We start from the raw sequence: 72,089 nt of genomic DNA, 5'->3' as shown, positions 1-72,089 counted from the left end.
CATTTTGCTTCCAGGGAGCCAGACTTTCTTGTAAATTTTAAAGTGGTCTTGAGCAACAGTTTTCCAGGCTTTCTGAAGGTCTTTCAAATTTTTTCTTTGGACATTGGCTGATTTTTCACTCAGTTTCAGTCTGGTCCTTGTACTTGACCATTTTCAGAGCAATTATTATTTTCTTGTTTGTTTGTTAAGCAACTTAACACTGATCTAGGAATAATTCAAGCATAAAAAAGGCACCTAACTCAAGGGATGAAAATGTGCTGTGTGTACACAGAACAACCAACTTGGCAAAGAACTCATTTTAAATGGTATCTTTATGCACTTTGTTACTAGTGACCTGCCACAAAAACACATAATTTGTTCCCACTTTAAAGCTTTATAAAATTTTACAGACTCAGTTTTTTGCCTTGTACACAGCATTTCTATTTATGTTTGCTCATATTTCAATAAATTGTTGGACCTATTTCCCATTTTCCAAGCAAAATATAAAGAAATGAGGGTTGGTTCAAGACTTTTGCACAGTACTGAATGTCTTTCTCTTTTTTTGTTTTATTTTGAGGACTCTGTTTCCAAGAAGTCCTTTAATGTGACATCTATAAACTTCTCCCAGTAAGGTCATGTTTACATACTAGGCAGATTTGTGGTCATTTCATTGAAAAACACCAAACAAAAAAGGGGAATTTCTGCCTTTTTCCATGAAGGTAACATGATATTTGCTTGTAAAACAGCACATTTTCCAGTTTTGATTTGTCACTTCCTATCAACATGTGGGCAAATCTGGCTGGTCTTAACGGGCTTACGCTTCTCTTTACACTTCTTCTCGCTACTCTTTGCTGAGCGGCGTAAAACAGTTTCAAAGAGAAACATTTTGCTTATAGGAAGAAGTGATGAGAGAAGCTCAAGCAAACATTAGAAGGTGCCCAGAGACAGTGATTTTATACTGGGGAGAAGGAGAAAGGGGGAAGAGGGGATTTTCAGCAGGGAATTGGTGGGATAAAGAGAGAAACAGTGTGTCCAGGGGGCGTGGAAGAAGCACTGCAATGGGGGAGCAGGTAGGGTGGAAGTGGGCGAGAGAGCTAGAGGCAGGCTGGGAGAGAGAAAAAAGGGAGGGGGCGTTGGTATTGCATTCCTGTTGCATCAGTTCAGAGTAACAAGATTTGAAGATGCAGGCTCAGACACACTAATAGGTTTTGCACTGACGTCCCCCCTCCCCACACACACACACACACCTGAACACACATTTTCCTCTTACACACACACACATACACACACACCCATAATAGACAGTTCTGCTCAGCAACATGGCTTGCTCGCCACTCACATTTAGCCCCTGTTGCTACCTTTCTGAGTTAGTGTGCTCAAGAGAAACAGGAGTGACCAGCTTACACAAACGCATAACAAGAAGAAATACCAAATGATCCCGCGGCCAAAGAACCAGATAAAGAGGATGACCTTGAGCCGCAGTGAATAGAGACATCAGCCGAGGAAATAAACACGAGCAAGGCCACTGAAATAACACACAATGTCGCTGCCCGAGCAAATCTAATTTAGACGTTTTCTTCTTCAACAGCCGGGACAGTGTGGCCTTTAGTGGCACTGTCAGAGCCTCATAAGACCTTTGGCTCGCCTATTTTCTCCCAAATAGAAGATATTTTGTAGTTTTCACATCCAGGATGAAAAAAGAAAATCTCTCACAAAGGACAGTGAATTTTAATCTGAGCATTTCTTGTTTTCAAGTGGTTACTGAATCCATTGGATGCTGTCAAGCACTCTAATCTCCACCCCAGCTGCTTTCATGATAACAAAAAAACAGAAGGGGAAGCACGCAGCACACTGATATGTGGTCAGTTTTAAATTTCTGCTTCTCTAGAGGTTTGGGATGTTTATTTTGAAGGGGGGGGGGGGATCCCAGGCCCGAGAGCAGCTTAAACTAACAATCAAAAACGGCGTGTGTTGCCATTATGTTGCAACATCCTGGGTATTTTTAGTCAAGGCCGTAAAAATGAAAAACATCTTCTCATCTCATCTCCTAGCATAACATATTATGTAAATGCACAAACACAGCATCAGAAAACCAGAGACCATTAGAGCCTCTTCAAAGACATAATGAATTAAAGAGAGGCTCTCATAGAAAACTGCCCTGCAACACAGATATGTTTTTAACAACAGAATGAGTAAGTTGGCAAATGTGAATGAATTAATGAATTTTTTCCCCCCTCCTTCTTCTCCTTACAGCTATAAAGCATCATGAGCTTAAAGTTGAGCTGTTGTCTTTTCTTCTCTTTTCCATCCCCATACTCCAGCAAACCATTACATTTCAATTCAGTCTGGGTTTAAATCCCCCGATGAGCATTTCCCTCGAAGGACTCAACCCCCTTTTCTTCTATTCTCTCTTGTTTTTTAAGCTTGCAAGTTCTTTCAGGTCGAACTAGTACCTTATGTGTAAAGAAGAGAGACAGTGAATCAATAATCAAAGCTCACCGTCTTCATGCCCAAAGGCAAATGGTTTCTCGCTTCTGAGCCTGTGCAGAGGATCATTCATAGTGTATAAAAGGCATAGCTAATGCCTTGCTGGATGAGCGCGAAGAGAAGCCCGTACACGCTCTTTTGGTTGATCCTTGTTGTTACACTGTCTTGTGATCCGGCACCACAAGAAAGGAGATCTCTTAGCTGGATGATAGAGCGCTGTGGTTTTGTTAATTTGCTTTATAGATGAAGGCGAGGGACTTCCCCAGGTGAAACAGGTAGCGCTTCAGATCTCTTTAAAGCGTAACCTGATAGAGTGTGTTATACAGCTTTGCTGTGACAAGTGTTTGGAAGCATTCACTGTGGGTGGATGTCACGCACACTCTGACTGAACTCAGAGCAGAAGAAATGCACACGAGGCAAACAACAGGCCTTACCTATATCACTAATTAAAGAGCGATTAGCACTAATGGTGCATATTGATTGTTGGAGGCTGACGTAATTGCAGAAGGTAATCTGTTTAGTCTCAAGGCACTCAGGGCCTGTAAACTGAACTCTAAAGTGGTTAAAGGCTCCCCTGGCTGGTTGTTTGACACGTCATGCTTTTATGGTATTTAAGCAGAAATCAATTACCATACATTTAACCCCTCCCTCAAACAGCACCATCTAGTTATAGCAACAGCTAGTTGAGACCCGTAAAGCCTTGGATTTTCCTGTGTTTGCTGGTTTCTTTTTTTTTCTTCTACCTTATCCAAAACCACACAATATATGAACAAGAACATATGGAAGGGTTTGCTTGTTCTGCCATTTTTGTCTGCTTTCTACCTTAAGAAATACTTAATCACTGCCATGGACTGAATAGAAAATATGGATATAACCATGGTTTGAACTCTGTATTTTGAACCCTGCAGTTCAGCTTTATGGCTGTTGCTGTTGTTGAAGTGAGCATTTTTACAGGAAGCTTCATCTATAAACCATATGGATGCAACACACAGGCCAGATACTGAAGCTCAGACTTTTGAATGGGCTGTAGCACACAGCAAGCAATGTTGTTGTGTTGTGGTATTTGGAGATTGTGTTATCTTTAAGTACTCTTTGTTTCATGGCTAAACTCTAGTTTTCTGATTATTATTAGGCTTTCATTTCAATTTCTAAATGAATATTTATGGAATTTGCTATTTAAGTTTATGTTTTCTTATTTTTCAGGTTTTAGCATTTTTGTTTCGTGCTAAATTTTGATTTTAATTTATTCTGTAGTATTTGGAGTCTTTGGAGTTCTTGTTCTATTTTAGTTTATGTTAATATCTATTTATAGGATTTAATTCATTCCCTTGGTGTTTGCTTGAAGTATTCCTCAGTTATACTTCATTTATGTATAGTGTTGATTTTGTTTCTCCACTTCCCAATAGTTGTTCACTTCCCATTTTATATTCTTAAATAGTTCCCTTTTGTGTCTTGCTTTGAATTTTACTTCCCTCTCTGCCTCGTTATCCAGATTACAAACAGCAACGTGGCTCATGATGTTAAAAAAAGGAGATAAAGTCGCAGAGCTTTGCACAGAGACACTATCTCCTGAGCACAGAAATTGATATGGAAGCTACATATGAGAAACCTCCAGCAAGTACTGTATGGCTGTACAAAAAAGTGGACTCTAATGGTTTCCGTGAGGAACTGTCAAGCACCAATTGGACTGAACACAATTCTCTTAGCAACCCAGAACTATCATGTACCAAGGTAACTGACCTTCAAGCAGTGAAAAAATATACCTCAGAGATAGCTGAAAAGCCAAATTAGAAAACCAGACTGCTACAGTGATGCCTGTGAAAAAGCTGAGGCCAAGAAGCTAAGGGCCCACTGCTCTTCAACTTCTATACAGATGGATAGACCTGACAAACCACAAAACCCTACTCTCCTTTATGCAGATGACTCAGCAGTCTTTAGCATCATCAAAGACAAACGTCTAAAAGCAATTACTGCAATATCATTGAATGAAAACCTAGGAAATATTGAATTATGGGCCTCCAAGAGGAAATCTTGTTTGAAACAGACAAATGTACGAGTGTTGTATTCATCTCAACCCATCTCAGAGAACCACCACTTACAAAAGCATGGTGAGGTGTTGTATAGAATATGTTTCTTAAGTATGGATGGGAGCATCAGCTACATGCCTTAACTGCTTAGATGCCATACAGCGACAGGTGATAAAAATTATAAGATCTATAATAAGTATCCTAGATGCCATGTCTATCCAGCCTTTGGACCAATGGCAAAAGGTGGAACCCCTTACTCTCTCCATAGAATGTATTACAATGAAGACCCTACTCTTCTCAATGACCTTGTACCTTCAACTGAAATCATCAGAAGATGTACCAGGCAGTCAACAGCCAGATATTCCTGTTCTGTGATTAATCCACCATAAGTTACTGCTGGTCGCAGGTCATTTTTACCAAGTACCATCAGCCTTTGGAAGAGTTTAACACGAGAGACTGTCACAATCAGGGATAAACAAAGGTTTAAGAAGGAAGTTAACTCCTATCTCAGCATCTCTTGTCAGTGCTCCTCAAGGAACAGCTGCTAATACTGATATGCCGACTGCTGTAGAATAAAAAAGGAATGTACCTTTGACATTGCAAAACCTCTATTTTCTTTGTGCACATGTAACTGCAGATAGGGAAGGAGCTTTTCAAAAGTTCCAATTTCAGCTATCTAAAATGCAGTTTACAGTATGTGTGGATGAAAGGCCAAAACACAGAAAAAGCTACATGTTTACCAAAATACCCATGTACGTGTGGACAGTGCCTGGTCTTGTCTACAAAACAAGAAGGGGATATAGCAATCAAATTTAATTTGGTTATTTTTTGCTAGGATCTTGTATGTGGTCATGAAGTGCATTTTTTAAGACATCTTTACAGTTTTTTTTTCTTCTTTATAATTAATTGGCATGAAATAGTAAAATGTCATCTGTGGGGTGGGGGCATTTTTGAATTAAGCTAACTTAATTACAGCCACAGTTACAAAATCTGTCTGCAGCTGTCTTAAATAAAGTACCCACTGGTTTATGAAACTTTCTAAGAATTTCCCATGGCTAATCTGCCCCATTGTAGTATAATTGAAAATGGTTTATGGAAACTTGTAACTTTAGCAACTGTACTTTAAGTGGTTAAGGCTCAGTAAACACCGGCTGTCCATGAAAACAACCTCACTTTGAAGAGAAACCTTCAGTGAAATGACATCTGTAAACATTTCTCTGTATTGGACTTGGTTACCTTTCATTTCGTGATATGAAAGCACATCAGCCCACAGACGGTTGAGTGAGCTCTGACCTTTCAGTGCTTCCAGGTCAGAGTTCAGCCATAATCTGCCTGGCACCATTCTTGTCATAACCCATCTGACATTTCACTGACTCTGACTCCAAAATGTCAAGCCGTAATCTGTAAGGGTGAGCGCTGTCTCTGCCTCTAACGATGCATTTTCCTGTTTACTTTCCATTTCAACATTTTTCTGAGGATTAGGTTACATCAACAAGCTAGATGTGTTTATGATATCAAATTCAGTTTGAAATTAAACTGGAAGCTGTCCACCGGGTTCAAAATAGTTTTTTGTTCTCACAGCTGAATGAGTTGTGAGTTTGTGCGGGAGGTCAGCGACAGCCTGCCGCTTCGTTTGTGTGAGATAGATGGAAGGTAAATGAGTATTTTTTCTGGTGTCTACTTCCATTCTGCGCCAGTGGAAAGATGGAGGGTGATTATTTGGTGCCGGTGTCCCCCATCGTAATTTGGAAAAGGATTGTGAGGGAAAGGAGTGTCGAGCCTCATTTAAGCCTTGATTCCTGAATCTCTTTATTTATGTTTCTGCCACATGCTCAGGGCAGCCTGCCAAAAACTATGCAACCATGTGTTCACAAGTGTGCTTGTATGCAAACTCATAATGCCCGCTCATTAAACTTTCATATATACAGTATAGTAGGTGCAGTATCGGTCATTAGATTTCCACTGAGATTCAGATTTAGAAGAGCTAATTTGACAGTTTGAAAGGGGGTACTGACTGAGAATTTGGGTGAGAGCTGTTGTTTATGAAATTTTTGTCTTTTAAATAGGTGTATTTTGACCTTTTGTATCAGCCATTTTCATTTACTCAGTAGAGAACATTTTCCAATTCAGTTCATCCATTAACGCTCCAGTTAATTGGGACTTACTTCTAACAAAAAAATGGCCCAAATAAATCTGTTGACAGCAAGGTCCATGAATTATCCTGAATCACCAGAACATGGCTTCTGAAAAGAGAATTTTTAAAAAATGTCACTCGGCAATGTTTTGAGAGCCAAGTAATACTGTGTACCAAGTAATAAATCTTATGGCACTTCTACTGCCCACCTGCGACTCTGAAAAGGATAATGCCAAAAGTATTCACTCACCCTTACAGATCACTGAATTAAGGTGTTCCAATCACTTTAATGGTCATAGGTGTATAAATCAAGCACCTAGGCATGCAGACTGCTTCTGCAAACATTTGTGAAAGAATGGGTCGCTCTGGGAGCTCAGTGAATTCCAGTGTGGTGGATGCCACCTGTGCAACAAGTCCAGTCATGAAATTTCCTCACTACTAAATATTCCACAGTCAGCTGTTAGTAGGATTATAACAAAGTGTAAGTGCTTGGGAATGACAGCAACTCAGCCAGCAGATGCAGTGCATACACTGTAAACCCAGATTTTGATTCCACTTAAAAATATTGAGTTCATATTACTTAAAATTACCTAGAATGTGAACATTACTTGTTAATGGTGAGTAGACTGTACTTTTTGATGGTCTGTCTTATTGTAATTATGTGTTTGAGTTCAAACAACTTAATATCATCGTTTTGCACCTGCTAAAAATCTAGTTTATACCAGCTTTAACAGACTGGATTACTGCGCAGCTGCATGGTGGCACGATGGTTAGCAGTGCTACCTCACAGGTACAATGCCATCTAGAAGGTCTGGGTTCAATTCTGGCTTGGCCCAGGCCTCTCGATGTTTGGAATAGTAGACATTTGGTGTTTTTGTTCACAACGCTCTCTCTCGTGTAGTTTTTTATTGTTCCATGGACAAATGTTATTTGTAAATGTTAATGTACCAGCATTCAGCAGGGCTGAGTTTTATCATGTTTATTTACCAAATTTAAACAGACACAGTTCAACACTGTAAAAAATAGTTTTGTTACTGGGCAGCAAAGTGGCATGGTTGTTAGCACTGCTGCCTCACAACTAGAATAGTTATCTGATAGTCTGGGTTCAATTCCACCTTAGCCCAGGACTCTTGCTGTGTGGAGTTTGTATGTTCTCCCTGTGTCTGTATGGGTTTCCTCCCACAATCTGAAGACATGCAGTTACTGGGGTTAGGTTAATTGGTCTTTCTAAATTGCCCACAGGTGTGAATGGTTGTCTGTGTCAGCCCTGCAACAGGCTGGTGACCTGTACGGGGTGTACCCTGCATCTTATTGCCTTGTCAGCTGGGATAGGCTCCAGCCCCCACCACCCCCACACAACCATGAAAGGGATAGGGGGAATTGACTGATCAAAAGTCATTTTATTTTTTCATGAACTATAAAAGATAAGTTTGGTCAATTAGAACATACAATTTAGTTCAACTGGAAATGGAGTAGTGCTTACTTAACAGGCTGAGTTAAATGAACTGTTTCATTACTTAAAAAATTTAAGGCAACGAGTTACCTTGGTTTTTTTTAAGTAGATTCAACTTATCCGGGTTTACAGTGTAGTGCACAGAGGTCTCCAACTTTCTGCAGAATCAAAATCAACAGACCTCCAGACTTCTTGTGGCCTTCAGAGTAACTCAAGAACAGTGCATAGAGAACTTCATGGAATGAGTTTCCATGGCCGAGCAGCTGCATCCAAACCTTACATCGCCAAGCTCAATGCAAAGTCATTATGCCATGGAGTTGTTTTTCAGGAGTTAGGCTTGGCCCCTTAGTTCCAGTGAAAGGAACTGTTAATGCTTCAACATACCAACATATTGTGGACAATTTCATGCTCCCAACTTTGTGGGAACAGTTTGGGGATGGCCCCTTCCTGTTCCAACATGACTGTGCACCACTGCACAAGGCAAGGTCCATAAAGACATGGATGAGCAAGTTTGGTGTGGAAGAACTTGACTGACCTGCACAGAGTCCTGACCTCAACCCGACAGAAAACCTTTGGGATGAATTAGAGCAGAGACTGTAAGTCAGGCCTTCTCATCCAACATCAGGTCTTCTAGTCAGCCCCAGCCATCTCCATCTCATTCTCCAGATGACATGGAGGAGGTGGCTGGGGAGAGGGGAAGCCTGGGCTTCTCTGCTTAGGCTCCTGCCCCCGCGACCCGGCCCTGGATAAGTGGAAAAGAATGGATGGATGGATAGTCAGTGGATATCTGGGCCAAGACTTCCTATTTTATCCAGCTGACATTGTTGAGAAGTGGACTGTTTTTACTGTTTATCTAGTCAAAAACCTCATTACTCAATAGGACTCTTGCTATGAACGGTTACCACACCTTGCCCCTTTCCTGCAGATTCTGCATATGAATATGCAGAAATCTAATTATAGAGATTTGAAAAGTTAATCTCATATTCACATAACATAAATCAGATCCCAATACCAGCTTTCATTACCATTAATGTCTCCTACTTTGATGTATTGCATGAATTTAGGTCATGAGGTTTTATGGCAGCACTTTAAAGGTTGATATCCATTCCAATAACTAAAAAAGCTTAGAAAACCTAGTTTTTTTCTGGGTTTATCCTCCCCTGGATCCCCTGTTCCCATTCTTTCATCAGTCAGCCAACACCTACTTCTTGTCATGTACATGTCATGGGTCTCAGTGTGAATTCTGATGTATTTGGATACCTGAAGCGGTGTAAGAAATGTCAGATCTCTTCCACAACCATGTAGCTGCGTACGTTGAGGAACTTTTCCATTAGGCCCGAGTGCCACCCCATCTTTCAGCCCTAAGGCTAAAACATCATCTCCAGTTCCCCAACAAGAGTCCCAGGCATTTTGGCTGGAGCTGCCATGAATATACATGCCAATCCACAGCATCCCTGCCATTTAGCCACGCTGCATATAGATGCCAAGCTCATCGCAGCCACTGTGACTCCCATCTCACTTTATTTCTTCTGTATATGTTGAAGGTGTGGAGTGAGCACTCAATCGTGCTGACATATATAGGTCCTGTGTATTTAACAATGTGTATGTGTGTGCGTGAGTGAGAAACGCTATTGGGTTGGAGTAAATGCATTTGTGTCAATCATGGAGACGCTTCCCCTCAATTACGCTTTATAAAGAGAGGTGAAGAAGGGAAGAAAAAGAATGGCAAAATGGTGGAAAAAGGGGAAGAAAGGCTCACAATTATAAAATATAAAACTTGCCCCCGAGCTTTAAAACCAAATCACATTTCTGTCTTTTCATTTTAAGATTGTTCAAGATTACTGCCACACATATATCATGTGTGATTCCACTCATGCAGCTGCTCATGCTCTCTCTGTGTGTGTTATTCACAGTAGAAACAGAGCTATCAGCCTCTGTGGCCTACATTTATTGCTCTGATCCATAATATGACATTATTGCATCATCTGTCCACCCAACATTTCTCAAGCCCTAAGGCACTCGTAACTGAAGTGACAGAAGGTGACTGTGTGCATGTATGTGCTTTTTTTTTTTTTTAATGCGTGTGTAGATATGCATGAGTGTGTGCGCTCTCGTGTACAAACTCGAAGTGTGGCACAGGTTGTGTTTGAATTGATGGCCAGTCGTTGTGCTTTTGCATGTCCATATGTTTCAACCCACAGCTACATCCACCATCTGTCTCAGAATGATGCTAATTTAGCTCTCCTGTCATAATTGACTGCCTCTGTATTCCCCACTGTATACTCTCACCTGCTTTGCTGCTTGGGAGTGCAGGAGCAGCACATACTTGTAACACACTTGTTACCAAAACACTTCCTGCTCCTTTAAGCAGCGCAGGTGGTTGGAAGTGAGAGCCCTGAGGGTGGTGAATGTGTGTTATGGAGGGAAGGTTTGGGCCACAGGTTCACCCTCTATATGGCTTGTTGCAAGCATAGCCTGGGGAAGCATGTCAGGATATTCTGTGGATAATCACTCAAAGCTGGGGTGTTTGCCTGCTGCTTAGAGCGGGGGAAGGGTAGCAAAACCTGCAGAGTAGTTTGCTTATGGAGGTTATGGGGATGAAGAGTGGGAAAACAAGCGCTTATGTGTGCATGCTGGTGCTGGCACAGTTCTGCATGAGATGAGGGAGTTTAAAATTATGACACGTGTGTGTGGAAGGACAGGTCTGTGCACTGTGCACAGGCCTGCAGGGTAATGAAATGCAAACATTTCTAAATACCACATTTACACACATACGTCGATACACATGTATGAGCAGTGTCTCTCAAACCATGTTGCTCGGAACATTACATGATGAGAAATGGTAATAAAAAAAAAATCACCATAAAAATAAGTGTTTTTTTCAGTTGGACATTGCTCTCTATAAAAAAATATAAGCAGTCTATTTTTTTAGTTTTTACTTGCAGCAAATTTAATAAGTGGTTAGATGTGTTTTCTCCAGCAGCAGTTCCCAGGACATAAAGCACGTAGAATAGCTGTAGTTGTGTTTACTTGCACTTTAATGAGCTTAATTTTGAATGGTGGTTAAAGCAGTCCTGTGCAAAAGCAACAGACAGCAATAACAAGGTGAGATAACTTTATTTGTTAGGCATGTTTGTTAAAAATAAATTATCACTGAATTTAAGCTAAACTAAAATGATGATTTGTAAATTCTAGGACAGATGTGGATGTAATAAGAAAAGTTAACCCTATAACGCCTATAATGTGTCGTTGGCAACACTGCATACTTTGAAAGTGCCGCTGTTCGCAGACTTCCAGCAACAATTACTGTAATAATACTATGTTGGCCGTGAAGCACAATTTCTGAGCTTCCAGAAACTGTTTGGATTTTTCCGATAGGACAAATGTTTGCGGAATTACGGCAATTTGAGGGTTTCATGGTTAGGTCAGGTGGACGTGGGTCCAGTCAATGGTATCAATTCCTTCATCCTCCAGGAACTGCCTGCATACTCTCATCACATGAGGCCAGGCATTGTTGTGCTGCACCAGGAGGAACCCAGGACCCACCGCACCAGTGCAGAGTCTGACAATCGGTCCAAGGATTTCATCCCGATACCTAATGGCAGTCAGGTGCTTTGGCTTAGCCCATAGAGGTCTGTGCATCCCTCCATGGATATGCCTCCCCAGACCATCACTGATCCACCACCAAACCGGTCATGCTGAACGATGTTACAGGCAGGATAATGTTCTCCACTGCTTCTTCAGACTTTTCACGTCTGTCACATGTTCTCAGGGTGAACCTGTTCTCGCCAGTGGTGGACCTACCAGTTCTGGCAGTGTGGGCAGTGAGCATAGAGCCACTAGAGGATGTCAGGCCTTCAGACCAACCTCATGAAGTCTGTTTCTGATTGTTTGGTCAGTGACATTCACACCAGTGGCCTGCTGGAGATCATTTTTATAGGGCTCTGGCAGTGTTTACGCTGTTCCTCCTTGCACAAAGGAGCAAATATCAGTCCTGCTGATGGGTTAAGGACCTTCTACGGCCCTGTCCAGCTCTCCTAGAGTAACTGCCTGGTTCCTGGAATCTCCTCCATGCTCTTGAAACTGTGCTGGGAGACATAGCAAATGTTTTGGCAATGGCACATATTGATGTGCTATCCTGGAGGAGTTGGACTACCTGTGAAACCTCTGTAGAGTCCAGGTATCCCCTCATGCTACCAGTAGTGACAGTGACCCTAGACAAATGCAAAATTAGTGAAAAAAAAACAGAAGAGGAGGGAAAAAATGTCTGTGGCCTCCACCTGTAAAACCATTCTTGTTTTGGGGGTTGTCTCATTGTTGCTCCTCTAGTGCACCTGTTGTTAATTTGATTAAGACCAAAGCAGCTGAAACTGATTAACAACCCCCTCAGCTACTTAACTGACCAGATCAATATCCCAGAAGTTTAAGTGACTTGATGCTTCTGATTAAAAAGTTTTTTTAAGCAGTGTACAAAGGAGTGCTTCGTGTTTTTTTTCCCCCAAAATGTTACATAGTCTTACTTTAAGTTGTTAACTTAGGGTATCTTTGAAAATATACTTTCACTGTCAGTCAGACATACTTGATATGAATTATATCTTATTTGATAATAGTTTCTTTTTTTTTTTACTTTTTTTAATCTTCAAAGACTACAATAAAAAAAAAATCCCTAAATGAAGCGTAGTGACTGCTAAAAGCTTTTATTAACTGACTTTATGAAGGCAGTGATGTTTCAGATCTGTTTGAACCTGACAGCATTTAACTCTGTGGAGAAACACTAAGAAGTCAGTATGAAAAGTAGGCTTTGAAAGATCAAATTGTCAGTCCCTTGTCATAACCCTAACATCATAAGACAGATTCAACAAAGTACTGTTTTGGTAAAACTTAATATTAAACTACATATATTCATACCATTACAGGAAGTTGCTTAGTGGCATGCACATCAATAGCACATCGGATCTTTGTTAGTTAGTTTAAAGCACTTATTAAAACCTTATTCTTCCCATGCAGGAAGGGTGTTATCCACCCTGCAACCTTACCACATTCTACAAGTAACAGGCCATTAGTGAGACTTTTCTTTCATTGACCTCTTAATTACTGCTTACTAATGGTAAATAAGGGAGCTGTTGATGAATTAATATCATCACTGGCAGAATATTTGTCATCACTGAAAACTTTAATATCAAAACAGAAAGTTACACCCTCTTCTTTGATTGTGCCAGAAGTCTTTTGAAGCTTCTATCTGCTTCTGTTCATGAGTTACACCTTTCCTCCAAATTTATATATACAAACCCCAAGCAGCCACACCTCTGAATCAGACATTCTGATTGGCTGCAGCAGCATCCACTGGTGCCAACAGGAGTGTCGCAATCAGTAACGTGACTCTGCACATACCCAACAAAGATGGTGAATAAGAACAGATAAGCATACACATGGTAATGCACCAAGGTAAAGAGGAAGATGTTGTTACTCACAGTGGCTTATATGGACAAACAGGGTTTTTTTTTTCAGATATCTGCACCTATTTGGTTCATTAGAAAAAGAGAAATGTCTCTAGCTCAAACCTATGAGGAGTAATAATGCTTGAAATTTATATTTGGGATTCTAGACAATCCCATGGGGTTAAGAAGGTTAATACATATTGCCTACGCTTATGTAGCAAAGCATTACTGTGTATCTTCCCTGCTCTAAGGTGAGGTTTTAACAATCTCTTTGGTTGTTTTTGTTAACCCACACACGTTCAGTATGATGACAAATGCATAGAGACATGTTTGAAAATCTGTTTGATCCTCCACACGCCAAAAAAGCTCTGTCAGCTGAAAATCATACAGCAAGTTTAGGGAGTACATTTGTTCTTAGCCTTGAAGTAACTAGATGAAAAATCTTTTAATAGATGTGTTTGAAAGTCTCTAAAGTGGCTCATTAATAAAGGAGATGGCTCTGCTTGTGCTGACTTTGTTCTTCCACCCCTGAGTGGGAACAGACCCTGTGCATCTCAACAGACCTCCAGTCTTTTTTTTTTTTTTAAGTGTGAAGAAGAGGCAATTTTAAGATGGTTAATAGTGAGTATGTGTACTTTAATAAAAAGTGTTGCCAACATTTTACCCAAGACAAAAGAAGCTATCATAGTTATCTTTATTGCATTTCTTACCACAAGTCAACCATCTGTGGTACACAACTGTGCAGACTTTGTGACTTACCTTAGGGGACAGATATTGGCGCAACGCATCAAGAGTGTACGGTAATTAATGCAACGCACCATGTTGTTAGTGTAGTCCTGGCTTCTCCCCAGAGTGCTACAAACCTGTCATACAAACAAAGCTACTTCTGAGGGCTACACATGCAAACATATTCATGATGAGTGCATTTGAAGGTAAAGATGGAGATTTTTCCTGAGGGGCAGTGCTCACCATGACATGAAAGAGGTCCAATATGTGTGGCATGCTATCAGTAAAGACTTTACTTGAGAAGAGAAAAAGAAATGAAGACGGCAGAAAGAGGAACGGGTGATTGAGACAAAAGCAGATGAGGGGAGAGTTGAGTTTGTCCTGTCTGATAAACAGGAACATGGCTCATCATTATAGGGAGCACCAGGGGAGGACTGGAGCCCATCTGCCAGCTAATACATACTAATGCTCCCCCTGTACTGTACAGTCACCATCAAAGGCACAAACGTGGCATCCAGTTACTGAAACAAAGGTGTGAGCAGTTGCAGATTTCAAAGGTGGATCATATTTGAACTGTGAAGCAACAACTAATGTGGTGATGTTTAATCTTTCATCAGTACGTCTGCTCTTTGCCTATCAACAACCGTTCATCTGATCAGACTTGTAAGTAAGTGCTGTGCTGAGTTTGACATCGTCTGGATGAGAAGCTCTCATATTTTGGCCTGGGGGAGTAAAATAGGATAAAAATAAACAAGTACTTTAACAATCAGTTACTATCTATATGAGTTTGAACAGAAAGCCTGTTAGTGATGCTGTGCCATACTACACCAAGCTAAGTAAGTAAAACAATGTGAACACCCCTATAGTGACTGCTGTCTGCTCCTCACTGTATGTGGGAGGAGGGGCACATTTGAACATCACCCATTGGCACTCATTAGCAGTCGGGGCACTGCATGATTTCTAGAGCCAGAAGTGACTATATTTAGATGGGAGGGTGGAGTGCTAAATTATGAGCTAAGGCTAGCAGGCTTAAAGCAGCCATAACTGTATTGGTGCAACTAGTGTGCCATATTATACTATCTATAATAACACCAGTCTAACATTTTACATAATAAATGGTGTCATACATTTATGTTCCCTGGTATGCACAACAATGACATGAGCCCAGACATGTCTGAGAGCAAGAGCAGCGTGTCAGTCTCAGATGATAAAAAGTGGAGCTCCTTCAATACTATGTAAGTGGTTTGGCCAACAAAGCGCAATACTTTGCAAAAAATATACAAGCAAACTGTTTCTGCTAAAGGTGAAAACAACAGCTTTGTTTCACCGCTTGAGGCTAAAGCACACCATCAAATACAACCAGGCTGTGAAAGCACACAAGAAGATGCTAGCAGCTGGTGATGTGTGACCCAAAAGAAATCAAACTACAGAAACAGAGGATGGAATCAGAATCAGAAGGTTTTATTGCAACATCCCTATTTTTCAGTTTCATTATGTGACACTATTGCGCAGGCAAGTTCACTTAGATATTGTTAAACTAAAGTGTTAAGCATCCATGTTGTGCTTTTAATTAAAGCCCTTATACAGACTCTACCTAAGCAGCTTTTATGCTTACATTTGACTTCTGCTGTGTCACTGTATATAATGCTGTGTCACTCTTATTGAACTATATTGCTGCTGCTGCTGGCACATTGTAGCAATAGATTCACACTTTGAATTAGGTAGTCTGTCATCAGTGCTCATTAGAAAAGAAGGATGGAAAATGTTCATTTTCTTTGCACTAATAAAGGTTGCTGCCTGCAAGCTGCAATTACTGATAAAACGCTGTTCAGTTTTTTTTTTCCTACATTGTCATAAATATCATTACTACAAATTTCCTTGAAGTATCATGATGTAATTTTATGGCTATGTTACCCACCCCTAGGTGCAACACACAGAGGCACTTATTTGTACTAAGAGACTGTACCACAAATCAGGTTTTAATATTTGTCTGATAATTCAGCTCTTAATTTAGCAGAGGTGTGGCCTAGCAGTCAGCTGCAGGCTATAGCAACCTGTTCTGGTACACACACACACACACACACACACACACACACACACAAACACAAATGATGTAGAAGGGGAAATGATCAATAGAGACTCTTTTTTTCTGCCAGGCTGTTAGCATGATATATATATATATATATATATATATATATATATATATATATATATATATATATATATATATATATATATATATATATCATCCAGGGATATATATATCCCTGGATGATATATATATATATATATATATATATATATCATCCAGGGATATATATATCCCTGGATGGGCACAGCACCATCCATGGGCACAGCACTTTTAAATAAAAGATGTACATGTCGTAGGAAGCAGTAATTCCGTGTAAGCAGGAGAGGTCTTTCTCAGAACTGGAGCTTAAATGTCCCAATGATATGAATTTAAAACAGTTTCCAAATCAGTTTCACTTGTATGAACATCATACGTGCCTGAAGGGCTGAACATGGCCACCTACCCATACAGTATGCTTCCATCCATGAAATTTTTTCCCCCTCTTTCTATTTTCCACCCTGAACTGCATTTTGACTCTGTTGCAGTAGATCTGTTTTCCTCTCTTTTTCCTCATTAACAGTGAACACACGTGCAGAGGAAGGTCCATCACGCAGTGCAGTTTGCTGTGTCAGGATGATTTCAAACAGGTTTAAATCCAGGAGCGTTTAGGTTTGACACCTGCTCAGGCGTGCTGTTGCCTTTGATTTTGCTTTTGCTTTTTTACTTATGAGTGTGTGTGTGTGTGTGTGTGTGTGTGTGTGTGTGTGTGTGAGAGAGAGAGAGAGAGGGGTGTCAGTGCTGTAAACAGTGAATGTCCCTGGTGTCTTGAGGTATTACACTGATGCCCGGCCATGCAAACAGGCCTAGGAGGGTCTTTCTGAATCAGTGGACAGGACCGGAGCGACCTTTTCAACTCACATTAAACCAGGGTCACCTCACTGCGCTACAAGTTAGTGGGAGAGCGACACAGAGAGGGTGGAGGAAGAGGAGTCAAGAGATGCAGATGGATGGGGCATGTGAGCACCCTCCTTGCTATACCTTGTGAAAATGTGCCCTTTCATCTTCGTTGTGTTCCCATGAGCATCTGTCCATGTGTATTTGTGTTTCCTGGCTCAGAAGAAAGCACATACAGTACACTGTTCATAGCCACAATATACTGTATACTGTACTAAGGAGATTCACAAGATTGCACTTGATGAGGGGTAATAAGAAGTGAATGTACTATAGCAGAGATTATTTTCTTCATGCAAAATAGGCTGTACATTTATCAGAGTATTCTGGAGATGTTTGTGTTGTCATTTTTGATATCAGCTCATGTATCCAATCAAACCCAGGACCTACAAACCCTTATAGGCCCAAATAAAAAAGCACGCATGGCTGCACTTCTCCTACCTCAGCAACAATCTGCACAAAAACGTCTCCACAAATCAAACTCAGTGTGTGTGTGTGTGTGTGTGTGCGTGCACGGGTGCATGTGTGTCTCAGTGCATCAGACCGGTGAAGAGAAGAATAACCCAATTACAGAGACAGTCTGCCTCAACGACATACAGTATGTACACGAACAGAAAGAGAGGTGTGTGTGTGTGTGTGTGTGTGTGTGTGTGTGTGTGTGTGTGTGTGTGTGTGTGTGTGTGTGTGTGTGTGTGTGTGTGTGTGTGAGTGAGAGTGAGAGAGAGAGAGAGACAAACAAAGACAAGCACATTGAGAAAGAATGATTTTTGATGAAAAGAACACAGCAGAAAAGGGGAGAACAAGAGAAGAAATTGCAAGGCAGCTCCAGTGTGTGAATGCAGAATAAACCGGATGTTTGCTGAACAAAGGTGAGCCAGGAAAAATATATGAAAGCAGCTGTAGAAAATTTTAATATTTGGGGAGACCTCAAATATTGGAGTACTGGGATTTATTTAAATGAGAACTCCTGAGGGTTGGTACTGCACTGTGCGCACCTCAGTTCATGTACAAAGTCTTTTTTTTTTTTTTTTTTTAGGAAAAAAGGGGGGAGAAGGAGGGGAAATTGGCCCTGAACCTGACAATTTGGAGGATTGGAGGATGCGGTTGCATAGCAACAGACAGCAGCCGAGTACCTAAAAAGCAAAAAAAAAAAAAAAGACTATTTGGCTTGTTAAATATTCACTCCCGCTACAACAATACTCTAAAGGCAAATGTGTTTCCATACAGCCAGATTTAGGAAAGCTCATAAGGTAGGAGTTGTATGCAAACAGTTCATTTTAAAACTTTTTATCAAAAGTAGACATGAATATAGCTCAACCTTATACGTAAAATATGGAGCCTTACTTATATAACATTCAATATCACAAAAAGATGTGTCTGTCAGTGTGAAGTCACATACTTCATCATCCACATGGACGGCACATATTGTGTTTACATATTATCTAATAAGCTCACGCACAATGGGGAATTTGCATTTGAAATGCCACTCGTGTGTTTGGAAGCTTAGAACATGCGGAGGGGATCACAGCAGAGGTGCTTTGTTATATTACAGATAAACACAAGGCAATTTCCCCTTCAATTTATTAACATTTCAGGCGAGGATCCTCAATTATCCACAGACACCGGCTGACGCGCAGGACTCGTGCGTTTTTCTGCATGTCCTGCAGGTTTTCAATAAAGCGCTAAGCTGCAGAAGTTGTTTGTTGTCTGTAAAGTCAGCTGTAGATTAAAATAGATGACAAAAAAAAGACTACAGGAGATTCCCTGAAAGCACAAACAAGATTCCCTTTTATTGGACATCTCCAGTACACAATACCCATGCATTACCTGCCAGTGAATAATACATTAGAAAAAAAAAATCTCTCCTTTTTTCCCCCCTTTGGCTTAATCTTGTTTGTGTTGAATCCACAGCAGTCCTGGAAATCAAAGCTTTTGCCAACTTTGCAGCCTCTCCTCTATCTTTGGCCGTGGTTAATAAGGTTTCTTTTGCACATGAATAGTGACGCCATTGCTCCGGGATATATTGTAAGTGACTGCTGTTCTTCTAGCCACCAGTGTTTCTCACAAAGCTGTGAATAATAGATAGGAAAGCTGACCAGCGATAATATGCCCCTCAATGAGAACATACCTCCCAGCGCATGTAGTGTCTAAGAGAATGCTAACAAGGAGCATTTCCCCCTCCTTCTCCCACTTTTTTTTTTAATTATTGCAAAGCTGCAGAATTTTCCTTTTTCTGTTGGCTCTCATGCATTTATTAATAACAGAATTCCTTTAAAAACATCTCTTCTGGATAAGATGGATAACACACTCCTTTTATCATGTTCTCTCCTTCAGAGACACACACGCGTGCTCGGTATATCGCGCTGACAGTGATGTGCTGTGAAATCGGATGGGAGGGCTGGAGAGCGGTTTTGTAGATTTTCAACGCATAAATTTGGGTCACAGAATAGATTATCGCCCCACACATGTCACTCTGACACTGATAGATGCGCACAATCCCACACCACTCATAAATTACACATGCTTCATGAAAATGAATGTGCTGTTTAAGTTGGTAAATGATCATTCTGTGGAGTGACGTGTACTGTACTTACAGTTTCTCTTTCTGCCACGTGAATATTTAATATTCACTGAAATCTGTTCTCTCATCTTAAGCAATACCGTAAAATCTGACTAGGTGCTAGTGTGACTGTCCTGTTCCAGCTTACGTTCACAAGAATTTAAATTGCCTCAGTCCTTATACAGTGAGGCACAGATTCTGGACTGCAGAGGCCATATCAAAAGGATCCTATAGGAAAATAAAGGCAGACAGCTCTGTCACTCGGCAGAAGCACTCTACTGCAAAGAATTCATAGTGTTTGAAGTCAATGACAGCTTTTAGGGATTTGGTGGAGACTCAAGCCGTCTCTTTTTCCACTCTTGCACATAAAGATGAGTCTCTGGTATGTGTGCGTGTCTCAAGTGTGGATGTGCCTGAAGGTGACAAAGACGTAAAGTACAATTTGAGCTACCCTTGAAAGCCACCAGTGCCGTTTCTGAAGATTTAGAGTGACTTTTCCGATTAACGTCATCTTGCCTCATATTTAACTGCCCAATTTGCATTCCTAAATGACCGGTATGAATGGTGCACTAAATTGGCATCCCTTCTTTGTAGGACTTAAGATGATGTGTAGGCAAGTGAAACTTGGGCAGGGCTGGGAATAGATAACTGTCATGTTTGAGGCCAGGATAAGGAGGAAAATCCAGCTTTGAGTGCAGAAGACAGGACGTCAGCTCCGGTCAGCTCAGTCACCCTCCTCCTCCTCCTCCACCTCCTTTAAAGATATTAACCTGACTGAACCAATTTTGTTATTTGGGTTTCTGGTGGAAACAGAGTGGACAGCCAGTGTGTGAAATACTTAGGTGAGTTTCAGGTCCCCTTAATATGACCTTCTAAAAATCACAGAATTAAATTTTAGTGGGGACCCTTTTTTATTTATTTATTTTTTTGTTTTTGTCACTAAGTTTGCATAAAAGCTACCAAGACCAATTTCATCAAACTCACCACATACAGAAAAAGGGCCAAACTGTTAATGCTGAGTTCAGATCCAGAGTAATTAACCTATTAACATACACACATGGGTCATTGGTGACACATATGGGATTAGGGTTAGAGTTAGATTTTACATTTCAAATAAAAAAAATCTTCTGCTGGAAGCTTTTCCATGTGAAAATTGCAAATCCATGTACAGTGGGGAAAAGGATTTGATACACTCCCAATTTTGCAAGTTTTCCCAGTTACAAAGAATGGAGAGGTCTGTAATTTTATCGTAGGTACGCTTCAGCTGTGAGAGACAGAATCTAAAAAAAAAAAAATCCAGAAACTTAATATTTGGTACAGAAATCTTTGTTTGCAATTACAGAGGCCAGACATTTCCTGTAGTTATTGACCAAGTTTGCACACACCGCAGCAGGGATTTTGCCCCACTCCTCCATCAGATCTTCTCCAGATCTTTCAGGTTTCAGCGCTGTTGCTGGGCAACATTGAGTTTCAGCTCCCATCCAAAGATTTTCTATTGGGTACAGGTCTGGAGACTGGCTAGGCCACTCCAGGACCTTGAAATGCTTCTTACGGAGCCACTTCTTAGTTACCCTGGCAGTGTGTTTCAGGTCATTGTCATGCTGGAAGACCCAGCCATGACCCATCTTCAGTGCTCTTACTGAGGGAAAGAGGTTGTTGCCCAAAATCTTGCGAAACATGACTTCAACCATCCTCCCTTCAATACGGTGCAGTCGTCCTGTCTCCTTTGCAGAAAAGCACCCCCAAAGTATGATGTTTCCACCCCCATGTTTCATGGTTGGGACAGTGTTCTTGGGGTTGTACTCATCCTTCTTCTTCCTCCAAACACAGCGAGTGGCATTGATACCAAAAAGCACTATTTTGCTCTCATCTGACCACATGATCTTCTCCCATGCCTCCTCTGGATCATCCAGATGGTCACTGGTGAACTTCAAACGGGCCTGGACATTTGCTGGCTTGAGCAGGGAGACCTTGCGTGTCCTGCAGGTTTTTAATCCATGACAGCATAGTGTGTTACTAACGGTCATCTTTGAGACTGTGGTCCCAGCTCTCTTCAGGTCAATGACCAGGTCCCCCCCATGTAGTTCTGGGCTGATTTCTGACCTTTCTCAGAATCATCCTTACCCCACGAGGTGAGATCTTGCCTGGAGCCCCAGACCGATGAAGACTGACAGTCATTTTGTGTTTCTTCCATTTTCTAATAATTGCACTAACAGTTGTTGCCTTCTCACCAAGCTGCTTGCCTATTGTCCTGTAGCCCATCCCAGCCTTGTGCAAGTCTACAATTTCATCCCTGTCCTTAGACAGTTTTTTGGTCTTGTGCATGGTGGAGAAGTTAGAGTGTGATCGATTGAGTGTGTGGACAGGGGTCTTTTATACAGGTAACAAGTCCAACAGGTTCAATTAATACAGGTAATTAGTGCAGAATAGGAGGGCTTCTTAAAGAAAAACTAACAGGTCTTTGAGAGCCAGAATTCTTTCTTGTTGGTGATCAAATACTTATTTCATGCAATAAAATGCAAATTAATAATTTAAAAATCATACAATGTGATTTTCTGAATTTTGAAGTGTTCCTACAATAAAAATTACAGACTTCTCCATTCTTTGTAGGTGGGAAAACTTGCAAAATCAGCAATGTATCAAATACTTATTTTCCCCACTGTAGATGTTAACAAAGCCCAAATCCTAACCATAACCCTAGATGACTTTGTTGGAAGTTAAAACAGGGCATTGGCCTTGTCACTATCCAAGCACCATTTTAGTTTTGAGGTAGCTTTAAAAAAAATTGCATTTTTAAAATAACACTGAAATCAGAACATTAATGACATACATTTAACCCCTAACCCTGTGCTATCAAAACACACTCATCTGCAACTTCATTAGGTACACCTTGTTAGTACCAGGTTGGACCCCCTTTAACCTTCAGAACTGCCTTAGTTCTCCATGGCAGAAATTCAGCAAGGTTCTGGAAACATTTTTCAGAGAGTTCAAACCATATTGACATGGCAGTAGTTGGTGCAGATTTGTCAGCTACACATCCATGATGTGAATCTCCTGTTCCACCACATCCCAAAGGTGCTCTGTTGGATTGAGATCTGGTGACTGTGGAGGCCATTTGAGTACAGTGAACTCCTTGCCATGTTGAAGAAACCACTTTGAGATAATTTGAGCTTTGTGGTGCATTATCCTGCTGGAAGCAGGATAGATGGAAGATGGGTATACTGTGGTCATATAGGGATTGCCATGGTGAACAACAATAATCGGGTAGTCTGTGGAGTTTTAACGATGCTCAGTTGGTACTAAGGGGTCCAAGAAAATACGCCCCACTCTATTACTACCAGCAGCCTAAACTGCTTATACAAGTCAGAATAGATCCGTGCTTTCATGTTGACTCATCAGAACAGGCAACGTTTTTCCACTCTTCTGTTGTCCAATTTTGGTGAGCCCGTATGAACTGTAGCCTCACTTTTTTGTTCTTAGCTGACAGAGTGGCACCCGGTGTGAGATTGTGCATTCAGAGATGCTCTTCTACCTTGGTTGTACTGAGTGGTTATTTGAGTTACTGTTGCTGTTACTGTTCCTATCAGCTGGAATCAGTGGCCATTCCCCTCTGACCTCTAGCATCAACAAGGCACTCACTGGATATTTCCTCCTTTCTTCCCCATTCTGATGCTCAGTTTCTTCAGTGAGCTGTCTTGATCATGTCTACATAACTAAATACACTGTGTTGATGCCACATGATTGACTGAGTAGATATTTATGGTAACGCGGAGTGGAACAGGTGTACTTAATGAAGTGTAATGTCTTGGTATTTGGGGGACAAAAAAATTAGAAAATTATTTTACCTCCCCCCAAATTTTTTATTTTTCTTCTGTTTGTGTTGTGAATTTGAAAATCTCAAAAACCTGCCATAAAGACCATATATATATATATATATATATATATATATATATATATATATATATATATATATATACCGTATTTTTCGGACTATACGTCGCTCCGGAGTATAGGTCACACCAGCCAAAAAATGCATAATAAAGAAGAAAAAAACATATATAGGTCGCACTGGACTATAAGTCGCACTTTTTTTTGGGGGGGGGGGGTTATTTGATAGAATCCGAGACTCAGAGCAGAAATTCCATCTTGAACTGCAATTTAAAATAATAATGGATTAAAGAACAGGACGAACACGGTTACGCCTACGTTATGCTAACGTAACACATTCAGCTACATGACGCACAACGAACACGTGTTCGGTATGTTAACGTAACATTAAGTTATTCAGATAACCATAGCATAAAGAACATACTAACCAGTTAACCAAACCATCAATCCATTGAATTCTTCATCCTCGGTGTCACTTCTAAACAATTCCGTACACTCCGTAGACGAAGCGCCGCTTCCTCTTCTGTGTCGCGTTAGTCAGACTCGTCGTCAGCTGCAGTTCCAATTATTCCAGCCTTTCTGAATCCCAACAAGATGGTTTGGTTGTCACTGAAGCCCATGTTTTCTTGATCCATCCAATGACTTCCAGGAAAGTTGGGTGGCGCATTCTCCCAGTTGCCGTTAAGCTGTGCTCTCCATCCATCATCCACTGCGCCCACAGGTTACGCAAGACTGCCTTAAAGCTGCAGTTCACGGAGATGTCAAGTGGCTGGAGTATTTTGGTTCATGTGTTATAAATGTCACATATACGTCGCTCCGGAGTATAGGTCGCACCCCCAGCCAAACTATGAAAAAAAGTGCGACTTATACTCCGGAAAATACGGCGTGTATATATATATATATATATATATATATATATATACCGTATTTTCCGGATGATGAACTTTCCGGACTATGAAAAAAAGTGCGACTTATACTCCGGAAAATACGGCGTGTATATATATATATATATATATATATATATATATATATATATATATATATATACCGTATTTTCCGGAGTATAAGTCGCACTTTTTTCATAGTTTGGCTGGGGGTGCGACCTATACTCCGGAGCGACGTATATGTGACATTTATAACACATGAACCAAAATACTCCAGCCACTTGACATCTCCGTGAACTGCAGCTTTAAGGCAGTCTTGCGTAACCTGTGGGCGCAGTGGATGATGGATGGAGAGCACAGCTTAACGGCAACTGGGAGAATGCGCCACCCAACTTTCCTGGAAGTCATTGGATGGATCAAGAAAACATGGGCTTCAGTGACAAACCATCCTGTTGGGATTCAGAAAGGCTGGAATAATTGGAACTGCAGCTGACGACGAGTCTGACTAACGCGACACAGAAGAGGAAGCGGCGCTTCATCTACGGAGTGTACGGAGTTGTTTAGAAGTGACACCGAGGATGAAGAATTCAATGGATTGATGGTTTGGTTAACTTGTTAGTATGTTCTTTATGCTATGGTTATCTGAATAACTTAATGTTACGTTAACATACTGTAGCGATTCTCTTAGTTAGAGAGCGTGTTGATGTTGTGGGATTTCGGACTGTTCGGGAGGTTCGTGAAGGCAGCATGTAGAGAGAGAAAAAGACCAGAGCTTGCCTGTGTGTGCGTTGCTGTTCCGCTGTTGTAGTTGTGGTTGGCGTGGCTGTGGCCTACAGCAGCCGTTTTTCTGTTAATAAAGACGACCTTTGTTGTGAATATCGCGGACTTTGGAAGTGTGTTTACAACGTTACAATACCGAACACGTGTTCGTTGTGCATCATGTAGCTGAATGTGCTACGTTAGCATAACGTAGGTGTAACCGTGTTCGTCCTGTTCTTTAATCCATTATTATTTTAAATTGCCGTTCAAGATGGAATTTGTGCTCTGAGTCTCGGATTCTATCAACCCCCCCCCCCCCCAAAAAGTGCGACTTATAGTCCAGTGCGACCTATATATGTTTTTTTCTTCTTTATTATGCATTTTTTGGCTGGTGCGACCTATACTCCGGAGCGACGTATAGTCCGAAAAATACGGTATATATATATATATATATATATATATATATATATATATATATATATATATATATATATATATATATATATATATATATATATATAACAGAGCTAATGAGCTCTGTTGGTTCTTGGATATTATACTGATAGCACTTCCACATCAGGGCCCACTACTGATATGGAAAACACCCTGACAGGTTCACTAAAAGGTCTCCAATGTGGCAACCTGCCACAGGGTTGGACTCAAAATAAATGGAAGAATGCAAGACTTCCAATACCTGGCTTGACATAAAAAGAGAAAAGCAAGACTGTTGTTTTTTTTTTCTGCAAGGAAACAACAGTTTGTTACTTTTTGAGAAATATCAGGGGTACACCTGGCAGAAGAATGAATAAAAGGAGATGTTTGTGTGCCAGATGCTAGAAAAAAATCTGCAAGCACAACGTCAGTTTTGCTCATGAAAAATCAGTGGAACTGGCTCAGACAAGGCAAAAAAGATACTCTACTGAGTGTCTGGACAGCATATCTTTTCTTTTATATATATGCCGAAAAACCTGTTAAGGAGTTTGGTCCCATTTGTGATGAACTTCAGTGGTAACTGGAGATGAACCAGTGCAGTGCACTGAACAAAGGCTTATCTGGTCTATCCGTATTTAAGGTAAGACATATTGTCTATTAGCCTCTTAATTTATCTAGCAGCTGACCCCAATAGCAACCATATTATAATGCAATATTAAGTTTCAAAACAAGCAAATGTAAATAGTGTGAGGTAGTTAACCATGCAGCACCATGCTCCAAATAAATGGCAAATAATGTCAATAACATGGAAACTAATGACTAAATTATGAGCCAAATAAAACAACTCATCGTGTACATCACAAATACATGCAGCTCAGTTTTTTCAAAGGCTCATAATGACCTGAAAAATTACACGAAATTCAGTAAAACATAAAAAATGGAAAAAGCTGCCAAGTAAAATGGAAGAGCTGACTGTAATTTTATGGAACGCCAAGCCAGTCTGTTAAATGGAAAAACAGCTTATGGAAAGCATACCAACAACCCTAAAATAGCTTAAGCAAAACAACCAGTGCCGTATAACCAAAAAAAATAGGCATTTGTAAAATTACATTTGGTAAAACTTGGTAAAGCTTATAATGCAAAAAGGCAAAAGCTTTTAAAGCAAAGTAGCAGTGTTCCCGCATTGTAGGCCAGAGTATCAGAAGTGATGGTGTAAAGCTATTAGCCACCAGGCATCGTTTAAAGTCCTTATCAGTCAAGTGGTTATAGTTTGGTAGCTAAAAAAGAAAGACTGGCTTAAAATGAAAAATGTAAATTGGGTTTTAAAAGTCAAGAGATAAGCCAATCAGTACTTGCTTGCTCCGTTTATGTCAGTTTTGCAGCCTCAAGGTTTGTGCTTGACCAGTGAACAAAGCCAAACACTCATACCCAATAATTTGCACACCACTGGAAAGTGTTACCTTCAAAAATATAATTAAAGAAATTTTGACCATGCTTTTATCCTCCTGTGCAAAATAAAACAGGAGAATATTTTCATTATAATGACTTCTGTTCAGAGTCTGTCCATCCAGAATCTGCCCATGAGGTTTTACCTTTCCGGTCTATAGACTCCAAAACCACAGGGAGCTGAGGCATGAAATCTGGCATATGTGTTTTTTTACTCTTCAAAGATGTGCAACACAATATTTATATTCTTGGATGTGGGGAGTAAACAACATGGAGAATTTCAGGCTACTAATGGTATGATATATATAATAATAATATATGCTAATGATATTCAACCTCTTTCTCATACTTGATTGGCTTAGCCGAATCATACGATCCTGTTGTGCTGTGTGACTGGCTACACTTACTTGAGCATTATTGACTGAAATGGAGAAAATGGGGATTCCCCATATCTAGGAGGTCACTGAACAGCTGTCAGTAGCTAGATAGAGAGAAACTGGGGAATCCCAAATTTCTAGGTAACAAGCCAGTCTATTTATACTAACATCAGTTCTAGGCTGCAGCCTTATTGGTTAGCCTGTGATGCCAACTTCTTATTGGCTGAGCATTGTCTAAATTGAACAGGCTATGACTCATCATTGAACAATTTTAAAGCCATACCTACTGCTCAGCAATATTGCTCAAATGGAAACAGCATGGTTACATTATGTTTTGTACATGGTTACCTTATGATTATAGTGATGTTATACATAATGCATTGATATCAGCAGATTATGTAGTATGGGTGCATTATGTAGTAACATTCCTGTACACACATGATTATAATATGTATACCTTGTAAGTATGCAATACATCTGGCTTATTGTTGTAGATTATTTAAATAGAAAGACATTTTTTAGTATACACCCTTGTAGAAGGGTGAAGAATGCACTTTCTCTAATTTTGTGTCTGTTCTAGGATGTGGTTACCAAAAAGTATTTGTTGAAATGTTAAAGCTAATCCCAGAATATCAATCAAGCAATATCAATCTCTTACAGTATGCTTAAAATTTTTTTAAAATGCAGGTGAGTTCTAAGTTCTTAAATAGTCACTTGGTTCAGTTAAAACAGGCTTGAACAGGCCTCTTCCTTCTTTTAGGAGTGGAAAAACTGCTACAATCTGCTTTTGGACCAAAAAAGGATCTAGCAGATTTCACATTACTGCAAATTTTAATGACATGTGTAACACACTATACATAACATGTAGCATAGATCCCGCTAGAGGCTGCCAATCCTCTTAGCGAGGCGCTTGTTTGGTTAGAAAAATAGTGCCATAGATTCTGTACCATAATTCATATGTCAGTAAGGATGTTCAACAGCCTCTTAGGTTTTGTTCTGTTTTCCTGCTCCAGTGATAAAGGTTTTACAGGAGATCTGTTGGCATTTGTGTGTGTATTTTTTTTTCCCCTGGTTCATGCAGCTTGGCTGTGAGGTGAAGCAGAGACAGCTTTGTTTGTCTTATGTTTAGGTGACAGGCAGGAGGTCCACCCCTCTCGCCCCCACAGATATCACCTCCTCTCCGTTTGGTGCGCATCAAGGGGATTAGCATCTTCTTTCTCACATAAAATGAGCAACATCAGTGGAGTCCTGTAAAAGATTTGCCCGGTGTTCTGCATAAAGCACGAGCTGCCGAGCCATTTATGCAGCCCTTTGTGAAGTAAACACTTCAACATCAATCGATCGACTGGGGAACAGGCAGAACCTTTATAGATTCACCTTCCCCTCCTACAAAACGAGGGGATGCAGCATCATCTTGATGGGTTTAATTCTGGGGAGGAAAAGCAAGGAGTAAAGGTGAAACAGAGGAAGCAGAAAGGACGGAAAGCGAAGATGACGGCCTCCTCCCACTGGGTTGGTTCCAGCTGGTGGGAGGAAAAGAAAAATGAAAATTCTATGATGAACTGAGTCTTTCTTTCTTTCTTTCTTTCTTTCTTTCTTTCTTTCTTTCTTTCGCTTTCTGCAAACAAGATTTGCCTCCAAAAGTCAATAAACATCAGCTGTGTTCATTAACATCTAACTGTCATTAACATTAGAAGTGCAGATCCCGAAAAAGTGTTATCAGTGTTTTCTTCTATTCCTGCTGATATCAGCGCCCTGCCTCCCCCTTCTCCACCGTGGACACACACACAAACACTGTTATCTCTGCTATCTGGTATTTAGCCAACTCAGAGCTAATCCAGTGTGAACCCACTCCCTGGCTTGTGCTCAGCAGTTTGCAAACAGATTTGGAAAACAGACACAGACACACACACACACACACACAAAGCGAGTCAGAGAGTTTGGCCCTGGAGCAGGGAACATCACGCTCCAGTAATGTGATGCTGAAGCAACACTGCGCTACAGTAGTGTGGCATTAACATGAATGTGCATCTCAGCGCGAAGAACAGGGAACATGGGGATATTTGGAGCTGTCTGCATGTGATAGCTGTGTGATTACCTCTGCAGTGACCTAAGTGTCCACACGCACACACAGACACACACACGCACACAGCATTACACTGCCAAAATGTGTCCACACTGACCATTCAATCACTGTTTTATTCAGTCTTTCGAGATAATCAAATTTCTCTTCAAGCAAGATGAAATTTCAGGCACTGAGGAAGATAATGACTCTGCAGGTCAGAAGACTTGTGCATGGTTGCAAAATTGGGACTTGTTATATCTGACCAAATGAGTGAGAGTAGCAGTCAGACAGCGTGAACCCAGCATTATAGAACTGACACACTCCATGTGGTCATTTTATTTTACAGCCTTCATACTGGCCCTATAATGCTTGTGTAATTGCTGCTTCACAGCAATTATTCTTCCACTCTAGAAGTTTATGATAGAAATAACTTGTGGCACTCACATGGGATTAAAATAGAAGAGAAAGGAGTTCCTACAAGATATTGTGCCTGTATTTGCATTATTTTTGATTCTGAGTAAACCCTGATCCACAGATTTGGGAGGAATTTCAACAGTCTTCTTCCTGGTCATAGAACACCAGAATAACTCTGTACCCTCTCAAGGATACTTAGAGGTGCATGGAAGCTGGCCCAACCAATCTCCAAGAGACAGTATTCAGCTGTATCCCTCAGGTGTCCAGAGGTGGGTGCTTAAGGAGTGTGGAGTATCAGTATGTTTTCACAGTCCATTCAGTTCATATACAATCATGTTGAGAGCATGGCTCTCATTGCTGGAAATGAGTCAGACTTGTTCCTGTTGAGCACTGTATTCTGCCAAGGCTGCCCCTTGTCACAGATTCAGTCCGTGACATTTATGGCTGGAATGTCGAGGCCTAGGATTTCTGGTTAGCTGTCCTCAGGATCATTTCTTTGCTTTTTACAGGCAATGTTGTCCTGTTGACTTCCCTGACCTCCACCTTGCTCTAAGGTGGTTTGCAGCCAAGTGCAAAGCAGCTGGGATGAGAATTAGCACCTCCATATTTGAGGTCATGGTTCTCAGCTGTAAATAAAGTGCTGTTGGGGAGGAGTTGCTTTACCAAGTGGAGGAGTGCAAGTATCTGGGGGTCTTCAGGAGTGTGGAAAGAATGTAGCATGGGATTGAATGATGATAAGATAAGAGAAGATAAGATAAAACTTTAATGATCCCACGACGGGGAAATTTGTGCATTACAGCAGCTCAATACAGAGAAAAAATGAAAAGGATGAGTAAGAACAAATAACTAAACTAAAATAGAATAGAATAAAATAAAATAGCAAAAATCTATACACATATACATAAGCACTATATACATAAATATATATATCACTGTCAATACCCAGGTGTCAATGAATAGGTGTAGCATCTGCAATGATGTGGACGCTGTCACAGTTTGCTGTGGTAAAGTTTGCTGTGACCAAAAGAATCCGATTGCAAATCCAAGCAGCAAAAATGAGTTTCCTCCAAAGGGGTCTGGGCTCATACTTAAGAGACAAGGTTATTCAGGAGGAACTCAGCGTAGCCACTGTGCCTCCACATTGAAAGTTGCCAGTTGAGGTGGTTCAAGCATCTGATTATCTGACCTCCTAGGTGAGGCATTTTGGGCATGTCTAACTGGGAGGGGACCCCGGGGCAGCCCTAGCACACACAGGAGAGATTATGTTTCTCGGCTTGCTTGGCAGCAGAACAGAAGATCTGAATGTGGTGGCTGAGGAGAGGGAGATCTGGGCTTCTTTGCTTTGACTGCTGACCATAACCCTCTGCTACTAGAATATGTACCGTATTTTCCGGAGTATAAGTCGCACTTTTTTTCATAGTTTGGCTGGGGGTGCGACCTATACTCCGGAGCGACGTATATGTGACATTTATAACACATGAACCAAAATACTCCAGCCACTTGACATCTCCGTGAACTGCAGCTTTAAGGCAGTCTTGCGTAACCTGTGGGCGCAGTGGATGATGGATTGAGAGCACAGCTTAACGGCAACTGGGAGAATGCGCCACCCAACTTTCCTGGAAGTCATTGGATGGATCAAGAAAACATGGGCTTCAGTGACAAACCATCCTGTTGGGATTCAGAAAGGCTGGAATAATTGGAACTGCAGCTGACGACGAGTCTGACTAACGCGACACAGAAGAGGAAGCGGCGCTTCGTCTACGGAGTGTACGGAATTGTTTAGAAGTGACACCGAGGATGAAGAATTCAATGGATTGATGGTTTGGTTAACTTGTTAGTATGTTCTTTATGCTATGGTTATCTGAATAACTTAATGTTACGTTAACATACCGAACACGTGTTCGTTGTGCGTCATGTAGCTGAATGTGCTACGTTAGCATAACGTAGGCGTAACCGTGTTCGTCCTGTTCTTTAATCCATTATTATTTTAAATTGCCGTTCAAGCTGGAATTTCTGCTCTGAGTCTCGGATTCTATCAAATACCCCCCCCCCCCCCCCCCCCCCCCCAAAAAAAAGGGCGACTTATAGTCCAGTGCGACCTATATATGTTTTTTTCTTCTTTATTATGCATTTTTTGGCTGGTGCGACCTATACTCCGGAGCGACGTATAGTCCGAAAAATACGGTAACTTTTGTTTTTAAAAAGTTGTTCTCTCCAAAACATGGAGTTAGGTTAGAGTTTGAGCTAGGGCTGGGTTCTTCACTGATGATGTCTTACACCTCACAGGGTTAAAGAGTGACAAAGTATATAGCTCTTCTGTGTAAAAGTCTTGAGCCACACATAATTTTTTCATATTTTGCTAAAAGTGGGAAAAATTGGAAATTGGTGCAGTGATTTATTGAAATATATGTGCAAATGTACACGGAAATACAGTTTATAAGACAAAATTAGTTAATGAGCTTAAAAGTTATTATTAGGTACAACCACCTTTATTCAACACAGCCTGAACTCTCTGAGGCAGCTTTCTTGTCATTTCTTTGGGTAGTCGTCAGGAATAGTTCTCCAGGCTTCTTGAAGGACATTCAAAGTAAGAATGAATAATTCCATCAATTTCCACATGATCTCCAACACCACTGCCTGAAACGCAGCCTCAAACCATGACAGAGCTGCCGCCGTGTTTTACAGATGGCTTCTGTAATTTGGCATACCTCAGCCTTTTCTCCCTGTTTCCCTTCCCTAAGAATTGCCTCTTGACAGCCAGGCTTCCAGAAAGCCAGATGCATTTCTCAGGACCTGTATCAAGTGCCTAAAAATATAATTTAAAAATGGTTCTTTGCTTCTTTGTTGTCTGTTATGTGTACGCACAACACTGGTTCATCCTTTGCATTAGGTGCATTTGTTATGCTTGATGATTGATTCATAGGTCTGTGTTGAGCAGCTTAACAAACAACAACAACAACAAAAACATTCCTCTGAAAATGGTCAAGCACTGGACTGAAAACGAGTGAAAAAGCAGCCAAAGCCCACAGAAAAACTTTAAAAGACCTTCAGAAAGCCTGGAGAACTACTGCTCCACACCACTTAAAAACATCTAAGAAAGTCTGTCTCCTTGGAATCAAAAGACAGAGAAATGAGGGGTGGCTCAGTACTTTTGCATAGTACTACATTTGTAAGATTAGATTTGGTTACACTGAAGAAAAAAAAAAAAAGTTACACAAGTTTTGTCCACTACAATTCTGTGTTTTCCACAGCAAGGTAAAAGGAAGTGTACCAACAACAACACAAACACAAAGACTAGCCTACATTTCCAGCTTGCTCCAAATAATTTTGACACTGCCCCTAACTGATAGCAGACAGCGACAACAGGTGGACCTGCAGAGCTGCGTGCTATTACTGCCTTAACACGATGCAATCGAGACTAGAGGCTTACACTGCTTTAGCTTCAACTACACTGTTAACTACAATAACACTGTTGTTAAATAAAAGATGATGTCTCCAGTTTGCCTGTATGTGTGACTCAGACAATGTTGTAGGAGTGCTTATTAGAACAGCTTCATGTATAAAACAATGGTTTTCCCCATTGGGACACCTTTTTTCTTTTCTTTTTTTTTCATGTATAAATCATGTGTCCCAAAGCTGAAAGGGATAACAAATTAAAAAAATATATATCAGCAATATGCAAAATGGATTTTTTTTTCTGAAAATTTTATTTCTATTTATTTAGACATGGAAAATTCTATTTTATGAGACAATTCAAAAAGGTGGAATGAATCACACTCGTGTTAAACTGCTCCGTACTTATTACAACCTGTTATTCACTCTGTAGCTGATACACGCACGGTTTGCTTTATGCTAAAGTTGCAGTCTAAATCCACCCACCTGTTCCCGTGTTTATCGGTGCATACAGTTTGGAATGCCACCATCTATGGACTGCAGACTGAATGCCTATGAAAACCCTTGCAGATAAAAAGGTTAACAAAAGCTTAGGAACTACAGTAATCACATTACCTGTTACACAGCTGTCCAATGTCAATATTTACTGCATATAAAAGGATCTTGGATAAGCAGTGGCACCAAAGTAGAAAGATACATTAACTTTTAATGCTGCCTGCTTCCACTGTAGTAGAACAAAGTCTTTCTCTGTGGTGAATTCTAATGCAGTCTGAATCAACAGGACAAGCCCTGGGGCTCCTTTCTCACCTGTGTGTGAACAGACCATTTTGCATAAGCAGCTTGTTTTTAATGAGCCACTGCTGCGTTTGGCAGCCGCATAGGTGAATAGTTAGCTTACAGCCGATTGGTCACTTTCCAACAGGTCCACATAAACATTAAAGCATAAAAATGGCTTCATCCAAAAAAAAAAAAAAAAAACTCCCCTCTTTTAGATGTCTCATTTTCCATGTCAACCTGTTCACACTCCTTTAAAAGCAGTTATGCGCCAGCAATTTTCTACAAATCAGCACCCGTGTGTTTGCGTGACTTAAGCAAATTTTGCACTAAACTTTCTCAGCTGTCAAGACTGCTGCTTTCTCCAACAATAAAACAGCACTCTGAGGCTGCAGCTACCGTGTGACTCATTAGGATGGATGCTTTGTGGAGTGCAGCTCTATACTGTTGATAGGATTTTAAATCCTTCCACTTTCCTCACATGTTCTCTGCAGTCCACGGTGTTTCTGCTTCTCTCCATTTCTCTTTCTTTCTCGCTCTCTCTCTCTCTCTCTCTCTCTGTCTGTGGTTTTCTCAGGAGACCAGGTTAGATAAGACCGCCTGGGCTATAAAAGCAACAAAGAGCCCGAGGAGAAGAGTACAGCACACAGAAGCATTCAGCAAGTTTAAAGCAGGAGACATGATGTGCCGTTCTAAGGCAATAAACATACATACACACATATGCAATATGTGGGTGACAAACACAGACAACCCATTTTCTTCCTCTCGTCTGATCCTTCTGCACCCTGTCTCCTCCTCCTCCTCCTCCTCTCTCAAATGTTTCTAATCGTGGAAACCCCTTGAGGCTGTCGCATTATTATGGAAGTATTTTTATTGTTCAGTCAGTCTAGGCCAGCATGAACTGGACGACCACGTCTCGTTCAGACACACACAGACACATACACGCTCAGATTTTTTAGATATATATATTTATATGTATGTATATAGCGGTCATCAGAAAACTGTTTATTGCACCTGTTCCTGCTGTGTGCCAACAGTCTGCTATAACTGCACATACAGCTCCGCGCCGTTGACTCAGTGTTGTGTAACAAACAGATCGACTCTCTCCCCACCACTTTGCTTGGGTTGGCAATTGTTTGATTTCAGTATCTCACATGCAGCACTGCGGTGGTCAAGTTAATGAGCAAAAATCCACCCCCCTCTCAGTGCTTTTAGAGGAAGGCTTTCAAAAAAAAAAAACGCAGATCGTTTTAACAAGCTGCTCAGTGCAAAAACTTATTTTTTCTAAAAAAAAGAACAACAACAGAAAAAAACAACCACTGGTGGGGAATTCCTCCTCGTGGAAGGGTCACATTTCTTTCCAGTTTGGCAGTGTATGTCAATCATTAATATATTAAGGAAAGTACATTTATTTTGTGAAAGGTATTTTTTATTGTTAATTGGTGTGATCATTACTTGAATAAAGGGTAATTGTCTGGATTTGTCAAATATTGGGGACATTTTATTAAAACATAATTAAGGTTGTTTTATAGCTTTAGTCTTCTTTTTGCAATTTTGGTAATGAGTGCAAGTACAGTACCAACTATACTTGCAGTATTTTTTTTAAGTAGTTTTATGCATGGATTTGCTTTATGTGTAATCAGGGCTTATACCCAGGGGATCAGGGGCTCTACTTTCAGTTTTAACCTACATTCTCTGGTTTAGTTAAACTGCTAGCCTTTTTGTGGTGGAACTTTGCTACTACTGCTACAAGACGGGGAGGAGACACAAACCCAGCCTCAGGGGATCACAAGCTAGTGTACTCCTAGTGCTGGTCGTTCCAAGCCTGGATAAATGGGAGGGTTAGTCAGGCCGGGCATCCAGTGTAAAATCTGTGCAAAATTAAACAGGCAGATCCATCTGCTGTGGCGACCCCTTCCAAAATAAGGGAGCAGCTGAAAGTACTTAGTGGAAAGCTTTTTTTTTTTTCCCCACTATTAAGTCTTCTAGCATGAATAACTGCTGTATTGTTTCAGTTTTCTTTTTTAAGTGCATTTTAAAAAATGCACAAAAAAATAAAGACGTTTTGAGCTGTTGGTTTGTATCTGATGCTGTTAGCAGTATTATTTTTATAATATTTTTCAAAGACATTAATCATGAAAGAGGTCCACTGTGCTTGCAGAGCAGTCATACTGTCAGCAGAAGGCAGAAGTTTTTAGGAAACTGTACACTGTATGCACAAAACAGTGGGCAAAGGGAAGACTTATATCTCTTTTCCCTTTAGTTGGTGGAGAACCAAAACAGAGCTAAAAGAAATTGAATGTATGTACAAAGACAACAAGCAAATGTTAAAGTTGATCTATAGCTTCTGAATGTGTAAACTAGCCGGTTTGCTACTGTAACAAGCTTGCCCAGTCCTCTTAAAAGGTGATAAATCAGTGTTATTTTTACAGCTATTTTCTGCCCCCCCCAAATAGTCCAAAAAATTGTTATTGCCAATTAACAAAAGATTAAAGCTCAGAAATGATACACTAGTCAGTTCATTTTTATTTCTACTGTATTTAAAAGTGTCAGAAAGAAAGATGGTATGAATACAAAATAAACTCCACATTAATTTGTGTAAACAGTTGTCAACTGTGAAAATGTAACAAGTGTGACTGCTTAACTACTTACATTGAAAAGCAGCTTTTCAAAGCTGAGTTTCTTTTTTCTTTTCTTTTGTTGATATTTGCATAGCACTTTGTTTCCAGATCTTAGACATTAACTTGATGAGTACAGTTTCACTGTAACTGATGCAAACTACAGAAATAATAGTTACAGTAGTTCTTTAGGGGCATGCTATGAGTCAGGTTTGTAGAAATTATACTGCCTTCAACATACCCACACACAAGCATGCTCACAATGAAATGGAACTGACAACTCTCTAATGCTTATTTCATAGCACCACGGTTGTGTCTGTTTATACAGCCTACACAAACGTGCTCCTGTGCAGTACTCCAAAAACCGAACGGCACGTAGCTCGACTGTGTGTTGGTCAAATGCTGAGTGGTTGACAAGTGGGCTGGAACAGGGAAGGGAGTGATTGCAGAGTTCACCAGGAACAAGAGAAACACAAAGAATAATAATAATTTTAAAAAATCAGATAGAAAGATCAAAAAGAAGCTCTCTTTAGGTAGACGAGCTGTCCATAGCGCTCTACGATTTGCCAGCACAGAACCATGTTCAGCCCATAACGGCCCCCCCAACCCATCACGGCAGTAGTGCTGCTACATCACTGGCTCAAGATGTGACCATCCCACTGACGCTAATCAATGCAATACACCCTGGGCATTGCCAGGGACTGACCCGTGTGTGTGGCTGTGTGACATACACACAAACACAAGCGCACACCTCCTCAGACAGCCGACCGATTATGCATCACAACACAGCTGATTTGCCCCATGGCTTGACACTCGCTGTCCACTTTAATCATATTACCCTTCCCAGCGAGCCCAGTGGTGTGTGTTTGTCTGTGCCCAAGTGTTTACATGCACTGGGTTCATCTAGATATTGCTGTTATTTTGTAGTGCTTTCAGCAACGTAATTTGTCACTACTTGTAAAGTGTTAAGCAGAGGAAAAAAGCTGAAGGCAACGGGATGGGAGAAAAAAGTGTGTCATGGATTTCGGTCGGGTAGCTCGCCATTTTTTTTTCCAAGAAAGGGGTCATGCTGGGCGATACTTGGAAAACTCTGTGAGGGCTTTGACAGAGCAGTCTTAGCCTTAAATATATCTATGCTCAGAAATAGTACTCCGCCTGAGGCTTTGAGCCATTCCAATGATATACCGTGGCTCACAAGCCAAATAAAGCCTGCACAAACAGCTTCGAATTTCCCAACAAACACTTTTCTAGAGCTTCAGATTTGAATCCCCCTGAAATCAAACTGGCCTCATCCCAGCAACTCTTAACTCCCTCTGTTAAGAAAAAAAAAGCTCCCTTGTTCGCCTGTAAACTCCCTATTAAAAAGATCTGTAGGCCAAACCGCACTCCTCCACCGCTGTCAGATGGCTGTTGTTTGCAGTGGCAGAGGCAAAGCATGAAAGGGTCTAGGGGTTTAAGGCAGCTACTAGTTTGGATGTCAGAGGAGAAGTACATTAAGACAAAAGACTGCAGGGACACGAGTGGACTTAAAAGCCGACGTGAAACACACCCTGTAGTTAAATATGATAAAATTGTGAGATTTACTGCTGGAGAGCTATGGATGCAGGCAGTGATATATGGGCAGATGTAAGATATACACCAGATGGAACCAGACACACATACACACTAATTCTGAGTTGGTACTATTTTGGGAGATGGGGAAGAAAACGGTCTAACTTGGCAAGTGTAAATATGTGTACTAGTGTAAGCAGTGGGCCTCTGGCAGGTCTCTGTGCATATGGGGGAAGTATAGGGTCTGGCACATGTTTAGTGTGGTGACCCATTTTTTTTTTTGTGCATCTGGACTTGATAACTTTCCTCTCTAGCAGTAGTGTGAGAGAGACCTACACAGTGACATCTCTATCTGTCTGGATCTGGACTGACTTTAAAATTTGGCCACAAGCAGAGTAGTTTCTATATAATCAGGCAGGAAAGAGTGCGCCACATGAAATGAGAAACACACTCGTTTCCATCCTCTATAGAAACATACAAATATGCCTCAGTATGGACTGGTGTTGTTTTTAAAGCTGCTCTTGGTTCTTGCGACTTAAGGGGGCTGGTTTACATTTCATATGGCTCATAGAAAGCCACAGAGAGAGAAATTTCACTATTTATTTTTTAAAGGATTGAGATTACATGTTGCCATTCAGGCACTGAAACAAGTCATTAATTTTTAAAGTCAAATTATCCCAACAGGACCTTAATAAACCTTGAATTTCCCTGAAACAGCCTTGGTATCAGAGTATCTCTACTGGCATGTTAACTTACTTGTTCTAGAGCTTTCAACTGTATCAGCAAGTGCAGGTAGCTTTGTTAAGATGTAACTGTCTCTGTTAAAAAAGAAAACTGTGTGTTATTCTGAGTATGTATAGAACTTTTAGTTCCAAGAAGAAAACTAAACTATCAAGTTCAATGTACAGTCATAGTAAAAAGAAAGTAAACCCTATTTCAGTTCAAGCTTTATGTGTCAGGACATAATAAAATCATCTGGTTCTTAGCATGCCTTAAAAATTACATAAAAACAAGCTCAGATGGACCAAAAACATTCAAGACAGCTGATGGCTCAGCAAATACAGGCCAATGTCTAGAAAAACTCAAACAAACCTAAACGCTACATCTCAGACTCTACAGGCCTGTTAAATGACAGTGCAATTAGAAAAAGACTGAACAAATATGGCTTGTCTGCAAGGATAACCAGAAGAAAGCCTCTTCTCTCTAAAAAGAACATATGGCAGCATGGCTTAGGCTTGCAAAGTTGCATCTGAACAAACCACAAGACTTCTGGAACAATGTCCTTTGGACAGACGAGGCCAAAGTGTAGATTTTTGACCATAATGCACAGTGTCATGTTTGGAGAAAACCAAACACAGCAAATCAGCACAAACACCTCATACCAACTGTCAGACAAAAATGTGGCTGGTTTGGGCTTGTTTTGCAGGCACAGGACCTGGACACCTTACAGTCATTGAGTTGTCCATGAACTCCTCTGTATACTGAAGAGTTCTAGAGTCAAATATGAGGCCATCTGTCGGACAGCTAAAGCTTGGCTGATCCCAAGCAGAGATTGTTATCAACAGGGTGTCTGAAAAAGAAAATCAAGGTGTTGCAGTCGGCCGGTCAAAGTCCAGACCTCAACATGCTTGAAATGCTGTAATGGGACCTTAAGAGAGCTGAGCATAAATGAACTCATTGAACTCAATGAACTGAAGCAACATTGCAAAGAAGAGTGGGCCAAAAGAAACTGGTAAAGTTGCTAAAGGGGGGATTCTAACAGCTACTGAATCATGGGGTGTACTTAGTTTTTTACATATGGATTAATTTTTGCTGAACAAATAATGACACAGTGCATCATGTTTTGTAGTTCAATTGAGGTTGTACTTATCTAATTTTTAAGATTTTGGATCATTTTTAGGATCAATTTTTATGAAATCCAGATATAAAACCTTAAAATTGACAGAGGGTGTACTTTTTGTTTGTTTGTTTGTTTTCACCATGACTGTAAACACAAATGGAATTAAAGAAATAAATAATGCATCAGAGCTAATAGGCTAATCTTTCGTGCTCTGGGATTCTCTCCTTTTCTTCATTGGGTGGAATTATACCAAAGTCAAACTCCAAATGAAAAGCCTGCAGACATTTTGCATGGATGCTATCAGAGTCACTGAATGTAACAATTTAAGCAAAAGGAATCAATTTTTATTTAAAATTTCATTCTTAATTTCAAATGTTTGTGCGATTTAGTGTGACTGAAGCCTAACAACCTCAGTGAGTGTAACTTAAAAGAAACAGCATAACATGGGGAGTATGCTTATTTGCTTTCTTGCGGAGAGTTAGATAAGGACATCAATACCACGATTATGTCTGTGCATCACTGCCAGGAGGCACTTAGCGTAGCCTAGCATTAAAACTTGAAGCTTAGGGGAACTAGCTTGTTTGGCTCTGTCAAGTTTTCAAAAATGAAGATAATAACATTTTTGAATTTCTCTCACAGCATTACAGCAAGAAATGCAGCCCTTTATCTGACCAGTATAGGTTATTTATGTGAAAACTCCCATTTTAGCAGTCTTAGAGAAAATTGAAGTTACAGGGTGGATTTTTTCCACCAGCATTTTGTTTGATTGGCACTGATCTCTTCAATCTGAACGAACCAGTCTTCCTGATATCTCTGCAGCCATAACACAGAGGTTAGTCCTTAATAGATGAACTTCGAGGATAGAGAGGTCACAATAAATCACAAAGGCTTTACAGAACTAAACTAAAACTAACCCTTTAAATGCCTGGACCAGCATCAATTTTCAGATCTTATTGTGAGGTGCTGACCTTAACAGAAAACACTGAACCAGCCGGATTTCACTGTACGTTTTGATATATCAGCTTTTTTTCTTCCAACTCCCCCTGGCCTATAGGTGTTCTCCTCGGGATAAAGACATTGTTAGTGTGACTGAGGCATGTTGCTTTCGAGACTGACTCCAAGCTCCCACAGGATCCACGCTAACGTTAGCCAGATATATTTGCTTGACTATTGGTATTGATCCCTGTTGTCGATTCCTGCTCTGGGGAGTAATTATCACACGCAGTTAGTCAGACAGCCATCGCAAGGACGGACACAGTCGGTCTGCACATGGAAGAAAATGCACTGCCACTGCAAACAGCTGCACAAACAGTCACATCTAGACCTGTTTGAAGAGTGAACACAGCACAGTAGTGACACATGTTCTCATTTTACCACTGCCGCACTGCAGCGCCTCCGCTCCGACAAAAAAAAAAAAAAACACATAGCAGTAAGCTGAGTGGAGCTGATATAGCCACAACAACTGAGCAAAAGATGCCAAAACCTCTCCTCCATACACACACATACACACACACACACACACCTCCTCTCCTCCTCTTCCACCTCCTCCTCTTCTCTCTCTGCAGCTGAGAGCCAGAGCAGACAGATAAGCAGGCAGCCAGAGACGGACTAATCCTCCCACAGTGAGAGACGTTCCGGATAGTATATGATGAAAATCAAGCTAAACTGACAGTGAGGGACAGGGAGGCTGCATGGGGAGGGATGAGAGGCAAAAAGGCTAAAAGTGAGGTGAGGATACAGATTAGCAAAAGGTGAGGACAAAAAAGAGCTTTTTAAATCACTCTAAGTGTGAAACGAAGGCTGAGAGTTAGTTAGGATCCAGCAAGTTTTTTTTTTCTCTCTCTTTCCTCCCCCTCCTCCTCGCATCGTTCCACCGTCTTGCACTGTTTTTGATAAATGTTGCTATTTTGCAACCGCTTGGTTACTCGTCTCTCAATCATTCTTGCTGATTCTCTCTCTCTCTCTCCCTCTCCCTCTCTCTCCCTCTCTCTCTCTCTCTCTCTCTCTCTCTCTCTCTCTCTCTCTCTCTCTCTCTCTCTCTCTCTGCACCCCCACCCCCACCCCCCACCTCCCACAGCATCCCGCTCTTTCGCTCTCAGTCTCTCTCTTTCCCAGTCTGACTGAGGCTGATGTAGGTCAGCGCGTCTGGAGCCTGTCTGGAGCTGCAGAGAGCCTCAGAGCTCCACGCCTGGTCCTCGACGACCCTTGCAGCGGCGGGCTGTCTCCGTGCCTAAGCTGAGGACACCGTTCCCTGGGCTATGTGAGGACAGGACCAGCTTGCCTGACCTGACTTGCCTGGAGGAGGATGCGCCTGCAAAAGAGGAGGGGGAGGAGATGGGGGGAGGAGGAGGAGGGAGAGGGTGTGGGGTGACATGGGGTGTCTGTGTACTTTCGAAAGCTAATGCAGTGTATGTTGTTTGCATGTGGGTCGTAGATGCACATATACGGCAGAGAGGATAAAAATGCTAGAGATCGAGAGGAGATTGTAATCGTTGCTCTCTTCTCGTCGATGCTCTACAGAGAGGCTGTCTGGTGAAATTTTCATGCAGCGTTACCTTCGCATCCCCCTTTTCCTACACACTCATGCACAGATTCCATACTCTGTGTCTCTAACTTCATCGTGATGCTTTATGTCTCTTTCCCAGACCCAGTTCTTTTGCGTGTACAGCCATCGAAGTCTCTCCAAAGACCACGGCGACCCGGCCGAACTCAGATGCACCTTATATCACAAAAACAAACAAACAAACAAAAAAATATATAGATAGAAACGGCGATGTTCTTTCTTTCTTCTTTTGCAGTATATCCATTCCTGCGCGGCTCCTTATGGATCCACTCTGACGGATGTCCTCTCCCTAAAATACCGAATACTGAAAGTGTCCTCCAACCATTGTATGCCCTTTTTACTGAAAACCAACGAGCGCAAGGACAACGACGACGACTTTTGCAAAAGAGCGAAAAGCTCCATCGACGACTTCTCCATCTCCTGATTCTGCTCACCTTTCCTTTTCCCCCCTTCCTTATTCTCTGCTCTCATTCTCCGCTCCTTCCCTCTCCTCTGGCTTTTAGACAATGCCCCCCCCAAAAAAACGAGCGTTGTATCAGAGTGTCTGAGTGCAGCTGCGAGAGTGGCTGTGTTGTGAGTGACTTTAGTGTGTGTGTGTGTCTGTGCTCTCGATTTGACTCTGCAGCACGCCTGGGTCCTGCAGCAGTACGTTGGTACTTAGCTGCCTCTGTCTCGCCTTGAGTTTGTGTGTGTTTATGCATCTGTATGTTCATGTGTCTGTAGCGGCGCGACACAGCGAACCATCTGACCTGCCTCATCCCTATCTGGAATGAGGGATGTTGGGAATTCCTGGGGCGTGGCGTCACCAGCCTGACCACACCTCATGTATTTCCCTTCCTCTGACTCCCATTACCTTTCTCTGCCTAAGCTTGTCCGAATCCTCTGGATTACAGCGGCAGTGGAGAAGACGGAGAGTGAAGCTCGGACTCCGTTCTAAACAACAGATTGTTCATTTGCTGTTTCTCCTCCTGCTTTGCATTGTCGCTCTCTGGCTTGTTCATGTCGCACCATCAAGGACGCTGACGTCTTTCTGTGTGACATATTCTAGGATTTCTAAACATGAAACAAAAAAAGGACACAGGGTTCAAAAGAAGGGCAAAAAGTTTTCTCTCCAAATATAAACATGAAGAAGGAAGTAGATGGAAAAAAATAGTTATTTTGGACACACAGGGTGTGCAAAGTAGCATAAGCACCTGTACAATCTCATGCAGCAGTACTACAAATTAAGGCCCCAAGCTTATCAAAAAGACCTGTAAGGTGTGCCTATTATTTTTGCACATATGAAAATATGTTCCAACAAAGGAGGGAAAGAATACAAGCTGTTTGCAGTGCTGCTTATCAAAGTTCAAGTTGAAATACAGGAGGATGGAATAAGTGGAATAAGTAGGTACTGTATGTTCCATGGTAACTTAAAAATAACTGACTTTGTTGGTGCTGTTGTATAAGGGCTGACAGCAGTAGGTGGGTGATATGGTGAGATGGCCACCTGCACTGTCTGCCACATCCACACAAAAAACACAGAGGAGACAAACCGACTGTGGATGAGTCACAGAGAAACAGAGAGAGAGAGAGAGAGAGAATGTGTGTGTATGTATGTGTGTATGCAAATCTGTGCTTACTCTTCAGTTTTTCTGTTGAACTGCAGGGTGGAGGGGACTTCCCACTGGTTCTCAAACATTCAATCCCTGGAAAAGGTCCAATTCAGTTAGAGCAGGTCACACACACACACACACACACACACACACACACACACACACACACACACACACACACACACACACACACACACACACACACAAAGGCCTCATTGTGTTTGACCCCGGATGACGAGCAGGCAGGTCAAAGTGGCGCGTCATTCCTAGGCAGCTGAAAAAGGCAAGTGCATGGTAATGAGTAGCTGTGTTTCAGATAAATGCTCTCACATGCTTTCTCTTCAACACAGGGAAAGGTCTGTACTTATAGTGACTTTTACACCTTAGTGGGTCATTCATAATGTCTCACACACCAATGATGGCAACTTGGGTTGTTGATATATCTTTCCCGAGGACACTTTGGCATGTGGATGAGCCAGGAATCAAGCCACTGTCCTGTCTGAGCTACCTTCTGTTTACGTCTCCTCGCTTTCTGGCATTTGGCTTCTTAATCCCACCCCTCACTTTGTACGACACACTGTGATGACTGTGTGTCCCTTTTGTCCCCCTGCTGGGTCATGAAGTCCTCAGCTACAATAAACTCCCTGCGAAGTGGCGCACTTACACACAGTCATGTGATGCATGCTCATTAAAGCCACAGTTTGCTCCAGGGTTCTTCTGACATATTGGGCTAGTGTTTATGTTTTATCTTTTAAAAACATGCACATTAAACACTGTGTCAGTCAGTTTTTTTTTTCAGTAATGAAGCTGCAGCTGTAGACCCTGAAATCATTTCGGCATTTAAGTGTCCCGAGGGTAGCAAAATGCCATTTTACAATGAAAAAACAATCTATTTTCCTTCTTCTAATGCATGAAAAAAAAAACCCTGAAAACTACCAGCTCACCGTCCTCCGACAACCCACACCGGTCTAACTCTAGCTTGCAGACTCTTAAGAAGTCTCTGCAACCTCCTGCAGCACTCTCTCATAATGACACCATCCCTTTTAGGCGTCAGCAGAGCTGAGACTAAGCGCCAGTGTATTTGGGGTAAACACATGGCTCTAGCAGCTCCATAGATGACTCCACTGCAGGATAGGGTGGCGTGATAAAGACTGCAGGGATCACTGCAGTACATCTGCCAACAACACGGTGGAAAGCTACCTGACAGTTGCTTCTCACACATCAGATAAGATTACAGGTAGACCTGCTCCACCTGTTTAAACAAGCCCATATGCATGCACGCCACTGTGCGTGTGTGTGCGCGCGTGTTGAGCCCGGGAAAAGAGATAGAGATAACAAACTAATCCAGTGGCAGGTGCATGCTTGTAATTGGGGCAGCTAAAGATATAGACTGATGAAGGAGCTCATTATTATTTATGTGTTTGATTTATGTAAGCACCAGCAGGCCGGGGTGGGGGGTGAGCGGTTGTGCATTTTTAAAGAGTTTGTGACTTCTTTTTAGCTTGACATAAATCTTGTCATAAATTAAGAATACACAACTTAAGTACAACACAGATGTTATGTCAGAGGACATGAAGACCTAATTAGACAAAGAAACCCTTAAAAAAAAGTAAAATATTGGTTCTGATTCCCTTTTATCAATCACGGACTAAAGGTCAGATTTTACCCATTGTTAATCATCAGAAGGCTCTGAAGCTGTGAATAACACTTATGTCAGTCACCTGCATCAAAGGAAGCCTTTGCCACCAGCCAGTGACATCACCTGCATGATTTAATGATGGCAGCTTAAAGCAGGCGATTATAGGATGGTGATAAATCCTGCTGTACATGGTAACACACAAGCACATACATATACACAATGTACGCCTGGCTCCCTTTGGCTCTAGCCTGACATCTAGCGACACTAGCTGTAATGTGATCCTACATGACATTGGCATGTTAACATAATGGGTCTGTGGAGGAGGAGGAGGAGGAAGAGGAGGAAGAAACTGCACTGCAGAGTGTGTTGAGCAGGAAGCTGCTGCTGGATTTAGTGTGACTTTTGTTGTAAGTGTTCTGACTTTAATAGTCCTAATTACTGGTTGTTAGATTTCTGGTACACCACAAAACACTGATGTAAAGAGTAAATACAAAAGTGCCATCAGCTCACCTGCATCTGTTTGAACTGTCAACTGTGATGTAATGATGTGTCGTAATGATTTGAAAATAACAGGTTGGGCGAGATGTGTTTGGGTGGGTTCGCCCTTCGCTGCAGCCTGACTGACACAACATGTTGTGGCTGCTTTTTGTGTTTTCTCAGTATTTCCTCGCCCCCCCCACACACACATTACACTGGATCTAAATTTAGTCGCTACTCAGCCACATGAAACTAATTTAGATCTAAGTATATCCTTTACAGCCAGGAAAGGGACAGTGTGCTGCTTTAAAAACACACACATAAACATATATATGGACACATACAAATACACAGAGACTCACACACCAAGTTTGTCTTTCTTCCAGTGGAGTCTGACAGGAATGAGGTCAGACACACGGATCCTCATTGCACATTATTATTATTATTACCAGTTTTTTTATTCGACCAATAGTAGGCCGAGGGGAGTGGTTCGACTCAAAAATCAGGATGGAGACAGGCGCTGATTGGCGCGTACGTCTCGCGATAAAGGTATAAAACGGCGAGGTTCTCGTTGTTGTGTTTACAGTAATATTACAGAGCGCACAGGAAACAGGGAGACTATGAGAAAGCGCAGCCGCTCCATTCAACCACATGGTTTCTCAACCGCACAGACAAGCTGCGCTGCTGACAGCCAGGTTCACATAAGGGACTCGCACTGCTGTTGCCCACAGCGGCGCGTTTTCAGCCTTGCTGGGCGAGTTTTCAGCCGCACAGGCAGTTGAAAGTTAGTTTCCGGATTATTATTATTATTTTTCTTTTCGGTCGCTGAGAAGCGCATTAGTAGAAAAGTTAAAGAGCCCAAGCGTTTCCAAAACGGGCTAAACTAAAAAGAGACAGAGAGTTTTGGGTGGACTTTTTTTTTTTAAAGACCTGTATCCAGCAGTGCTCTGGCTCTAAGAACAAGTGAGGAATATTTTTGTGAAAGCCTGCAAGGCGTTTTTTTAACTTTGTGAAAGCATTGAACAGTATTTCCAGACACCTGGAAAAGATGGTGCAGCACATGAGCCAGACAGAGAGCGCCCACGCTCATTCCCCCGGCGGGGACTCCACGGACACGGGAGAGATGGACTTGGAGATGGATGCGTCTCCTACCCCAGAGTCCCCCTCCTCCCGGGAGCGGAGCGACTTAGCGTGGTGCAAAACTCCGACGGGGCACATCAAGAGACCCATGAACGCGTTCATGGTCTGGTCCCAGATCGAGAGGAGGAAGATTATGGAGCAGTCGCCGGATATGCACAACGCAGAGATTTCCAAGCGGCTGGGGAAGCGCTGGAAGCTGCTGAAAGACACAGACAAGATCCCGTTCATTCGCGAGGCAGAGCGCCTGAGACTGAAACACATGGCCGACTACCCAGACTACAAGTACCGACCCAGGAAGAAAGTCAAGTCGGGAAGCGGAGCGAGTAAGCAGGCGGATCGCGGGGAGAAGAGCGGGGAGCGCAGTGCCAAGTCTGGGGTTAAAAGAAGCCCCGCATCCAAAGGAGTGAGCAGGACGCACAAACAGGGGAGCGTCAAGAGCGCTCCGGGGCAGGACTACGCGTCTCCCGGTGACCACCAGTCGCTCTTCAAATCCAGGTCAGTGTCTGGGGCCAGACAGATCCCGGAGAAGCGCAATGGAGAGGCGAGGCGCGCGCAAATGTTCGGAGGGGCAGGCAGCTTGGAGAGCGGGCCTCCTTCCGTGGGAGTCCCGGCCAGTCCCGCCCTGAGCAGCTCGGCGGAGTCCAGCGACCCGCTCAGCTTGTATGAGGAGCAGAGCCCGGCAGCCAGCGAATCCTCACACACCGCGCGCCTCAGGTACACTCGCCCTTCTTCTCCAACACCATCAGCCTCTCATTCTTCCTCGTCGGTGTCATCCTCATCGTCAGATGAAGAGTTTGAAGACGAGCGGCTCGACCTGAATCCAAGCCCCGGGTTTGAGAGTATGTCTCTCGGCGGCATGGGCTTCTCCGACGCAGAGCTGGACCGGGACTTGGACTGGAGCTTCGGGGAGTGCGGGGCGGGCTCTCACTTCGACTTCTCCGACTACTGCACCCCAGAGGTCAGCGAGATGATCTCTGGAGACTGGCTGGAGTCCACCATCTCCAACCTGGTGTTCACCTACTGAAAGGTGGAGAGAACCGAGACGCCCCCCCCCCCCCCCCCCCCCCCCCCCCCAAAAAAAAAACCGTTTTGAACTGTTCAACCCCCCAACCCCCCCTGTCAGGCGTGTGCGTCCAGACCAGAATATTTCCGCTATTCTTTCACTAAATAAGGGAGAATGAAAACAGGAAAGAAAAGGTGGCCTGTGTGCGTGTTGAAGTCCAGGTACGCGCCGCTCACAGACTTGGACTGCGCTCAGTGCGCTTGACGGGAACGCGCAGACGGGGGAAATGCTTAGTTTGCATTTGGACTCGGAGGAGGAGTGAATGTAAGCAGAGAGCAGTGAAACACACGGACTTGAGCTCAACTGTTCAACCCAATCCGCACAGGATGAAGATTGAGACTGAAATTTGAACATTGATGTTATTTTGGGTCGGGAAAAGGGACGCTTACTGGAGAGCTCGTCATGTTGGGTTTTTGTTTAAGATATAGCCAATTCACATTGACCATCAAGTTGCTATTCAGGTGTAGTTTTTTCCGAACTCGAAATCGTTTCAATATCAGCACGCATGCCCTCCACGTTAGGGAGGATTTTGTTGTTGTTTAAATGCGTAAAAAAAAAATGTTCATTGCTGCGTAATTACGCAATTTGTGTGACCATAGGACTCAATTCACTATCACCAGCTTCTCTTTCAACGGCAGGACTTTAAACAAAGACTGACTCCAAACTTCAGAAGCCCTTTTCTGAACCTTTTTAAACACTCAGTGCACAATTCAGGACCAATGTTCCCCGACGCGCATTCTTTCTGCCTAGTGCTTCAACTTTGTAGTTTCTCTGTGTCAGATGACGTTTTTTTATATCGATGTATTTATACCGGCCAAACTTTTTTATACATAGAAGTATTGTTCTCGTACAGGTCTTGTTTGTGTTTGTGCACATAACACCTGTCTGTATCCAGCGCGGAAGGGCTAGAAGTGTATCTTATTTAAAAATGTCCGACTTCTCTCACTTTTAAGGAGATTCGAGTGTGTCATGATTTTCTACTTGTATTTTTGTACAAAATCTATAGAAAAGGGGGTTTTCCGGCGAGTGGGTAGCCTACAACATTGTTGTTTGGATCTACATTGGTGTTTAGACGTGCAGAGAGGGGGGTTTGTTTGGCACAATCTGACCTCACACAGTGTTTACAGTATTTACCCACATGCTTCTTAATGGCACAGTGACTCCAGTTTCACCAGCCAAGTAAACAAAGCGCTACTGAGGCTCCCAGCCTGAGTGGTGACTGTGTTTCCAGTACACACAGACCTAAAGTTTAGGCGCGAAAGATCCCAGAGAGTCACTGTTTGGATAGAGCTAATACCTCTGTGTGCTTTTTATCGAGATAAGTTTTATTTGAACCACTGGATGGAATTTCACACTCATTCCACTTTGCCTAGACTTTGGAGGGAGGGAGATGTATGAAGTGCTTCATCTGTTATTGCGCAAATTGCATCAAAAAATAGTATTTAACCTTTCTGTACCTGTTTGCTAAGTATAGCAGGCTAATTGTTTTCCTATATTATGGCATGGCAAATAGCATTTGTATTTCAGATTCAGGTATATGTAGCTATAGCTGTTGTGTTTAAGATTTTTAAAGAATAATAACAAGATATTTATGTAAACTGACTGTACTATAAGCAAAGATTGTGTGTTTTTATGTATGATGATGATCGACAGGCACTAGGACAGCCATCTTTGGACATGTTGAAGATGATTGTGGTCCAGGAGTTTCTTTCTTTTTGTTGTTTTAAGTTTTTTTTTTTTTTTTTTTCTAGCGTCCTTTTTTCTTTTTTCATTTGTGCAATATGCTGTGTATGATCATGTTTTGTCCAATCATGCCAATATCATTTGATGTTTATTGCTCAAAAACCAGCCAATGTTTGGGTCAATCACTGCCTCTCAGACCTCTGTACAGATTGTTGTTTTTTTTAATTTTTTTTCTTTTCTTCCAAGAAGGAAATAAAATCAGCTGGAACTGAAAGTGGGTTTTTTTTTTTTTTTTTTTTTTTTTTTTTTTTTTCTTTTTCTTTTTTTTTAACTGGTGTTTTTGAACAGTTTGTACCTTTCCAGAAAACAAACCTAAGTACCATCACATGGTTAGCTGACAGCAGCACGGAGTAAACTGCTAAACAAAAGTTCCACCTTCATCCTCACATTGTGAGTCTTATCCAAAAATCTCCAGTCTGATGTTTACATCCTGTCTGGGCGTGAGTGCGCGTGAATATGCATGTGCTCATGGGAGTGTTTGCTGTAGGTAAGTGTGCAGCTGCAGACTGTGAATCAATAGGCACCCAGTGAATCGATAGGAGTGGTCTCTTTCTCTTTCTCTCTCTCTCTTACTCCAGCTCATACTGCACGTGCAAAAAACGTGGCTGCCATGGAAACACTGTATCCAAGAGAGAGGTTGCAATCCGCTGGGGAGCAGTACGGCACTCGCCTCTATGTGTGCGTGTGTGTGTGTGTGCGTGTGTGTGAGATGGATAAGGGACACAGACTGATCCATCAGGGTGGGGTGGTGGGGGGATAAAGGGGGTGGCAGACATTTCTGCAAGGCATGACTGGAATAAAGGAGGCGTGTGTGTGTGTGTATGTGTGCCAAAGGGAGGGAGGGAGAGGGTAGAGGGGGGTGTTTGTCTGTCCTGGTGGATTGTGCAGGAGACTGCTCCCAAATCCAATTAATTCCTTCTGGATGCATTCATTTGTCTCGTACATCTGACGAGAAAGAGAGAGAAAGACCCACACATAGAGAGAGGGAGAGAGACCCCTAAGGTTCAGCATTTAGTGTGTATCAATTTACGCCCTATTCCACAAGAGACATTGGTAATTATTTCCATCTCTCCTTCTCTGTCAGGAGAGCAGGGGTGTCTCCAGCTTTCCTCTCTCTGACATCTCAGGCTGGGTACTGAGAGAGATAAGGCATGGCCATTACACACAACACACCATCCCAAAGATGTCTGCAATAAGCTTGACATTACACTGGAAACAGTTTGTGAGGTGTTGTCTGAGATGTTCAGAAAGAAAAAATCCAGTCCAGTCCTCAGAGTCTGGGTAAGGGAAAAAAAGACAAGGTTCTAAGGTTACTGTACACGCCGTCCTTATGGCTGATTACCATAGTTTGTTTGTCTCCTCTGTTAACCTGAGTGAGTCAGACAAGATCAAGTCACCATGTCTGCTTAGAAGACAGGCCAGCAATAAAATAACCGAGATGTGAGTGTGCAGCAATTCTGAACAAAAGTGCACATTTTTACCCTTTAAGAATACGTTTTTTTTATTATATAAAGTCATCACTTGTTTGAAGTTTGATATGAAATGAAATGGTTTGTCTGTTAACCTCTGTTAACATTTCTTACACATATGGCAGGAATGAATCCAGGAAGCAAAATGTCACCACATAAGAATAACTACCTGAATTTTTCCATTTGCTTCTGCTTTATACTGCGATTGAGAAAGTGCTGGATGCATAAAAAGCATGTATGAATGTATGCGTGAATAGGTGAACGCGGATTGTAATTAAAACCCTCCGAGAGGTCGACAAGACTAGAAAAAGCACCATATAAATGCAGCCCACTTCAAGGGTAAATATTTTACTTTTTCACAATCAGCTTTTATGCACACAGAGTAAAACATATAAGCTCAAGAAAAGAAAATACAAGACTAAATCTGTCACTGAACATTTTCTGCTTGCGACTTCTTTTAAAAGTATCAAAAGCAGTGTCTAGTTGGAGCCTCTTGTCACGTTTCAGTTTCAGTGTTCCAGCAAAGAGATGTTTCTCCTCTAAACTCTGTTTTACCCCATTAATCCTGTCTCAGTCCCTCACATTTCTCTTTTGACACTCTTTTAATGCCTTAACCTAGACTGTATATAAAAGATGGCATAGCTACCATAACATTGGTGAAAGTCGTGCTTTTGAACATTCAAGGTTGAGCATCCTCGCCATCACCATCTCAGTTTTTTGAAACCGTACGCCACAATCATGGGGCAGATCTGGCTGTGAAGCCAAGTGTCACTGCCCACTTATTCAGCAGCAAATTCTTAATCACACAGAAGGCCGTCTCTAAAGCACACCCTGCTTTATCCTCCATCTGGACACTAACAAACTGAACATCGTGTTCAAGCAGAATAGCAATTGAGATCATTAACCCATCGGGAAAGTGTTTACTGCAGTTAAAGATCACGAGAGCTGAGGGTCATTTTCCCCGTAGATGTCTACAACCGGACTTCTTTTTGAAATCACAGGAGTTGCCCCCTGCTGGCTATTAGAAAGAATGCAAGTTTAAGTAGGTACATAAAAAGCTTGTCTCAGACAGTGAATTAACTGACTGGCTGCACCAAGGGCCAGTGGAAGATAATTAAGAATGATTTCGAACTGTAACTTATGCAGAGCTAATATATGGTGCTGCAAATTAGCACAATAGGGTCCATTTAATAGGATATTTTTATGCAAGACCTTTTTGTAATTGCAGTGGATTTTATTAGATTGATATATTGATATAGCAACAGATTTATCACGTGTGTTTTTGCAACCGTTGTTGGGCATAATCGCACTGTGTCTGTGACATTTTTATTATGATTTTTAACATTTTTATACTGTTTTTATTGGGATATATTAAGTGATTTACGAGCCTCGGATAATTATATTATTCTACAGACTTGTCTCTATGCTACAGTGTGTATTTCCACCACAAGAGAGGAAGAATAACTCGCAGCATCACTGCACAAGTATTACATCAAAGTCTCCAGGAGTATTACAGTGATGCCATATAAGATAAATAAAGCATAAAGTGAGAGGAGATCCCTACTAACTGCTGAGCTCATACACTGTGTTTCCCTATGGGAATATTATAGCAATCGTATACAACATCATACTGAAAGCACAGCAGAAAAAAATACCATTTAATTCTTACAAACGCGCCTTTGAACACCACAGATGTGTTCACGGTCCCTGCAGACTACTACAGGAGTATTGGAGTGATTTTTCGCATGCTGCCGGTGAAGTTGAAGGCGGGACACAAAGTCATAAGGCATGCACAGACAAAGAAGTATACAAACACCGCCGTTATGGCAGGCAGGCCAACTTTGTTTCATTGATTTCAGACATTTGCGCTCCTGTCGTCTTTGCGGATTTGTGGGGTCGAAGAAAACACAAACAGTCGGACATGAAGTTATCCGAAGTTTGGAGATAAAAAGTTTGAGACTGAAACTGAACTTTTTTTTTTATCTGGAGTCATGTGTCGGCGTTATGAATGAGCCTACAGAAAGAGAGTCAAAGCCGGGATGTTAATGCGTAAAGTTCGGTAATGTGGGACCACCAACAGATGGAAGGAGGCAGGTAGGCTGGAAGAACTTCTTTTTGTTATGAATAACCTGCTGTAACACTTTTGACAGCAACACTTTGTTGTGGTCTTTATCTTTATAAAGGTGGCTCTGACACCTCAAAGATTTGCTCTGTCTTTCGGATTCAGTAAAGAAAAATGTCTCTGCGGGGGGATTGCACGCTTTTATTGTTGTGTATTAAAAAAAGTGCTGGAGAGATTTCTCCAGGTTTCTGGGGGCTTTGTGATACTGATTCTCGACTTTAAAGTCAGCTTCTGCCCGGTACACTTCAACAACAGTATCCAGGAGCAAATGAGTGCAAATGAAGCTCCAAGTTTTATCCAGTAGACTATTCTGACTAATAGGGATTGTTGGGGTGTCTGCTGACATCCCAGTTTCAGCACAGCGAGGGCTGGACAGCGGCTGCGTGGAATGATGCGCGCGTGTGTGGTGTGTGCGTGTGAGTATGTTTTTAACGAGTTGTGTTTGTAATGATTGTGTTTGTCTAACCCACAGTGTCTGATGGGTGGGGACCTGAGTGGACAGATGCACAATGCACATTATAGTATAATCCAGTAAAGTGGACAGTTAGTACGGGCTTAAATGAAGTCTGGCAGCGCGCGGGGCGGGGGGGGGGGGGGGGGGGGGGGGGGGCATTTTTGCCCCCAGGGTTTCTGGCTGAATAAACAGCATTGTGCCCCTATTAAACGTCCATCAGCAGATAAACTGTGGACTGACACAAATTGACAGATCATAGCTTGGCATCAGCTGAAAACACGCGGCTGTGGCTCTCTAATGGTGGGCTGCTCTTCATAAAAAAGAGCAAAACAATATAAAAATCAGTCACCGAGATTTGTGTATGTACACATCATCACATATATCAGCATTTCTGTCAATAACACAGCAAGTTAAAATAAATCCTGACGTGGACTTGAAGCAAACAGAGGCTTAATGATTGACGGCAGTGTTGATTTAGGGAGTGTAGGAAAATTACTGCGCTGTGGTGGGTGAGATGAAGATCAAATTTCACTTTTTAAGGAATTTACACCCTCCTCAAAGCTAGTAAAACCTCTCAGAGCCATCCACCAAATATCTCTATGACCAAAATATGTTCAAAAATATGGCCTAATATCTTAATAGGTTTGAGCCTTTATTAACAACTGAAGGAGGCAAGTCACAGTGAATGCATTTTACTGTTAGCAGCAGTGTTGGAATGCATTACACATTAGTCGTTACTTTTCTTAAATGTAATGCAGTACGTTGCTTACGTTGCTCCATAAAATGACCTGAAACCCACATGCCACATAGAAACCCATATACACAGGTGATCTTAGTTTTTGTATATAAACACAAAACTGACAAGGCAAAGATGAAAACCAACCCAACGAGACTTCAAAGCGATCACCACTGTGATTCTATTGTAGAAACAGGCACAGGTAGAAATGGAGACTGCAATGCTACAAACCTGACTGCTCATCATTGTTACCTGTTGAAGTTCAGGCTCTGGCTGCTCGCCTGGGGTGCACTCAGCTTTAACATCAGTCTGGGTTCTTCACCAGCTTTGTGTAAGCATGATGAGGGTGGCTGGCACTTGCTCTTTGAGTATAAGGATACATTAATAACAGTTTATCTAGCTGTTTACAAGAAGGAAAGAAGTTCTGAGTACAGACAGTGACAGATAGCATCAGGTCTTCATAATAAGTTCTTATGTCATACAAGAGATAGTTTTACTCCTACATCCAGAATGGGCATTCAGACATCATGGCATACTGTACAGCACATAGAGGACTCATTGTTAAGCCATGTGCTGAAACAGTTTAGCATGACAGAGGATTCTGAGTCATAGTGGTAGGTGTTGTACTGTAGTATACTTGAAAAGATAGGGATGAGTTCTGAGAACACAGAGGCTTGGATCATAATTTCTAAAGGCTTACGTGGCAGAGTGTACAGTCTGGCTTGTGCAGAACAGAACACTGCGCAAACAGTGTTGTGTAAGAGAACACTGACAATGCAGCTAAAATTGGCCGAACCATGTCTGTGTGTACCTCCCCATACGTCTCACTTGTAATTTGAACAATCAGGTCCTGAGATGCAAAACTGCACACCGAGACACGCGACCTACTTGCAGCTTGAATTCAGATGCTCAAATTGGAATGTGTCATTGTTACTGCGGCACAACCTAAATTACATCATCTCCTTGGACAGTTGTCATAATTTCAGCGCTCAGCCTGTCTGAACCTGTGCCAGCACAGAGGACAACAAAGGAATAATGAAATAAGAGGGAGATGGGGTGAATTGTTAAGTAGTTTCAGCCCATTTTAATTGAAAGAGTATTTTTCCATTTGAAACTTTATTCACACAATTCAGACAAACACAAAACCTGATTTAGTTATAAACAAAGAGGCTAGTGCATTCAGTACCCAAGGGCAGTACAATGAGTCTGGCAGTGTGCCAAATTAAATGTCACTGGCAGCATTCACCGGTTTGAATCCAGTGAGGAATTATTTCCTTATCACAGGGGCACCATGAACCTGCAGCACTTGTTAAGCTGTTCACGTACAGGAGAAAAGAAGCAGCAGGTGACTCATTCCAAACATACAGACTCCATGCCGTCCGCTGACCAACAGTGCATCGCCGTCCTAAGAAAAAATTAAAGGAAAAAAGACCATATTTAGTTTAATGACAAAACATCCTTCAGTTAGCAAAGATATCAAACCACTCCAGCAGCACTTCTCTGCTTGGTGGACGATATCTCAAGAAGCTGCGTGTGATAACTGCAATTTAATGACTGCAGATAAATATTGTTTTCCGGAGATGCATCTTCATATTATTATTATTATAATTATTATTTATTTATTTATTTTTTTGCTGTCTTTTCCTCTGGAGCCATCAGCACCACCAGGAGTTATCCTGAAATTCCTTATAGTGACGATGTCACCGTTCCTTGTGGCACATTCTACAGACATGCCAGATGGAGTCAAATAACTTAAGTTCAAATTTAATTAATGAATTAAATTCTCACTTCTTCCTGAATCTGAGAAATATTGCTAGCTTCATAACTGATTACTACACTCTGCCGTGTACTTCCGAAACGCTAACGTGTGCAACGATGAAAAGGTTTGGTTAGTTAAATCAGCAGCATTCGCAAACGGCAAAACCAGTCATGATGCTGACATTTTCCCGCCAAAGTAACCTTACATAGTGGTTTCAAAAGCTTCTTAGTTTTATTGAGATAGAGATGCTAACTAACAATAGCATTTGTAAAAGTCAAGCCTTGCAGGCAGACAAGAAGCAGCAGTAGATCTTTAACATTTCCTTCAAAATCCCTCCACTCACTGTTCGTGCTGTATATCTGATTTAGCAGTCATACTCCTGTGATCTCCCAGAATGCATTGCTTTTTAACAGAACTTTACTGTAATTTTGAAACAGCCTGCTAAATGTAAAACCACAACGTAATTTTTCAGAGTGCATGTCTGTACTTAGTGTCCTCAGGTTCACAGTTATTTTACCAATATGGGGGGAAAAAAATTCAAGTCAAAATGATAGTCAACAGACAAAAGGGGGATGTGCCACTGGCTATATCCATCTAATATGTGTGTCTCAGAGTTATTATGGAATCACTCAAACTTTATTTGCAAACAACCTTTCATGCAGGTGCAATACAAAGTGCTTCACAGGTTAGTGATAAGTCCATAAGATAAAACGTAATAAAAATAATATAAACAACTTAACTGAAAAAGACAGAGCAAAAAAAAAAATAAATGGCCTAAAGGTGCACTAAGAGTGCATAAAAAAATTAAGAACTAAAGATCAATAAAATAAAGTAATGCTGAATTAACATCATACAATAGAATAAATTGCACAATAATCAATAAGCTCTAGTAAGTAAATGAAATAATGCAATTCTGGAATAATGATACAAGATTAAAAAAGTAATGTCGATAAAGCGTGCTCAATCAAAATCCAGGCTGAAGAGGCAGGTTTCAAGTTAATGTTTAAATGATGAGGACTTTGCATTGCTGTGTCTTCTTGACTCCCTTGTCAGTTCATTTTAAAGTTCTAGTGTGGGTTATGAGTAATACCTTGAAAGAGATAAACTCTGAGAGGCATCAATTAGGCAGAAGGCAAGAAGGTGTGAGAGCAGACTACAAATAAATAGGATATGCTAAACAGCTCCAGTAGTAGGATTAGAGCTCCGCGGGGGCCCGAGGTGTTTGGAAGGGTGTCAATACCAGATGGAGGCAGGCAGACTAACCACAACACCTGAGCAGTTTATTCAGGTTTGTTTTGCTCTCAGTGGATCAGTGCTGTCTCTAAGATGAAAGTTTTTTTTTTTCTTTTTTTTTTTCATGAAACACAGCAATAGGAGACATGATGACAATCTCCTGTCCTTTTCTTCAGCAGGCAGCCTACTGAGCAGCAGTACAGTGAGGCTTAGAGCAGCGGCAGACAGGAATTGGGGAATGTGAAGATGCTGTTGATTGCTAAACCAAGAATTGGGTATGAAGCTCTGGGCTACCTGCAGGGTTTTCAGGAGGAAAATCCTCTGGTGGGCTTTAGGAGCTGTTCTCTTGCTATTTGAGGGATGATGGTGGACTTTCAAAAACATGACATATCCTTGTTTAGCTGTTCCTCTGCATTCGGCTTCTTTCACAAGTCAGTCCTTAGTGTCTCCTGTAGTTTTAAAGTTATTCTTATGGCGAGGAGAGACTGCGCCCTTTTCCCCAAATGCCATACAGTCTATGAAAACACATATTATCTTTCTCAAATCACAATAATTAGATGAACAGCATTTAAATACTTGAGTGCTTTAATGTGCTTTCTATGATGCTCAGCCCTGTGATGCCTTAGGAGCACCACTTCAAGTTAAGTGTCACACGGGCCGGTAATTGTTCAGTGGTTGTGTCGTCCACTGAGTTACGCAGCTTGACGGGAGCATTGCAGGAGGCACAGTGTGCTGCTTAGGCAGCAGAGGAGGAGAAAGAGCAAGACACTTCTGAGATGCATCTAAGTGTATGAGCAAGGGAGCAGGGGAGTAGAGGTTCAGCCGTGCAAGCTGCCGTCTTTGTGTTGGGGACCTTACTGCCCACTTACACATGGATTGGACTAGATCAGGTACAGTAAACTGATTCTTATGGTTTGTGATGTAATTACAGTGTTTAACTTATAAATTCTAATATAGGGAGGAACAAAGATTTTTGGACATCATCCCACTAGCGCGATATGAATTCTCTTTTATTTATGATCTTGAATTAAAATGCAGGGCAGCGGGCGCACTGTAAATCTTGCCCTGGCAAGACTTTGTGAAGTTTTCATTCTTGAGCCGAGGGTGAAAAGCTGCAAAAGGTCACTTTTGTTAAAATATTTGCAGGGTCAGGGAGCAAAGATGTAATTTTTTTTTTTTTACACAGTATTGAAACAGTGATCTGTGGTGACTTTTCAGAAGAATGAGCTCTTTTGATTTTCTGCTGCTGCCTTAATAGCAGTGTAAAGTTCAAATATAGACTTTTGAAGCCCGTTCCCAAATGAGGTGCCTGTGGCTATGGCCGTGTTTCAGACTGAATACTTAAACGAGTCCATTCAATAGCACACCCCCCCCACACACACACACACACACACACACCAAAACAAAAAACAAAACAACAACAATACCCCCTTCCCCCCACTCATTATGGTGAGTCACTCAGTTAGTTTAATCTATTTTTTTCCTGTGCTTCTTTTGCATTACTTTGTTTTCTCCAAATTGGCTCATTAAATACACTCTCACATGCCCCACAATGACCTCTGCACATTAGCTGCAGTGTGTCACCTGTGCAGAGTTTGCTAGCCTTCAAACACCTTAATAAACATAAAAGACATCTGTCAATATTGGCCTTATGCTGGAAAACATTAAAAATTGCATTTAAAAAAAGGAAGATGAGGGATTTAGCTTGACTTTTCAGTACCTCCTGTAAATATATGCAGCTTCCATGTCTCTAATCCAGCAGCAGGCATGGTTTGTCAAATCATGTTTAAATGAATGCATTTATTTAGAACTGGCAAGTGAATTAGCAGATGTGTACAGAAGAGTGAAATTGTGTTATAATCTTTCCATTTTCTCATTTGTCGTGCCCATGCCTGTCAGCAGCAGTTAGGTGCAGAGTAATGATTTCTAATTGTATGCTTCTTCCCGTCGCCAGTTTCAGACCGTGGTAAGCTGATGGTTAGCTCTGTCCTGATATGTGTGATTGCTGTCCCCACTCTTTCTCTTTTGCTACTTTTGGCCCAGCCGTGCTCCCTCTGAGGTGAAAAAAAAAAAAAAGAAGAGAGATCCGTGTGGATTGAATTGAACAAAGCATTAATATTTTAGCAGAAAATAACTCTTTTGTGGGCCCATATGTGCAAATGTGTGAATACGTGCGCTTTACTGCACGTCTGGCGGAACTGCGAGATATGTTGTTGTGACATGCCTTGTCTTCCATTCTTTAGAAAAACAAAGACAGTCGCTGCTGGATCCAGACAGCATAACTAATTAGCCACAAACACACATGCGAGCGCTCACACACACACACACACACACACACACACACACACACACACACACACACACACACACACACACACACACACACACACACACAGAAGCACATATACACAGCTCAGATACATGCGGGAGTTGGCGAGTAGGATATGATGTCACCTCCATAACCATAATTACCCATCATAAATCATGTGGTGTGACACCCTGTCACGCAGTGAATGGGTGTCCTATGTGCCAGCCAGGGATGGCTGCACTTTACTGCTGGGTGCCACTGTGCCACCACGCCACGGGCTCGCTCTGACTCCACTGTGTGTGTTTTGACGTTCGCTTTTTCTTCGCTCAGCCTAACCCTCCTGAATTATACAAAGTGTTCTTTTATGGCTCCTTTGCTATCATTTAGTAACAGTCAGCGTGGGTCTGACACACTGTGCGGCTTTTACTGTGTAAAATGAGCAGCATGGAGGGTAAAAGCAAAAAGTGTTGTGGATTTAAACCATGAGATTTTCACCATCTTTAAATGTATTTTCACAATAAAAATGTAGTTATTTCATATTAACTATTGTGACTTTATTCCCAAAAGCCATCATTTACCACACATTACAATGATTACTTTTTACATGCAGCAATTACTACACTGTTCCAGTACCATTCATTTTATATTTAAGATCGAAGGCTGACTTTCAGTGGATCGCAGTGATTAGTTGTTCTGTTATGTTTATTATGTTAAGACCCTGACTCAGAATCAGGTTGTTAATTTAGCACCAGGTTTTCCACAAACATTGTTTGGCCATCCCCCCAGCCCAGTCAGGAACACTCTCCTTGTTTGCTGAAGCTTGTTTGCTGCCTTATGGGGAGTTTGATTAATAGATGATGTCAGTTATGCATTAAAATGATCTACTACTGTGGAGGCATTAGCTTAGCACAGAGGCAGTCCAGCCTCTACCGGAAAGAGAAGAAATGTGACTGCCCGTAACTTACCGACACATGCCATGTCTTCTTTGTGGCAACGTCACAATGCTTCAAATTGTGACAATTAGATCACATCAGCTGATACTCTTCTACACATCCAGTTGGTGAATCTCATAGGGCTTGCTATTTAAGCTGCTTTTGTTTGGTTTACTGTAAGCAGCTTCGCAACCCACCTCCACCTCCACTCACTATCATATCTGTTGTTACTGATGCCAGCTCTGTTCTGTGCTGGGGCCTCGCTGCTGCAGTGAGTAGCAGTGACTTGACAAAGAGGAAGTGACACAATCCATCCTCTTTGATATATACTGTTTAGTCTCTACCTTTTCCAGTAGGTTTCAGTAACAGAGTTGCACATGCATATATTGTGGGACACAACTTGAAGTGCGTGATTACTGTTCTTTAAAATATGTTATTGTGAAATAAATTGGTTTGACAATTATAAGAGTCATGTATCAATAAAATCAAAACAAAAAAAAGTGGATATATATATATACACACACAACTTATTTTAACTGTTATATCTGACATTCAATTTGGTTATCAAGAAGCTGGGAAAGGAGGAAGATGCTATATATTGTCTCAGGACAGGTGTGATTTACACAAATAGTATATTGTGCATGGATTATTTTTCAAATTGATGGGTAGGATAGAAAATGCCTTCCAGTTCTAGAATGACTATTATCAGTAAAATAATGTAAGGTAGGAAAAGCATCTAAGGCTCCTAAAGCTACCATCAGTTACAACTTTTAAGAAAACAGGACTTTTACAGAAATCAGTTCAAATGTTTGCTTGCGAGTCTTTCTTTAGATAAGAAGAAAAATGGTTGTTTTAGGTTTTAACGGCTAAATTCTAACTGCATGAAGAATCTCCATCTGGAACCGTGCATTCAGTCAGCATGCTGTTTGTTTACTTGTGGATAGCTTGCAATATATCAAGCACATACATTTACTTTTATTGTAATAGTTTTCCTTTAAAAAAAAAAAAAAAATCATTATTTTACATAGCTTTTACTTAGCTGACATTTTACCTTTCTGCATAGTCAGGTTGGAAATAAGCTACCAACCACTCACTGGGTGATCCTGCATTGCATTTTTAGTGGTAAATTCCCTCAAAGTTGGCCTCACACATGTAAACAAACCTGCAAGCACAGATAAATATGGCGGTGATTAGGCCAGGAGAAAAGTATCCCCAGACTGAGATCCCTAATGCAGTTAGAAAAAAAAAAAGCCTGTTCCAGGCAGCTAATTTCTCTGTTTACTTTTGGTCTCAAACATCATTCATGTTAAAATCAGGTTTTTTATTTGAAAGCAGCAGGGAGTGTGGTAGTTGCACTGATAAATGTTTACATGCAGTTTTGCGCATTTGGTTAAATCTCTGCAACAGAGGTAGCCGGTGCAGCGTCAGCATGCAGCAAGAACAGCCACATCAGTGGGAAATATGGGTTTATATTGTTCAAATTCGCCCGAATTATCCTTTAAATGCAGAGAAATTCAGACGAGGTGAGTGTGGAGGCTGAGCTGCTAGAAAGGAAATCATCACTCTTGCTGTTGTAGTTTGTGAATTAGTAAAATAATGTAAATATGTATTCAATGAGTAATACGCAATGAGAAATTGATTTTTAAAAAAAAGCATGACTAATAGTGAGTAGCAGTAATACATATTCATGTAGTAAGCTATATTAAAAGTCTTTCCACAGACAGCTAATGAGGTATTGAGTAATTACACATCAAAAATTAATTTAAATATATTTCATCATGTAAAAGGCGAATGAGAATGAATTCCAAGAAAAGACCAATATCAATACTGCGGGTCAGTTCGCCAATACTGAATAGTGGGTGTACAGCATATGTGTACTTGTCCTTTGTGCCTATGTAGCAGAGTGTCCTTGCTTTATGGAACAACAACACAGGAGTTTTAATTCCCTGTGGATAGGCACACATGTACCAGAAACACACACACACACACACACACACACACACACACACACACACACACACACACACACACACACACACACACACACACACACACACACACACACACACACATGCGTGAGTAAAACTGCTGACAGTGCTGAACAGAGCAGCTTCCCTGTCACTAAAGCCCTTGAAGTGTGGAAGCAGCTCCAGCAGTCCTTCTGCTGTTTGAGTCGAACCCACACCTCCACTCCTTCCCCGTCTCCTTCTCCCAGTCTCCTGTTCCCAACTCCCTTTCTGTTCTCACACTAATGCACTGCATTAACTTGACTGCTGTGACTTTCATCAGAAGCAACACTGCCAAAGAAGTTGTGTAAAATGTAAATTTCCAGCAGCCGAAACAGTTTACACTGAAGCCGCACAGAGATGATAAATTGCTCTCTTTCCCTCTAACCTAAGAGAATGTGAGCAAGCCCCCTGCCTCCTTCCTCTCCATCTCTGCCTGTCTGCTTCCACCCCTGTCTGACATATAGACTAATGCACGGCTTTTCTTTCAAACACTGTTCTCTTCTCATACACTGTAGCTCAACACGCTTGATCAAATATACACAGAGATTCGTAGAGCTATATTCGTCTTCCCCTTGTGGTGGTGTTTTTTTTTCTTGTGTAATCCTTTCTTATATAAGTGGACAGGAGGCAGGCGGGGTCGCTCCATCTCATACACTGGACTCGGGGAGCTTTTGTTTATGTGTCACTCCTTGTCTAGACGCCGATCGAGGTTGATTATTGGAAAACTTATGAGACTTGAAACATAAGATCCCCAGATTTTTCTTTGTGTGTGTGTGTGTGTGTGTGTGTGTGTGTGTGTGTGTGTGTGCGTGCGCGCGCACATTTCTGGGAAGTAAAAGCAGCAGATCTAGTTGATAAAGAAAACAACTGCAGTGTGTGACTTACAGTATAAAAATGTAATAATGAGGGATACAGCTGACAATAAAACCAATTCAGCCATGTTCTTCTCCTCTCAGAAGCTTGTGCCCCGTTTCTTAGGAGCTGCTTATTAGGTCCTTGTTGCACTGCTTGAAATAAGCATAGGTTTTCTCAGCACTCTTTGCAGTACTGTGAAAACCTAAATACACCCAATGATTCAGTAGCTCAAAGAACCACTTTTAGCAGCAATAACTTGAAATAATGATTTTCTATATGACCGTCAGTCTCACCCATCGTTGTGGAGGGATTTTGGCCCACTCTTCTTTATAATGTTGCTGCTGTTCTTTGAGGTTTGTTGTTACTGCATTGTTTATGCACAGCTCTCTTAAGGATCCCGCCACAGCATTTGAATCAGGTTGAGGTCTGGGCTTTGACTGGACCATTGCAATGCTTTGCTTTTTTTTTCAGCCATTCTGTTGTAGATTTGCTGGTGTTCTTGGGATCACAATCCTGTTGCCTGACCCAGTTTTGTCCAAGCATTAGCTGTCAGACAGATGGCCTCACATTTAACTCTAGTCACTGAGTTCATGGTCAACTCAGTGACTGCAAGATACCCAGATCCTGTGGCTGCAAAACAAGCCTGAATCATCACCCCTCCACCACCGTGCTGACAGTTGGTTTGAGATGTTTCTGCTGTTTGGTTTTCTCCAGACATGGTGCTGTGCATTATGGCCAAACATCTCCACTTTAGACTCATCTATCCAGAGGACATTGTTCCAGAAGTCTTGTGGTTTGTTCAGATGCGACGCTGCAAGCCAAAGTCACGCTGCCATGTTCTTTTTTGAGAGAGGAGGCCTTCTCCTGGCAACCCGTCCGAACAAGCCGGACTTATTCAGTCATTTTCTAGTTGTGCTGTCATGAACTTTAACATTTAACATGTTAACTGAGTTTGAGATGTAGCTCTTGGGTTTTTTGCAATTTCTCTGAGCACTGCACAGTCTAACTTCGGGGTGAACCCCCAACATTGCTAACTTTGGCCTTACCATGCTGCTAATACTAATGAAACTCGTCAGAATGTATTAACTGCTTTTAATTTAACTTAAACAGCAAAAGTTAAAAACCCAACAGTAACATTTATATTTTACCTCATTTAGTTTTGGCCCTGTGATCTTTTCATGGTGTACCCTATATAGGCTTCCTTCCCCCGTGACCCTGAATTGGATAAATGGTTAAGAACACGGACAGATGGACTGATTCATTTTTACTTTTGGCTGAACACAGACTTTTTCCTGATATTGCACCTTAAAATTTAGAATTAACAATGCAAATATCTATCTTTTTGGACCTTGGAAAAGATCACATCGTTATCGTGAAGCACTTGAGGGCATGGGCATGATTCAGATTTTATTATATTTGTTTGAAAGAAAGAGCATGAATATGTGCAGCTGTTAAGTTGCGATTATGCAACCAAAATTGTCAGAGGTCACACTCGACTGGTTAGTGTATTTACACTATTGATTATGTTGCACTGGAGGAAACTGATAGGAAACACAAAAGATTTCAGTGCACAGAGGATGCCAGATTATAACACAATATTCACTTTGTTGAAAACCTGATTTATTTTTAGAGCAAATCTCAGAAGTGGCAGGTGAAACAAGGTAAAGAGCAACATTCAATTTTGCAGTGATGGCTTTTCTGTAAGATTGTGTGATTGTTAAAGATTCTACTTAACTGCTCTTTCTGGGTTTTCTGTTAATGAAACCAACATTTTTGTCAGTACTTTCAACATTCTTGTGTTTCAGCTGAGTGCAAAAAAAAAAAAATCTTTCTATGAGCTAGAGGTGCTGTCAGCAGAAAGCTTTTATGAGCATATTGCTGGTGAGTCACTTGTTGTTGGTGGAGACTGAGGAAAAAAATAGATTTTTATTTATAGAAAGAATTGTATTTTCACTTACCTTTAGCTGTAGTACAGTATTCAACTCGAGCTATTAATACTTTCTACCACATTATTATTTCTGTCAACTAGTATTTTATACCTATTATTTCATGATTAAATATTAATCTAAAGACCATATCCCTCCATTATAACCATAAATTCACAGATACATTTGTTTTTTTAATGTAGCACCTTCCTCTACATACATTTCGTTTATCTGGTTTGATTTGCTTTACTTGTCCATATATCTCGGAGAGAAGGAAAAGGAGTAGTAGGGAAAGGAAAGAAGTCCCCTCTTCCTTGGTTTCCATACATCTAGTTGAAGGATATATATTTTCCAGATGGAGAGGTCTATAAGTGTACACAGGCACAGAGTGAAACACAAGGCACAAAACCATGTCAGTAAAGTGCAAGAGAGACGGAGCGCAAGAGGCAGAAAGAGGTAGATGAGTGCACATCTGTAAAAGCTATTGCTCTATAAGGTAAAAGGAGGAAGAAGCGAATAAAGATAAATGTCCTGTGACATTCTGAAAGTGGGCCAAACCAGGGTGTGTTTAAACTGATCCATATGGGCTGGCAGAGAGGGAAGAGAAATTGTATCATCTTAATGCAATTTGAAATATAGCAGCACAGTATTAACTAGTGCATGTTTGTTTTTGAAAAATTAGGTTTTGCTCACTCTTCTGTCAGCAGTGTTTCTGATTAAAACACATGCCTGTGCAGTAAACAAATAAATCCACTGAAGAGAGTGAGACAAACAGAAAATATAGAATGAGGCACTCAGTATGAACAAAACCATTTTTCAAGTTTTTTTTTCTTTCCTGGCTTGTTTTGTGGGGCCTTAAGGGATCTGTTAAAGGAGTAATCCACCAACTTAGCATTTCAACTTAATTACAGAGCCTGTGTTTTAAACAATGCTAATTTTGATTTTGTTTTAGTCTGACAAAAAAAAAAAAAAAAAAAATGCCAGTCATTTAATTTTGTTTAATTAAGAACTAAATGGATTCTGCGCTCTAATTTTTTCATCATTTTTAATAGTTGTCTTTATCGCCATGGTTTCAGTTGTTATTGGCGTGTTGTGATGGTAATGGGCATTAGGTTAATGGACATCGAGTTAATGGGTAAAGGCAGTGTTACTTATTCACACAGGGCTCGTTTCAATTTTCGGTGCGGTGACAAAACAGCCCGAGGCTCCTCAAAAAACTCCCCCTCCTTTGCAGACTGCAGCCGAACTCAGCTGTGTTTCACTTGCTTGTGCTTAACTTTTCATACCATGATGACCTACAGAGCACTGGTTCTGACGGAAAGGCTTGTTTACTCAGTCGTTCACCGAAATATGCTGCATTTGCTAAATGGGATAATGTAGTGAGATTTTATTAGTGATCACTGAGATCACCTCATGTTTCTCATAGAAGCATGAAAAATAGAAACTGGACACAATATTAACATGAATCTACATATAAATAATTTCTTCCAAATACCTAATAATGTCATGTAACATTACTCAGAATGACACAATGTTGGCTGCTTATTGTTACTGTTGTGCATTTATGGTTGTGCTCAATCAGCAATATTTTTCATTTTTCATAGCTAAAGACATTCTTCTAAACAAGACCAAGGAGCTACAGTATGATACAGCGTGTTAGTCGGCAGATATGTACATACCGGTTGCCATACCTTGATCTATCCTTCAATTTATTAATGAGGGATGGCCATCAATTTTGAATTATTCAAATATTCACTTGAATATTTATTCTGCTGTTTCTTGTGAAATAAAAAGCTGTTTGCCAACCACAACAAAAATGTAAGAACGTGTTACTAACAACCAAGTGTGTAATGGCTCAGTCACACCAGAGGAACAATAGGACATATGTCACAAGATAGTTGCACAGGTCACCTGGAGGGAGGCAGCCTGTCTCCAAACAATCTCTCAGACAGATTGGTGAAGGTTTTCAAACAATTGTCATCGAATTTATAAATGCAGATGGATTGCCAACATGTTGCAATCAATCTGAGTTGGCCTGCACCAACATGTGCAACTTGTCTGCAACTTGTCTGCAACATGTCTCTTTGCAATAGAGGACTTGACTCAACTAGTTGCCAATTAGTTAGTTACATTCCTATATAAAAGTCAAAATGTCAGTTAAATCACCATCACGCTGTGGAACTCTTTAAGTTTCTTACTGGAATAACAAATTTATATTTCTGTTTAATATGAATTTCTGCCTATGTAATCACAGATTTATCACAGATAATAACTGTATTATCACAAACAGATTGCTTATAATAACCCCATTCAACTGCAAACTGATAGCAGACTGAGGTGCCATTTACACGACACCGTTTTCATTTTGAAACGGCTTCGTTTTGATGCGTTTCGCCCTTCCGTTTACACGTCAACGGAGTGAAAACGATGTGTTTCGGAAACGGGGTCCAGAGTGGAGCGTTTCAGAAACGCACTGGCTTGCGTTCTCGTGTAAACACTTGAAACCGGGGTGATTTGAAACCGGGGTTTGAAACAGTTTTTCGCACATGCGCAAATTGATAAACAGTACTCGCGGATTCAGGAGTGCTTCTTATGCTTTTCTTGTGTTTTTACCTTTTAGTAATTCAGCGCTGTGTGCACCATTGATCCAACCTCATGGTCAGTCCACACAAAACCTCTCACATTGGCCGTTTTGTAAGTAATGAACAATTTGCCGCACTACCTTCTGTGTCACTCCACGCATGCGGTCTTGCGTAAACAAACCTTGCAAAGAGAAAACCAACGCCAACTTGTGGCCTGGCATGGGAACTACATCGTTTTCAACGTTTCACATGTCATCGTGTAAACGCGGATCGTTTCTGAAACTCTATCGTGCAAACGGATAGCTGAAACGCATCAAAACGACACCGTTTCCAGCGAAAACGGCATCGTGTAAACGGGTATGATTCCATCTTATCACTGTTTTATCGCTTACTTGATGCACCAAAGTCACTTTAAAGATAGCAACTGTGAGTGGTCACAGACCTGGCCCCTGTCTTCAAAGCAACCATTAGAAAAGCAACAAGATCACAAACTGCACGACAATTTTGATCGTCCTATGGTCTCAAACCCCTGCTTTCTCTTATGTAACTGTAGCAGAACCAGCTAAATGTGTGGTATGGTGACAAAGGGTGCTACCATACTAAAAGGGGAAGCATGAAAAGTTAAAAACAACTACAGACATCAAAAAGCTGCGTGTGTGTCAAAATAATAATAAAAAAAAAAAGAAGTCCAATTCAAATGGCCTGCTCTCATTTCTGGGGTATCAATTAATGTTGTTTTGCCAAGGCTGTCAAAGCAGCAGAATTTTTGGAACTGTGTGGCTGTAAAGCTGCATATTTTCCGCAAAACCACAATCTTTTCCTCTCTCTGACCAAGTAGATTTTAATACTTAAAACAAGTAAAATCGAAGAAATTTGCAAAGAGATTGAAAATGAATCTAATCAGTAAATAAGGACAAACAAGTGGAAAACACAAAATTCTTAACAGGCTACAAACCAGTCCGGCCTTGCAATCCTACAACTTTTTTTTGTTATCTTATTTAACCAGCAAGTGAAACTCTTGAGATTAAGAATCTTTTGCGAGAATGTCCTAGGCTGACATAGGCAGCTTTAACCTAGCATGGTGGGAGAAATCAGAGCTCACGGAGAAATCCTGCACAAGAACATGGAACGTCCACACAGAAAGGCCCTTCCTGGGTTCGAACCCAGGATCCTCTGGTTGCGAGGCAACAGTAACCAGTGATTCAACATGTAGCAACTAACACCACCTTTCCACCTTCCTAATGCAGACTCTGCTGGTCTCTTGAACAGAACGTTCATCTTATAGCAGCAAATACTACAGCGAAAGACCTTGTGTATAATGGGGACACGCAGGTGGCATCTGACAAATGGCATTATTATTATATTATATTTTTATTATGCTGCAGTTGAAGAGCGTTGGTGCAAACTCTGACAGCTAGAGTTAGCATACCTCTACTGTGAATAGTCCCTGTGAAATTGAATTTTAGCTTAAAATGGCCATCCCTAATATTAAAAGAAAGATTTCGCTGCTTAGAAAAATATTACTCTATTATTACATTATTATTATTATTATTATATTAATACTCTGTTTTCCTCTCCTGTAAAAAAAAAAAAAACTTGAAAGTTTAAACTGCTTGATCCAGGACTAATTTACTTAAATTTCACTAAAATTTTGCTATCATTTTATGTCTCAGGCCAGGCTGAGACAACCTTTATGACATAATTTTAGACTCACTCCTTCATGACTTCACCAAGATTATCATGGAGTTGTTTTGAAATGAGATATTCATAAATCACCAACGGGTGTAATGTTCTTGGCTACAGTTTACCAATACAAAACCAATTAATCTTAATGTTTCCTGCTCACAAAAGCATCTGAATGAGTTTCTGGTGCCTTTTAAAGGCTGAAGAGCCACTTTCATTAAATGAACATACAGCAACAAGCTTGTGTGATGTGTGGCTATTTCTTTAACATACTGCTCTGGGCAATAGATCATGCATTTAGCATGTGTGAGCTTCTTATCCCATGGGATGAATTTATATTGGTTCTCTCCCGCTCTTATACCTTCTCCCCGCCGCCTAGCCATGATTTTTTACAGTTCTTTTTCATATTAAGTTTGAACGAATCACATTAGAGAGCTCTGCTGTATTGCAGAGGCTGGTAGAACAGTTTGAGCTCTTCTTGGTAATGAAATGTGAAGTGGGTGGACTCGGGCTTCGCCATGCATGTGTGAGAGTTAATGTAAACCAGCTATACTGTAGAGGCGAAATGTGATTTTTGGCAGGCTAAGATGTGGTTTGCAGTCAGCCCCTTTTTCTCTCTCACATGGCAGCTGGGATTAGACTGATACAGTTTTTTAAAGGCCAATACTGCTGTTTTTGCTTTGACATTTTCTGCCTTTAATGTAACTGTTTCACTGTGAATGAATTTCTTGTATAGCTATATTACAGACTAACACAATATTGGAAGCTGGTAAGCTGGTAGCAGGAGTAGCTACTATTAATGCACCGCCACCTCCACCACTACCAGCCTACATGCTGACATGCCTGGACATGTTTTATCATGAATGTGAGCCAAACATTCATTGTTGGTAGTTCTCTCAGTCCAGATATACAGAAATGCTACTTTCTATAGATTTATATTTCTTAAAGTAGTTACTCTATATACTCTGGTTTTTGGTTATTGGTGGCTAATATGCTTGTCGTTAACCTCTCAACATCCACTAGGTCATTGGCAACACATCTAGGGTTAGGGCTGGGTTAGCATCCACCCCTTTAATATTAGCAAAATCTTGTTTTTAAAATAATGCCACTGGCAGATCATCAGAACAATTACAGAAAGTTTTGTCACCTACAAATTTATCTCTTTCACACAACTTTGTAATATCAGATGCAGAGTTGTACTACCACCTGTTTTACCTTTTACCTCACACTTTCAGTACAATTCTGAATCATACCAGCAACAGAAATACTCGATTCTGCAGTGGTTGGACGTATTAGTGATGGGCAGGAGGCGTGCTAGTGAATGATTTTGTGGAGAGGAGTGGGAGGAATCATCTGCTTCTGAATGTGAATAAGAGAGATGGTGATCGACTTCAGAAGGAAGAGGACGGCTACACGGCCGGCGTCTCTCCTGGGACAGGATGTAGATGTGGTGGAAGAGAACAAGGATCTGAGCGTGCTCATTGACAACCGGCTGAAGTGGAAGACCAACACAGAGACTGTATACAAGTAGGGGGTCA

At 41.3% G+C, this 72,089-nt stretch overlaps 1 protein-coding gene across 1 annotated transcript; it reads left to right on the top strand.

The window, feature by feature from the left end:
- Nucleotides 1-47,134: 47,134 nt before the first annotated feature.
- Nucleotides 47,135-48,730, top strand: sox4a (SRY-box transcription factor 4a). The gene has a single exon (XM_030740989.1). The coding sequence runs from the start codon at nucleotides 47,587-47,589 to the stop codon at nucleotides 48,700-48,702; it is 1,116 nt and encodes a 371-aa protein (XP_030596849.1). The 5' UTR covers nucleotides 47,135-47,586; the 3' UTR covers nucleotides 48,703-48,730.
- Nucleotides 48,731-72,089: the final 23,359 nt, after the last annotated feature.

This window comes from Archocentrus centrarchus, chromosome 11, assembly GCF_007364275.1.
Source record: "Archocentrus centrarchus isolate MPI-CPG fArcCen1 chromosome 11, fArcCen1, whole genome shotgun sequence".
Lineage (NCBI taxonomy): Eukaryota > Metazoa > Chordata > Actinopteri > Cichliformes > Cichlidae > Archocentrus > Archocentrus centrarchus.
This window is presented reverse-complemented; position numbering and strand designations above follow the sequence as displayed.

Excerpts from the sequence above, each read along its gene's own strand:
- sox4a (XM_030740989.1), top strand. The coding sequence starts at position 47,587 with ATGGTGCAGCACATGAGCCAGACAGAGAGCGCCCACGCTCATTCCCCC.